Here is a 72,089-nt window from a genome sequence, read left to right as displayed (position 1 = left end):
GCACATTTACAAGCAAACATAGTTTGACACAGTGTCATGATATTGCAGAATGGTTGCTTGGCCACCCATGGCAGGTGTTGGGTGGTCTGCAGGGCGTTATCAGGCGCCCTGGTTTTTTTTCTTATTAGGTGTCACGCGACCCCCGGCATTTCTGTAGCTTTTTGTTCCGTCTATTAATGCGTGTCTGATCGAACCCCGCTTACCTTTATTAGAATGCCAGCCTTCGATCTGGTTGGTTGTTTGGGATCCTGTGGAGCTGAAACCTCTGCTCACCATCGTGAGTGAGTGAGTGAGTGAGTATGGTTTTACGCCGCTTTTAGCAATATTCCAGCAATATCACGGCGGGGGACACCAGATATGGGCTTCACACAATGTACCCATGTCGGGAATCGAACCCGGGTCTTCGGCGTGACGAGCGAACGCTTTAACCACTAGGCTACCCGACCGCCCCGCTCACCATCGTGAGCTTCGCTCACTTGCCTGTGAGACGGCCCCTATAATCCTCTATTGTTTTACCAATCAACACGCTTCATTGGCTATCGTTTTACAAAAACGCTTTTCGCAATAGAGTGATTAAATTTTCTTTTGACACTGTTTCTTGTAAATATTCCCTGGATAGAGAAGATATTGGCGACGTGGGTTCCATGCATCGTTTGATATTTGTAAACAATTCAATTCATTAATTTGAGCTCGAACATATGTTTAAGAAGGTAGGAGAGGTTCTGATTACTCGCGAGTGTGTTATCGGATATGTCCAATTGGCTTGTTATAAGCTATATTTCAAGCGTCTATACGTATACTGACTGCACTAACACCCGCCAAATATTTAATATGCTACAGTTTCATAATAAAAGCGACACAATCCTTTCCATATTCAAAAGAAAATCATTGCTAAAAGCATTCCGACTGTATCGTGAGCATGTGTTTATAAATCACTATCAAATAGTGAGGGTATCGGGCGTTCGTGAAATGTTAATTCCATGTAAGTGGAAAATAATACAACATAATCGTCTTGCCACCTAGCATCTAAGATAATATTTCCCCCGGGCCCCTTTCAAGGATGTTCTTTTAAACACATACATGCGTATCTAAAAAAAAAGAAGTCTGTGTATTGCTTTAATAATAATATTGCATATATTTAAGACAAAGCCCGTACGTTATATACCTACATTAAACTGACACTTTTGCTACGTACACGTGTCACAAAATGAACCCGTTAGACCACTTAGGAAATTGATTTATGAAATTGCGAAATGTCCGCGTCCAACGGGTCGATGAGTATGTGAACCAACTATTTAATTATCTGTTTTAGAACATTGAAATGTTTCTAACACTGACAACAGGTATAATAAGTGAATAGTTAGAAGGGACACTACTTATCAGAACGAATCACTGAAATCAATGAGTGAGTTGGGTTTAATGCCGGTAATCTCTAGCTTCTTCTCGGCAGTCTGACATTGGCCGCTTGGGCACACTAGCTGCCGTGAGTCGATTTTGCTCGCTAACGCAACTGAGCGTGACAAGAGACTGGGCTACCGTCTGCAAGGACAGCTAAATAAACTTGGAGGCAATATTTGTTTTACGCATTTTTCAACACTGATTCAACCGTGATCTATGAAGATTTGGACAAAGGGCGCATGTTAATAAATTTCTTCAGCCTAAATAAACAGACAAAAAGCACGACAAAAGCTCATCGGATGTCGTTATTTGGAAATACCCCTGGTGGTTATAGTTTATAATAAGAAAAGTATCCCTGCAGTGAAAGCATTTTCGGATTTCGGATTGCGTGGGTAAACTACTCCCTTGTTGTCATCCATGTTTTCTGGTATAACCCTACACTTGTGTATTTGTCGTCATTCAATTGATGCTCAGTTAATTTATTACAGGTATAATTACTGGAGGCACCACTCAGATTACCTGATAAAGGTTCCCATTAGGCATTTCGTGTGTCTGGGGTATTTATTCAATTCAAATCCAGGTTTAAACCGAGTCCCTGTTTGAAGTGAGGTGAAATGTATGTTATATAATATGCACGTTTCAGCCCAGCAAGAGGAGTGATCACCATCATTCCTCACCATCAAAGGGTCAGCAGAAATTACGTTGATTGAATAATCACTGTTATTTTGCACAGTGAATTTGTCAAAAGTAAGCGTTTACATGTGTATGTTTACTAAAGCAGACGGAATACCCAAATATCTTGGCGTGAAGTGCCGATGTGAAAACAACATACTTTGTTCAAAGCCGATATCACGTTGATTGATTGCTCATTGTTATCTAACTCAATGGATTTTTTTAAAGAACCGTGGACATTATGAAAACAGTTGTCACGTGGGCTTTCTCAGCTGACCTTTGAGACTTGACACCTATGTGAAACAACTGAAACAAACTAAGTGATCAGTTGAGAAACCAAACACGGGTTATAATATCCCGAAACGATAAATATATTTTAAAATATTTTTATTGTTACAGAGACACGTGACATCCAATAAGTTTCTTTGTACAGCTGCAGATGTGTGGAATATTGTTCCTTTATGTGAATATTAACGGTTGCATTCCTCGAACAAGGCAGCTGACTAAAATATACATATAACTTTGGTAGGTTGTAATTATGATATTTGCATTTTGTTTTCATTCATTTGCTGTAGCATTGAACAGAATCATTCTTGTTCCTCTACGTCTTGGTTGGGAAGTTCTTCGATGCGCGATAGACGTTTTCACAAGTCTTCTCCTTTGTATGCGTGTATATGTTACAGTCAATGTGTAAAATATGATTCACTCAGGCAATCTATAGAATGTCTAAAAATTTCAGGCGATTGACTGAAAAATCTGTTCATTTATTTAACAGATTGACTAAAAATGACTAAGACTGTCAAAAGGGCTCAAAAAACATCACAATAGATTAATTATGCTTGGATTAGAATCCAAACAATATAGAAACGTAGTTTTAATATCCTTTCATTTTCAGTCACTTGGTGATGATATTAAACATAAAAATGTTTGGAATTCGTCATCATAATAATACAGATGGGCATATTTTTCAGTCAATTTGTGAAATAACTGAAATTTGGGCGTTTAATAAATTTCCTAAGTGAAACTTTTGCACATTTTGACTGTAAAAATATAAACACCATAAAATAAGCAATGGGCAGGTGAAATATTTTCTTTGTGTTGCAAGTCAAAATAGTGTAAACGAAAATCACACAATTACCAAGCAAGTGACTTATCTAAACACCGTCACCATTGATGCTACCATGATGCTACCCACAAAGATACCTACATTTCCTTATTATTTCCAAAACTGTATTTCATTTTGTTGATAATTGTGACAATACACCCTTATACTGTCAATAAAAGTGACAACTGCGCTTACGAATGGCGCAGCACAGGTCGCGAACTAGTCTAGATCTCTGCTATATCATCCGGGTACTCACGGGGAAAAACAATAACAACGGCAACAACTCTCGGGGAATTGCCCATTTAACAGTATTCCAGTTATATCGCGGCGTTTCAGCTTAATGTCGGAGGAAAGCCCGAAGTGATGCAGGTCTCAGACGTTTACCATTTCGGTGAACCCCACGAGCATGGGTATGGTGCTGACAAACCTAGAAACTTAATTGGGGCGAACCGGGTTTCGAACCCACAATCATAGGTTTCTGGCGTGCCCAAGGGACGCAACTATGCACAGCGAATTGCAGCGCCTAAGACGACTGGGCCACCCGTGCCCCCAACTGAAATCAAAATCGGGGCACCATGTTATAAATCCCGAAGACGCTCAAATAGTAGTCATGGAAGATTTACATCTACTCATCAATTCTAAGAAATGTACGTCTAATTGATTAAAATTTCTCAATCAAAACTAGTTATAATCAGCCTGATAAGTCTATGTAAATACATACATGTATATTCTAGTGTCTTCCTCTAAAACACGAAACCAGCTCTTCCCTAAGTTTATTTCAGAAGCTTCGTATGAAGTTGTGTTATTTCAATTTGGTAACTGTACATGTATGTCTTTGACTTGCAAATACCCGACTTGCATTTGCATGTGTTTGTGGTGGATACGCTCTAACCTGATTCATGAGTATGATTCATTAACACATGCTTATGATATAGTCGGAATGGAATGGAATGGAAAAGAAGTAAATTATGGAAATGGTTTTGTTTATTTTGTTTCCAATAAAAAGCGTATTCTTTTACAATGTTAATAATCGTCCACACATCAAGAACAAGTCACTGTGTAATACAAATACCTAACGACGTAATATTTGTGAAGGACTTCGTTTATCATGGGAAATCTTTAATAACCAAACGATTTTGTCCAGACTATTTCACATTATATTCAGAATGAAACTTATCACGAAACATTATGGGATACTAGACATGCACAAAACATTAGTTGGTTATAAGGTTTCCTGACGGTCATTTTGGCCGACACATGATTGTATTTGATTCTGTTCTATCTTATTTGTTGCCGTGAAAATCACCTCAGCTAATTTGCGTACGAGTATTTGTGATTGGAGTCATGACCACAAGATCACCTTACATTTGCAGTCAAAATAAAGCATAAATAGCGATATTTGTAAAAGGAAAAGAAGTTTTACACTATGATCTTAAATAATGCAGACTAGCATGCCATGGAAAATGTAACAACACGTCCCATTTTAATTCTGGAAACCCAAAAGTCCAGAAACTCTACGGTCTTTGCCCAGTATCGGTCAAAGTTATTTACAAAATTAAACATGCTGTTTTCATGGGAACATACCAAGGAAGAAAAAATGAAAAAAAAAATGTTTACAAACTTAATATTTACACTATGTCGCCCATGGGCGAGAATATATTCCTTTACTTAAAACTCATGTTTTTGTTTCGCAAATACATTAAATGTATTCATTCAAGTATCATGACACAAAATATAACTCATTTTAACTTAATTCAACTATTTTATAGCGATATTGAAATATTTCGCCCATGGGCGAGAAAAAGGTTAGGCCCATGGGCAGGCCCATGGGCGAGAATATGTTCCTTTACTCAAAACTCATGTTTTTGTTTCGCAAATCATACTTTAAATGTATTTATTCAAGTATCATGACACAAAATGTAACAAAATTTAACTCATTTTAACTTAATTCAACGATTTTATAGCGATATTGAAATATTTCGCCCATGGGCGAGAAAAAGGTTTGGCCCACGGGCGAGAATATTTCCCTTTACTCAAAACTCATGTTTTAGTGTCGCATATACATAAAGGTGTTCTTAGAAGTTTCATGTCATATAAGTTAACAAATTTTAACTAAATTCAACTATTTTACGGCGTTATTGAAATATTTCGCTCTGGACGAAAAAGATTGGCCCATGGGCGAGAATATTTACCTTTGCTCAACAGTTTTAGTTTCGCAAATACATAAAGGTGTGTCTACAAGCATGACACATGATTCAACTATTTTACGGCGTTATTAAAATATTTCGCCCATGTTTTCGTCAGTCCCTTTAAAGCATCAACTAACCGTGTGCAAAGTATATTGTATCGTGTTAAATATACTTTATATTATATCATTACATTACTATTTAAAAAACGTCGCTATATAAGTGCAATAATCTTGGACGCGACGTTAAACCCAAATTCACCTCACCTCACTATTTAAAAAGGGCATTTGATTGGGTGTTTCCTTTATAGAAGTTCTACAAATTTCACCTGTTTTACATTTTGTAGCGATCTTTAATGAACCCGACCTTACCTCTCAAAACGTTTTGACAGTTTATCATACGAATCCATGTGCGTGTACTCCAATTCATTGGAGTTATTTTCGACAACATTCAAGTTTAGTTCGTTTCTATTTCATTTATCATTTTATGCCCTGTTGATACATCACACTGGGCAATTACGTGACACTAGGTGTGAAATATACAGGTACGCGTGCGCGTATTTTAATGAAAAAAACTATTTGTCTTTTATTGCATAACGTTTGGCTGAATATCTTACATTCTAACGAAATCTCGAAATAATTATTTAATAACATGCGGTGTCGAACTGACCAGTGGAGAATTATGTTTCAATGCGATTGAGGAAAACGTGAGTGAATATTGTGACACTAAAGCACCTTTTAACTGCATTGCCACTTGGGGTATGAAAATGGTAACAGTTCAGAAAAAAACAACAGCCTTCTTATGATAATTCTCATATTCTCATTAGGACGTTGTATCTAATTACAGTGTCGGCGTTATTTACAAGTGATTCTACAATACCTGCTGTCGGTCAATTACGATCTACCACACCACGCGTGAATAAACAGTTATGCAGGTGTTGCTGTGGGCAAACACCTAGCCTAAAAATGTTTTGTTTTTTGTGGATACATGTTTTACAAATGTTCGTTGATATGTGGATATATTAAGCACAAAGACAAACAAATGTTTATGAAAGATGAATTAGTGCCTTGATATATTTATCAAGATGTGTATCATCGTTTAATGGGGTCATTCAATAAACGTATGTTTGGAGGAGATATCAAAGGAGCCGCCCAATATACACAGTGTCGTCCGGTGAACTACCACCCCACCCTGTCCATAAGAGTTATGTAATCGGTACACAAATATATTTGATGCAATGTCAGTGTGGAAGGAGTTTGAATTACGTCCGCCACTGGCCACAGAAATCCTCAAAGTATAGTAACAATCAACAAGGTCAATGCCGTACTAATTACCTAGTGACGCACGTAACAACGACTGCCAATAGGGAAAATGGTGAAAACAAATTGAAATAGATTTTAATAAAACATTATTGTACTAAATAACTTGCAAAAGCGGTGCCCAAAATTGTTTGATCGTGTTATGTCTGTTGTAGACTGACGTATAGCATGTAATTGTCATGCTGTACGCATGGTTCCATATACAAATTCAGATATACAACCGGAATGAAACTGAGAACTGAGATGCCAAGTACAACCTGCATTCACACATGGAAGCAATATACTTGTTTGTATGCCCTCTCCTCTGAAAAATGTATCACTAAAGTATTTGCATTGTAATAAATATAGTAATGATAAAACTTGGTAATTTGGTCTTGTCACGCAGTCATTTTTACTTGATCAAATGATTTCCACAAAAAATTCCGGCAGAGAGTTTTGTATTTTATTATATACATGTATTGTTAATTGTAGAAGATGCTTACATCACTGTATCTCAGAACGCAAATCTGATCACATTCAAACATGTAATTAGTACACAGTTAATTGTTACATATAATTTCCTGCATATTCCTTTTTGAACAAAAAGCCTACATGTATACTGAAATCGGTGTCCACTGTTAAAAGGGTATTAGTGCAATCGGTCATGGTTAATGGAGAGACAATAATAAGGTGATTAATTATAGTCTGTTGCAGAATATGCGGTATAAGTGTAGTCATTTATACATATACACATTACACATATACAGATGAAATACACGATATGATACAGTGCAAGAACAAATAAAGATACGGTTTCTATTAAAAATAATTTCTCGATTATGGATTTAATTAGCATGTTTAAATTTTCAGGCCAACACGGTTGAGATACAGCATCGGCATACTCAACTGGAGTTGTTTTATGCCGGTCGTAAGTTCTTTGTTTGACTGAGCACACTTGTGTCGGTGTTGCGATATTTTCTTCTCTTTGTTGGCAGCCTGCCACCGGCCTGAATTTTGGGAAAGGTCTCAGCATGGGACTGTTAATTTCTTCTTAATGATGTCTACAAGCTTACAAACTTTTAGATGTTGGGGCGGTTAGGACCAAATTTTGTTTTAGCTCAGAGTGTTAGTGGTCCTGGAACCCACAGTGTCAAACAGGTTCTGCACAATACGTCCATCAGATTCTACCGTTCAGCAACATTGTCACTGAATTTCAGACCTCTGGCATGATATAATAATCAAGGATTTCGAAGGTGAACGAGGGGAAAGGCAGACGCACGTGGATTTGCTCTCAGGTTATTATTGTCTGGAGTTCACATTTTTGGGCATTTCATATACTAATTGAACAGAGTTCACCTGCACATGTCCACTTTAGTGATACAGACTGTAACCAAAAAATGCAATGAGCCGTAGCTCTTAATCCCTTATAACAACGGTAACAACAACCAGGGTGAGGACACAGTAAGGTTAAACCGTGTCCAAAAGACAATCTCAGGTGGCTAGCGCCATATCTCCCATCTAGTCAGCTCTGTTTTTAAGCGCATAATTATGTTTTTACATACTGAAATAAAAGGAATTTAAAAAAATCATATTTAACAAACCTACACATTACCAAATACAAACTTTATTACCCTTTCTAGACTTCGTTCCAATTAACCTGGATCATTCAACTCGCTGGCGAAGGTCGTATACGATTTTAAAGTGAATACGTCTACAGTGTACAAGTAACTTTTAACTGTATCATATATACTCATGATAAGCAATTATTTTCGTTCCTACTTCGAATGAGCACATTCTGGGGCTAAATCTGCAAAAGGACAGACACAATATTTCTTTGTACAATGCAAACGATACAAACGTAGCGGCTGATAATAGAGACAATGATTTAATAATCTGCAATATATCATTTGTTCTCGTTCAATCTATTGTACATATTGAAGTGATTGTAAAGTTTCAAGGAGAACTAAAATGTTGTGGTATTATGAATGTATTTAGAATATGAATAGCGAAAAACAGTCACCATATCGGATGTACATGTATAACTTGTCTTCCAACACCACGCTTGTGCCGAGGCCCATGGTCAAAAAACTAATCGGTCCCATAAAAGGGGCAAATAGTTTCGCAGATACTACTTGCTATGGTTCACTCCCAATTGACACATGACCTAATCATCAGTCAGACCAGTCAAGTGTGACCAGTGTACCTGCCTGGTTTTACCTCCTAATTACCGAGCTGCCCAATACTGTCATACTGTCGGCAGAGTAAGCGGCCCCAACTCGTTGAGTGATACAGATTAACCAGATTATGATTGTGTTTGTAAGTTGCGTTTAATCTGTGTCGGGTTGCAGTTGTTTTATTAGGCACGACCAGGGGTAGTTTTTTAAAGTAAACCTTTTAGCCGTTGAGTTTGTTTTGCATTCATTTCATTAAATATATTGTTAGGTAGAATGATAACACGTTATATGGATTAAACATCTCCTTAACCTGAGTATAATCTCACATGTACCCTAAGTACCGTACTTTATTACTTTGCGGAGACACTGAGTATAATTTTTGAGTTGGCATTGTATGCTGTCTGAATGACTTTACCCTGCGTCAATGGACCCGTGAAGATCTTCAACACCCATTCTTGGCGTAAAAGGGCGACAGCGCTTGTCGTAAGAGGCGACTACCGGGATCGGGTGGTCAGGCTCGCTGACTTGGTTGACGCATGTCATCGTATCCCAATTTCGTGGATCGATGCACATGATGTCAATCACTGGATTGTCTGGTCCAGACTCGATTATTTACAGACCGCCGTCATACAGATGAAATATTGCTAAGTGCGGCGTTATACAACTAACAAACAAACAAAACAATCACAACAATCACTATGACGAGGTACAATGTATGCATATCTTGCAATCAACCTGAATCCAGTTACTGGAATGTCAAACCCGGGCTTGGTTAAAACAAGAATTGCAGTTAGATCCCCTATATGCTGTAGATCTCCTGTAGTCAAGAGATGCAATAGCGAGGCAGAACAATGTCAATTTATGAGGGACGGACGGCTACTCGAACGTATATAAACATAGCAGCCAAAGATAAAAATGAAATCATATCATGTACGAAAATAGAAATCATATCAACACAAAAAGAGAAAGTGTATGAGTACTAAAACTGGCAATAGATATGCGTACCCTACGTACACACATGAGTCCCATTCGACTGTCTACAACACACGAATAACTGTCAAACAAGTTTGGGTACCCCTTCTGTTCATGCAACTTATTTAGTTTAATAATTTTGTATTAAAATCCTTTTCAATTTGTTTGCACCATTTTCCCTATTCCATGCATGTTTATGCTGCTACATCTTATTGCTCATGTTTCCAAGTATTGTAAAACACTTCAGTGTTTCTCCTTCTTAATCTAACGTTATAACATTTCAGGTCATTACCATCATCTAATACACAAGAGATGATACCAAGACATATTTTATTCGGTTTTATGGTCTATGCGGTTTTACAATTGATTTAATTAGTCTTTAAATCTTATGTCTAGTACATATTTTCACAAACAGGGCTGTTAGATGATATAAGGAAGGTAACATCCAGTTGAGGACTGAATACGACGTACTTTAGTCTGTTAACGACGTTTCTACAATTAATATTTTGAATAAGCCGTTAATACGCCAGTTGTGACAGGGATGATGGTATGGTAGCTGTAGCAGACAGATTGACAGCCGTTGTTACGTGAGTCACTAGGTTATTAGTACGGCATTGGCCTTTTGATTGTTACTCTACTTTGAGGATTTCTGTGGCCAGTGGCGGACGTAATTCAAACTCCTTCCACACTGACATCGCACCAAATATATTTGTGTACCGATTACATAACTCTTACTGACAGGGTAGGGTGGTAGTTCACGCGAAATGGACGACACTGTGTAAATTGAGCGGCTCCTTTAATATCGCCTCAGAACATACTTTTAATGAATGACACATTAAACGATGATACACATCAGGATCGCGGAGAAAATACAAGATTCGTTCTCGTTGAATATATATATCAAGGCACCAATTCATCTTTCATAAACTTTTTGTGCCTTTGTGCTTAATATATCCACATATCAACGAAAATATGTAATACATGTATCCACAAAAAATATACATGTACAGGGCATTGCCTAAACGTCGGGCCGGGCCAAGACGGGCCAAAGTGTTATTGGCTAATGACTTCATTATCGGCGATCATACCTTCATATAATTGATGCAATATAAACACATGACATGAATGAACAATCACCAAACAAAAAAGTGCACCATAATTAAGTAATTCGGAGTAAATCGCTTGAAAACCAGAAAGTGGAGCTATGTGTAGGCGTCGCTGATCTAGCTAACCTGTAAAAGAGCAATCGTTAACCGAAATAAGATTTAAAACGTATCAAATACTTCTAGCTATCGTGATACAAATTTCCATCTGTCGGCATAGCGTTTATATTTATAGGAACGTACTATTTCTCAATAAATACCACTTTATAATGTCACTGTTCGTCGTATTTAAAGCAGACACGTTGGTTAAAGTAGACCTCTTCTCCCTATACTCTCAACAGTCACACAAGTGTTCGGTCCGACTTGGCCCGGGCTGTCAAAATCAACTTAAACCTCACAGATGTATCATCAAATGGATTCACATCTATAGATTAGTATTATATCTACCTAAATACCACTTTATTGTGTCTCAGATCGCGGTATTTAGAGAAAACAAGGGGCTCAAAGTGAAGCCCTTTTCCCTTTACATTCTCAACATAGTCTCTATCAGAAGATAGATAGATATTCTTTATTTCCTCCAGATATTGAAGATACATATCATATATGGTATTATGTATAATTACAGAGCTGTACAGTAGTACAGTTGAACAATATTATTAGAAATGATAACTACAAAATGCATGACAATCAAGCATTCTTATAACTGTTTTGTAACAGATACAGCCATTTCCTACAATATCTTGATACAATAACCATAAGGTCACCCCATAGACTTTGAGATAAAGAGCTAACACACTCAGGCATACCGCCAAATAGTACAGACAGGATTATATCATCGTCCTCACAACATAGTCTTGCAAATGTAGAGACATCTATCACATCACAAATGATTTCAAATAGTTCATTTCTGTCATTCATATTCAATGTACAATACAAAAAGACATGCTTAATAATATCATGAGCTACAATTCCACATCGACATTCCCTGGATTCTATATTTATGCATCCCAGCCGTACAAGATGAGACAGGTTTGGGAACTGTTCAGGACGTTCAAGTGCAAGTAGCCAGAGTCTGTGTTCTTTATCATTACGTAGCGAAACATATCTATTTAAGTTAAGTCTAGATAGCAGCTTAGAGCATACAGCTTCCTGGTCTGCAGAAATAATCCTTTCCTTAACAATATCAGACCATGCCTTTTTACTTGGGAAGCTACATTTAATTAGATAATCTTCTATTTCTGCATTAAGATTGTATTTTTTGACAAGTCTGAGCATGTTATATACAGGTGACAAAGCACATCGTTTTTTGAAGTTATCCAACGCTATTTCGTATCTAAACTGCCCAATGCGAGTAATGAATACCTTTTTAAAGACATAGCTGTAACTGGATCGGCATAATTTTCCAAGTAGTAACAGTGACTGTTTGTCAATATAGGATTGGAGAGATATCAAGCCCATGTTGTCCACAGCAACAGTACCTGATGTACATTTTGGAAGGCCCTGTATTTTTCTACTGAAATAACGTTGAATAACTTCCAGCATATCGTATTCTTTGAGGGTTAATAGCCCCCAGACATTACATCCATAGAGTCCGCATGGGAGTATCACTCGTTCCCAGATCCTTTTTGCTGGGATTGGATTCATGCCTCCAAACTTTAGTCCAGTATCGTTATTACTATTTATTAACATTTTTAACTTTTCACAAGCTAATTGTGTTCGTTCTAAGGAAGACTTATCAGAGCTAATCCTGACACCTGCATATATTATAGATTGCTGAAGTGGAACACACATACTGCCCAAGTACAGTGATTGAGAGCAGATAAATTTACGCTGCACATCAAATATTAGAACAGCGCTTTTCGTGACATTGTACTTAAGCTGCCATTTATATGCATACTGATTTACAACATTGAGAAGATCTTGAAGGCCTGTTGGTGAGCTACTAAACAGTGTTGTATCATCTGCCAAGAGCTGGCCTGGAGTATGTGCCCACGGCAGATTTAGTCCTTGCTTAGAGCGTTCCAGCTCGCATAACAGATCATTTATATATAATGTAAAGAGCCAAGCAGATATAACTCTGCCTTGACCAACTCCTTGGCGTACATGAAACAAGTCTGATCTAAAGCCTGCAAAGCTGACATAGGAGTACATAGACATATAAGACCTACGTAGTATTCGCCATGTTTTACCCGTGATACCAAGGTCATAAAGTTTTAGAAAAAGGCCATCTAGCCATACCCTGTCGAAGGCTTTTTCATTATCTAGAAATGCACAGTAGACTGGAGAACTTCTTTCATTGTAATATGCTATTGCTTCTAATAGTGTGAGGGCCGCAGTGTCTGCACCTGCATTCTTGCGAAAGCCAAATTGGAGAAGATGTGGGAAATTACAGTTTTTAGTTACCCAGGATTCGATTCTGTTGAGTATGAGCCTTTCCAAAAGTTTACCAAAGGCAGATGTCATAGTTATTCCCCTGTAATTAGCAGGATCCGACTTGCTTTTACCATGACCTTTATGGATTGGGAGGATTTGACCTATGTTGTACTCACATGGTATATATTCATAGTGCACAATTGCATTGAATAAAACCATGAGATGGTGATGAATAGATCTACCTGCTTTTTTAATATGCTCGTTTGAGATTCCGTCATGCCCTGGTGATTTACCTGTTTTAAGAGATTTGACAGTATCCATCAATTCTTCAGCAGTGAAGGGTTTTGAAAGGGGAGATGCTATAGCCACAACATTATTGTCATAAAAATCAGTGCTATCTAATACCTCATTTTCAAGGTCATTAACACGTTGCTTGACGTAAGAGGAAAATAGAACATCATGTTTCAGATCAGTATCCGGGGCAGCTAGATTTCTGTAATATTCACCAAACATATCACATATATCCTTCGGGTCATTAGATGATTTATCTGAATAGACAAGTTTTTGAGTATGACCTTTGTTTTTACGATAACGTTTAGCTACCCTGAAGTATTCATGAACATCAACCTCAGCAGCTTCATAAGCTTCTTTGTATCTATCATCTAGTGTTTGGCTTGTGTTGGGTCCGACTTGGCCCGGGCGGTCAAAATCAACTTTAAACACACAGATGTATCTTCAAATGTGTTTACATCTATAGATTAGTGTTATATCTACCTATATACCACTTTATAATGTCACAGTGTATGGCATTTAAAGAAAACTGGGCCGTTAAAGTCAAGCTCTTTTACTGTATTTTCTTAAGAAATATTATCAAATAAGAATATGTGATTGATCTCTTACAGACTTTAATGGTTTCACAAAAAGGAACGACATTTCTCTTCTGACATGCTTGATTGTATTGCAGTCATTACATTTCCCCAAGAAACTGCACCAGTTTGATATTACGATTGTTACAACAGTGGAATTGCTATAAACGCATTGACGCGCGAAAGGGACGCGGTAACTAAAGAATTAAAACATTAACATAAATACAATTTTTTTGTGGATTTTTTTAGATTTTGGGATATTGAGATCCCGCCTTGTGTATGGCATAACGTGTTTAGTCAAAACACACACAGCATCTGTTCCTTTTGGGACTTAAATCTAAATCCTGAGAACCTGTTGTGTTTACCTTGACACACTTTTTCTCTGGAATGAGTAAGATACACATTTGAAATGGAACTCGAGTCTGCGGCGTGCATAGCGATCAGTATTACTGTAAGGCCACAATGGCACCCGAATAGGCCTCTGAAAAGCAACGCCACTGATTACGTTACTGATTGTTGTTTGAGACAACCAAACCAGAAATGACAACGTGACAGCAGAGATCACATCAGCAATAGGTATGGGTTTCATGTGATTTATTTTGTAAAAATGCACTGAAGTGTAGCGTAATTCACTGTGGTTTGAATTCCAATATCTTCCAGATGAATAAATTATATCGCCAACTTGAACAAGGGGATATTATGTTGTGACAACGATAGTCTGCCGTCTGTTTATGTTTGTCACTGTGAATAGCCATGAACACAACGACGGAAATTATCATGAATAATTTGTTGCACGTTATTCTACTGCTTTACTGTCCAGATCATATTACACTACATCATGAATAACACACCCCAAGTCAAATTAATGACACTTTGCATAATTGACACGATCGTTGAGTTTTGCCATAGTTGACGGTTGGTGTGAAATTTGATTCCATCATCTCCAGGACACAATGCTTGCCCATTGCCCATTGTCTTGCGAACTAAATTATTACGATCTACAATTTATGTTCCCTTTGAATTCGTTATAACCGTAGTTTGCTGTATAAACTTACTTTGATATTCCCAATGGTGCGTGAATGTTACTGAGTCTCTTGTGTGTCGGGGGCACGGGTGGCCCAGTCGTCTAAGGCGCCGCGATTCGCTGTGCAGAGTTGAAGATACAAGCCAAACACTTCTGATAGAGACTATGTTGAGAATGTAGAGGGGAAAGGGCTTCACTTAGAGCCCCTTGTTTTCTTTAAGTACAGCGATCTGAGACACTATAAAGTGGTATTTAGGTAGATATAATACTAATCTAAAGATGTGAATCAATTTGATGACACATCTGTGAGGTTTAATTTGATTTTGACAACACGGGCCAAGTCGGACCGAACACTTCTGACTTGGATTTTCTTAAGAAAATACGGTAAAAGTGCTTCACTTTGAGCCCCTTGTTTTCTTTAAATACGATGTACCGTGACATTATAAAGTGGTATATAGGTAGATATACTAATCTATAGATATAACACATTTGAAGATACATCTGTGCGGTTTAAAGTCGATTGTGTCACAATATTCACTCACGTTTTCCTCAATCGCATTGAAACAAAATTCCCACTGGTCAGTTCGCCACCGCATGTAATTAATTAATTATTTCGAGATTTCGTTAGAATGTAAGATATTCAGCCAAACGTTATGCAATAAAAGACGAATAGTTTTTTTCATTAAAATACGCGCACGCGTACCTGTATATTTCATACCTACCCCATTAAACGATGATACACATCTTGATGAATATCTCAAGGCACTAATTCATCTTTCATAAACATTTGTTTGTCTTTGTGCTTAATATATCCACATATCAACGAACATTTGTAAAACATGTATCCACAAAAAAATAAACATTTTCAGGCTAGGTGTTTGCCCACAGCAACAACTGCATAACTGTTTATTCACGCGTGGTGTGGTAGATCGTAATTGACCGACAGCAGGTATATCTTTAAATAGTAATGTAATGATATAATATAAAGTATATTTAACACGATACAATATACTTTGCACACGGTTAGTTGATGCTTTAAAGGGACTGACGAAAACATGGGCGAAATATTTTAATAACGCCGTAAAATAGTTGAATCATGTGTCATGCTTGTAGACACACCTTTATGTATTTGCGAAACTAAAACTTTTGAGCAAAGGAAAATATTCTCCCCCATGGGCCAATCTTTCTCGTCCAGAGCGAAATATTTCAATAACGCCGTAAAATAGTTGAATTAAGTTAAAATTTGTTAAATTATGTGACATGAAACTTCTAAGAACACCTTCATGTATATGCAACACTAAAACTTGAGTTTTGAGCAAAGGGAAATTTTCTCGCCCATGGGCTAAACCTTTTCTCGCCCATGGGCTAAATATTTCAATATCGCTATAAAATCGTTGAATTAAGTTAAAATGAGTTAAATTTTGTGTCATGATACTTGAATAAATACATTTAATGTATTTGCGAAACAAAAACATGAGTTTTGAGTAAAGGAACATATTCTCGCCCATGGGCCTGCCCATGGGCCTACCCATGGGCCAGTCTCCGCCCATGGGCAGGCCCATGGGCGACATAGTGTAAATATTGGGTTTTTGAACAATTTTTTTTTCATTTTTTCTTCCTTGGTCTGTTCCCATGAAAACAGCATGTTTAATTTTGTAAATACCTTTAACAGAGACTGGGCAAAGACCGTAGAGTTTCTGGACTTTTGGGTTTGCAGAATTAAAATGGGACGTGTTTAACTCAAAATCAGTCAAGGAAAAGAGTAATACAATATATTGTACCGTATATTTAGCACAACTGTCACAAGATAGCGTGACTATTCTGTCTCGAAAGTGTCGCGATAGTGGCGTGAAAGTGGCGTGAAAGTGTCGCGATAATGGCGTGAAAGTGGCGCGATAGTGCTGTGAAAGTGTTGCGATAGTGGCGTGAAAGTGGCGCGATAGTGCCGTGAATGTGTCGCAAAAGTGCCGCGATCTTGTAAAATGTTATCGCGAAAATGGCGCGAAAGTGTCTCGAAAGTGGCGCAATAGTTTCGCGTTAATGGCTCAAAAGTGGCGCGATAATTCCGCGTTAGTGCCGCAATAGTGGCGAGAAAATAGGGGAAGTTACTTATGAAATGTAGTGTAGTTCTGGCTGCCGCTAAACAAAGATCTGAGGACATCCCATTACGGGTCACGTCAGACCGACCTTTCACGAACTCTGACAGACCAATGGAATTACTGACAAGAAGTCAACATTAGCCAATCAGAATGCAGCTTTCTTGTGCTTTACGGCACTAATTTCAAATTGGCGACTACGCTTCAAAACATATTTTAACAAATTCTCAATTAAAAATTTGAAATCTGAACAAATGAATGGCTAATATGTGGTAAAGATTGTATAGATTCAGTCGTTAAGCCCATAACTATCGTTCGGAATAGCCCGTTTTATAGTTTTCGAGGTTGCGTGATTAGAAATCACATTCCGACTGTCACTTTCATGATCTGGTAAGCAACACTCTGATTGGTCAGATGAAAGGTCGTTCTGACGTGACCCGTGATGGGATGTCCTAAGAGCTTTGTATAGCGGCAGCAAGAACTAAGATCTGATTTTAATGAGATTGGGAACATAAGGGATGTTAACCAAGAAATCATTAACCATCAAATCATCCAAAATTGATTATTTAGCGGTAGTGAGAACTAAGATCTGATTTTAATGAGATTGTGATGTTCCTAAACAAGCAGAAAGATTTGTTGATGTACATGATGGCGACATTGACAAAATCCTGGCAGAAAAATAAAATGCAAACACTATAAAAACATTATGCTCAACATGCCAGTTGTCAGGTACAAAAACACGATGTTGTGATTTCTTCACATTCGCAGCACGCAACAACGGACATGATTCACTGCCTGATCTACGGCGGCGTATTCAGTGTTAATATTTGCAAGCCTGCTGAGTCGGAAGTTGAATCCAGTGCACCCAAACATCGGCAAATTGGTGACATATCTTTGGACTCAGAAGGAACTCTTGCTCAAATGTTCTTGGTTTATGGACATTTACGTTTACCTTTCGTGAAAATGTTGCATAAACATTCTGGCCTAGATCTATTAGTTTAAGATCAAGGCCACTACGTCAAATTCTAATGTTCCAGTTTGAAATAGTTACTGTTGTTTTAAAATGTACGAGCTCACTTGAAAGTCTGTCAAATATACCTTTCTTGTGTAGAATCAGTCTACACAGTTTGATGTTGTTAAGAATGTGCAGTCACGAGAGCTAGTGACTTTGAGGCGACTGACGGCCAGGTCGACCGAGAGAAACTGGCAAACAGTTTGAACTACACGTGTTTGAATTTTGTATAAACAATAATGCCAAGTCATTTTTTATTTATTGTGGTACTAATAAACATCAATCAAACTAAATATTTTTCATTAAAATTCATTACACTACTTAAATTGTCGAAAAATTAATGCCGCTTAAACGAACTATTTCGCATTCACTGAATCTTAATGTTGAGTGCTGACTGTGTGATCAGTTAAAATTCCACGAATTCGATGCTGTTTCACCAAGTATGAATATAATGAAATGCGACCCCGTCTCTCATTTTAAAACCTGACGATGGGTAATAAAAACAATAAACTACTCGTGAAAAGGAATGACAAATTATCTGTCCCTCATGAAATAAATGTTGAATGTGACTTATAACTTTTATTTCACCTCGGACAGATAATCCGTCATTCCTCCTCACTCGAAAATTATTGTCTTTTTAGGCCCCTGACCTGAATTAACATTACAGTTAGCAAAAGAGTAAAAACAGTTACACCTACCTTGGTCAGTAAGATAGTAGCCAATGCCTTCTGCTTCTTTCAGTTCCCCTCGATGGTACACCCGGTCCTTAAGGGTGTAGGAGAGGTAACAGTACCTGTCATGTTTGTTATAGAAGAAAGAGTTACATCTAAAGTCCTCCGAACACAGCCCAGCACATTGGATACGAGACACAGATGCGTTGATTGGGATGGCGTCAGAAACTATCAGCCCAGTAAAGCCCACAATGTAGTTAACCGACACACATGGAAAACAAGACATTTTTCAGGATAACCTGTTCTTGTCGCCCTACTCTAAGAATGACAGACCTTTAGTTGACAGGAGCAAACATGCATATATTATTCAAGGCAGTATTATAAAAATCGATTTTTGTCAATGCTTACGCAGATGGTCTCCATGCAATAAAGATAAAACTGAATGCATTGGCGCGTCTTTACGTTCAAATGCCAATCTAGACAATATATAATACTTCGCTTACAATTGATTCGGAAGTTCATTATTTTTTAACGTCTATACATATATCCAGATAGGACACCGATTTCTCAGATGTTTCTTCGCCTTTCCAATCTGGTTACTAGATGACGTGAAGAAACTCATTTGTCTTGGCATTGTTGAAAGACACCAGGACATCTCTATAACTCGAACTATATATCATCTACATATTATCTATTTAGGCCTTTGCATAAAGATTCAAAGTGACAAAGCACTTTCGACAAGACCATGAAGAGCCTTTGGTATTTACGTTTCGCAACTTTTGAGGTACCATGGAGCACGCTATATCTACAGAGACATTAAAGGGCGTCATACGACTTTTGCCAAAAAGGTGCTTGATCAGGGTTACAACATTCAAAACCTTTGTGACGTTTTCAAAAAGTTATATTGTAGACAGAGGGATTACATTTCCAAACTTGACGCATCACTCACAAAAATGATGTCCGATGCTATTCTCCTGTTATTACTTGTACCATATATTCTGAGTTTGAACTTCGTAGCAGCAGTGTGATTCGTATGCAAAGAAACATAGATCAGCTACGAGAGCGGTACAAAAAGTACCCATGGGGGTACCTACTACTTGTCTATATCATCTATTCCCTCATTTAACAAAGATATTGTCAATCAGGAATTTAACAACTCACATATATATGACTATTTCTGTCTTAAGTAGAGTAACAAAGTGCGTCCCACACTCCTTGGCATTTTGTTATGTAACATTTCGCTGCCTCAGAATTATTTTGTTCCAACTCACTTTTTCCTACTTTGCGGGAAATCGAGTTTGAAAGTTTGGGGTATTCCCATCAAAGTACCCCATACTGTGTGACATGTAACATGGTGCCAGATGTGTTTTATTTAGTAGAAACTGCACAATGGTGACAAAATATGCCCCAGATGGCTTCTAAATTGTTGAAACGAAGAAATTTCGACCATCAGATAGAACAGTTCACAACAATGATTTTGTTTTTTTTCTGATTCTTTAAGTGTTCTATCTAAATTTGTAAAGAACACTCCATTGCCCATTCGGTAAGTCACATCATTAATGTAAATATTCGATTTTTTTAATATTACAGATTAATCAGGGTAAGATGTGAGACCCAAAGGTGTTCCTTTGTTATCCCTAAGATATAAACACCCTTCACATTCACGAATAAATGTGTATTTCATGAATGGTCCAATTTTGAACGCATTACATTTTGCCCTGTTTATGATTAAAAACACTATAAATATGGCAACAAGACTTTCATGTGTGTTTTTTTAAAGTTTAATCTGAAACTGTATAATGTACAGCATAAAACATCAGATTACTTGAAATAAAATAATAATGCATTAAAATAAGTGAGTGTGTTGAGAAGCATCTCATTTGGAATTGCAACATTTCCTTTACTCATGTTCCTAACATATCTGAGTAAAGTCTGATAACCTTTTCATACAAAAAAATAGATGAACAACTTTAAGAACTCATTGCCTTGGTAAAATACGAAACTAGTGTAATGAGAAATACAAATCTTTCAGCCACACGATAACATAAACTTTAGCAATAACTTGCATTTAATCCAGATAGTGTTTGGTATGTGCTCAAACCATGTGTCCAATTGCTACAGAACAAATCATCTTGTTTTCAGCACAAATATGTCTATGATCAACGTTAACCTTTGTGAAATTGAAGATCGATCACTTGAACCTGAGTACAAACTGTACTTCACGTGGAGCAAAGAGATAGTTTTTTTACCTTGACAGACCGTAAGCATATACGCCTTATCATCTTGAGGCAAAAATTTGAGCATAGATCTCAAGTCCTTGATCTTATCTTTGCTCAAGGAAGGTGCTTCTTTGAGTACTGATAGACCTGGAAGATGCAAACGCATATCTGTATTTCTGCTTCTTTGCCGAAGTGATCTGTGAATCTCTGGGGAACTGAATGAGGTTTTGTACGAGCATTCCCTTGGCTTGTAATCACACAATGTGATCATTTTCACTTTAGTGAATGGAATTACCTCAAATTTGAAACATTTTGACACACTTTGATAATCCAGAAACATGTTCTTCTTCATCTGTATTTTCCAACATCCTTCAGCATGCGGATAAAGCTCAAGGGACTATAGATCTCTCTGACTTTCATGGCTTTTTCAATTTTGCTGTGAAGGTTATCAACCTCTTGAATGGAGCTATGTCCTGGCTCACAGAACTTTTGCTTGATGCTTTGGATTTCAGACCGTGCAAGAAACTCCTTTAGGGCTGTGCACATGATGGAATTTCGATTTTGGGGGACGCAGGAATCTGACCACAACACAAGGTGCTTTATTTCAGGATGATCCTGCACAAACCTCTCCAAAATTGCAATTAAGGCTCTTGCTATTTCATTCCCACCCCTTCCTGCGATTCCCTCGTGCCAGACACAACAATATCCATGTGGTGACACTGAAGAGTGTGCTGTTAAATTGAAGCAATTCAGTTTACGCTTATAAAAGAAAGAGGACACATTAGCTCTTGGGCAAGCGATGACATTTTCGAGATCAAAACATATTGTGACTGTGTCGTCACGTACAATCGATCTGTCATTGTCTCTTTCAGTTTTTGTTTGTATCTTAGAGTCAATATGAGCCTTGTACTCATCAGAAAGTTGATCAGTTATGGACTTACTCATTACAGCCATTCTTAACTGTTCACAAAAGTCACATCTGTCCTTTTTGGGCACATGAAAACCCGAATTATACTCAAGGTCAAAGATTTGCCGGTACATATGTTCCTTTACAGGTTCTTCATCCTTTGATTTACATTGCTCTAAATTGAGCCTGTACATCTTTGATACAGTAAGGCCTGGTTCTAGAAACTCTTTACTTGTTTCTGCTCTTGCATAATGTGAAGGCATTTTGGGAAAGGACTGTATGTGGTCACAGACACAATCCTTAACGTTCTCAGGGACAAAGCGTTTTCTGTGACGCCCGCGCCTATCTGCTTTTGGAACTCCATCTGCAGGAACGTTACTGTGGAAGTAGGATATACGTCGCTGGCTAATGTGTAGAGTTGACAGATAGAATTATTTACAAACACGCACAGGGTCATCATCTATGACAAAAAAGTACTTTATGCTGCATGATTTCCTTGTGTGTACGTTTTCATGGAGCTCATACTACTAAACCTCTGTGTAGTTTTCCCATAGAAAAAGAGCTTTTCAGAATCTGTCAACTTCCAGAAACTATCAAATATCTCATGCCTTTTATCTTTTGAAATATGTCTGGCACATTTGAAACGACATTTCCCCTCACAATCCTTAGTTGTACTTTGTTTCCTTGCTGACTGTGCTATCACTTTGCAGTTTACATAGTCCTGTCCACTCTGTCTTCTTCGCTTCCGGATATTTGATTTCCACTCTGCTTCATTTCTAATCCTCTTCCTTCCTCTTCTTTGAACTTCCTTATTTGTGTTCTGTTCAGTTCCAGTTTCGTTCAGCTTCTCTGACTCATCTTCTGTCCCTCTGATTTCTTCATCCTGACCATCTATCTGTTCGTTCCTGGAAACTGTTTTTCCCCTCTTACATGTTGATGTTCCTGTTTGCCAGTTTCCATTTGTATCATTCTGTTTTCTTTCCTTGGTCTCCTGGGTTTTGTTTCTCCTCTCCTCCTTGGGACTTGTGTGTTTCTTTTCCTTGTCCCCATGGGTTACTTTTATTTCTCCAACAGCTTCTTCATCTGATTCATCAATGACTGTGCTTTCTTCAGATCATAGAACAAACGACTGGTCATCTAAATCACAGTCACTTTCACTATCTGTTTCTCCTACAAAAGTGTCATTTGTCTTTAATTCACTAATTTCCTGCTCTGGAAACAAACTGATTTCAAGTTGTGCCTTTTCAGGATTCACTACCCGCTGTGAGCATTTCTGCATCTCCAAACAATTCATTTACTGATTGCATTGGTGAATCTTCCTGTATGGATATGACAGGATCAACAGATATATTGTTACTTTCAACATGTTCATATTCATCATTGCAAAGAAGACTTTCTAATAATTGTAATGCCTGTGCCTGATCCATTTTATTCATTGCCTTGAAAAAATATTGAAATAGCAATCAGAAAAATGTCCTTCTATTTCTCTGTAGAAAACTTGTCTTGTGATGCCCTCCTCAAGACTGATACTGAGGAACAGAAGGGACTTCAAGCAATGTTCCATGAGCCTTTTGCACTGATCTATTGAAAAGGATATTCCACAAGCATCTAGGGAATAGAGACGAAGGTCTTGTGCAATATCTGTCACCCCGGTAGAAGAAAGATTGTTAAAAGATACATACAGTTGATCCAAACTACCACATTGTCTAATAACAGCAAATTCCTCTTCAGTCAGGCTGATGCAATTTGATACATCTAAAAGCTGCAAACAGTTTAGGTCTTTCAAGAACTTGAGAGATGAATTAATATTCGATCCTGCTAAAAACAACCATGTGAGATTAGTTGCCTTTTGTAGTGAGTGTAGGAGTGCAGAATCTAGGGCTGATGACTGAATTGAAATGGTCGAATATCCAACATCAAACGTCTTAAATTTGTGTGAGTGAAGCAACACAGTCTCAAACTGCTCACTTGAAAAGTTTAAGTGGTCCACAAATTCAAAGTTTCTCCACAGTATGCTGGTATTTGCAATGATATAATAAAGCTCCCAACAGACACTGTTAGTTGACTGAAGTAGTTCTTCCAAAGGAATGAACTTAAGAATTTCTATTAAAACAACTGTTGGTAGATCAATCAGGTTCATTTCTTAATATCTGTCAATGCAAGAAAGAATTTGTTTTATAATGTTCTATGTTCTTCATACACCATTATAATCTCAGTGATACATTCATATCAAATTATAAGAATACTTTATCTTAGTATTATAGTGTTCTATCTTTGAAATAAACTTAAATTCGATTTTAGTCCAAGAATTAGTCAACGTACAGAGACTAAACTTTACACACATGATTTTGACGATATACACTTTCATAAAAACTAAAAATTGTTTTGCTTTGAACTTGATACATACATGATTAAAGTGGATAAAGATGACCCCACACGCTCTGCCGTGACATCAAAGGAAAAACTGATCACGTGGTATATAGTAAGACATGTGATTGGTCAGGAAACACGGAACACTTTAAGACTAAATTTAAGTGTCATTTTCTTGATAGAACAAAATAATTCTGTGAATTGTGCCTTTACTATTGCTCAAATGAGAATATTTTTTGCACAGCCGGAAAGATCAGAACCTGCGCTTTCCAACGGTACCAATAACTCAATTTGACCCAATTCAGTCGATAGAACAGTATAATTCTGATGCCGCGATTTATGTCCATGTTATTGCTGATGATACTACAAGTATTACAAGACAAGGCTGTTGTTGGCACCTATCTTGTATTTGCATAAAAAAGTACTTCTGTATATTTGGATACAACATCAGATATCATTTATTAAATGGGAAAACCAGAGGTTGATGCTGAACAATCCAAGCAAAAGAAGATCTATGCTTTGTAAGCTAGAGGACCAGTGACAGTATAATGTTTGTTTGATTGTTTGTTTGATTGTTTGTTCTTTAACGAGGCACTCAGCAATATTCCAGCTATATGACGGCTGTCTGTAAATAATCGAGTCCGGACATCATGAGCATCGGTCTACGCAATTTGGACAGGATGACATACATCAACCAAGTCAGCGAACATGAACACCCGATCCCGTTAGTCCCGTTACCACAAGCATAGTCGCCTTTTACGGCAAGCATGGTTTGCTGAAGACTTATTCTGCCCCGGATCTTGTCGAGTCAATGTTTCATATTTAGATCTATGCATACAGTTTCAATGTGACTGTATGACAAGAGGGATGACAATCAACAATTAACTATGAAAGTGTGCAAAGAGATCAGTCCGACCAAACGCCGCTTTTCCTTTTTCCCATGACAGCTTTGCTTTTGTGTAAATATTGATTTGCTGGAGTTTAAAGGCGAATGAAATATTCATGTTGTATATCTCAATGCATGTGTTACTAAACTGTGGTTGCAGGATAAAAATCGTAGGTTGTAAAATGATTTTTATATATAGCTTTATCTACTGAAATTGGCTAAGCGTTAAGTACGCTTTAACTGTCCCTTTGTTCAAAAAGGTTCGCTTCTACATACCCTTTCGTTTTGATCCGTGGAAAGCTTGCCAGAAATTCCTCTTCAGTATGCTCGATTTAAAGATAAAGATTTATGTGAGGTAGATGGGTTTACATAATCGAGTCTGGACCTGACAATCCAGTGATTGACATAATGAGCATCGCAATTGGGATACGATGATATGCATCAACAAAGTCAGCGAGCCTGACCACCCAAACCCATTAAAGGCGACTGTCCATGGAATCGGGTGGTCAGGCTCGCTGACTTGGTTGATGCATGTCATCGTATCCCAATTGCGTGGATCGATGCTCATTATGTCACAGGCTGCCATCTTATGGTAGGAGTAATACGGGCTGTTATGTTAGGCAACAACGAACATTTCTTTTTTATGAAAATTGTTTCAATGGCAGTTTCAGGGCCGTTCAAAAAGTTCTTAGCCTGACAAGCTTTCAACTATGGGCCACAACAAAGTGAACTAGTCAATGGAGTAACAAACATCAATAAAACGATCAGGATGTGACTTGTTTTTACAGAGTAATTGGAACAAAGACCAGTCAGCTTTACCAAAGTTCCATCTTGATGAAGTAGGAACATCAATCAGAAGGAGTTATTGTATGAAGAAAAGTCGGAAAATGGTCACTTCCACAGAGGTCGTCGTGGACTGAACGCTCAAATTCATTTAAAATTTCGAGTTAGAGTTTGTGAGTGATAACTCAAGAGATGAATATGTGCCTGTACCGGGATGTAAATAAGTTTTAGAGTCATCATTATAAATGCATAAGTCATTGTTTGAAATAAAGACTTCCAATATCTTCCCTTTTCTGTTGTAGCAGTACTACCCCAAAGTGGATTATGCCTATTGAGATCTCCATAATGATACAGGTGGGGGGAGCTGGTCTTATAGGGCCTGAGATCAGTCGGAAGAGTGGAAGACGGAGGAACATATAGAGAACATAATGTGAAAACAATGTTTAAAGTTAACCGAGCAGCAACAGCTTGAAGTGGCGTATTAAGGGGAACTAAGCTATGTATAAAACCCTGCCTCACCATGACAGAAGAACCTCCAGTGGCTTTAGCAGCTGGAGGTGAATAGAAATGATATGAATCATACTGTCTGGTGACAATTAAATCAATATTTTTGAAGTAAGTTTCTTATATTCACAGTGCTGATGGTTAATAATCCTGAATTAGTACTTGAAATTGTTCCTGTGCAATTCCTTTGGATAATACGAGAAGAGCTACTCATGATGGCTCAACTGGAGATCGTGAGCGGGAGGGAGGTCCATTCCCATGGACTGGGACTGAGGGACTAACCTCCATATATTGAGGTTCAAAGGGATTATGAACCTCGATCGTGGTTGTTGTAGGAGTAGGCTCCTCTAAATGTTAGAGTGCCTTGGCTTTTTCCTCAATGGCTTTTTATTCTTTTTTTTTGCCAAGTGGGCTTCACCCTGAACAGTTTGAATGTCATTGATTATTTCTGGTTCTGAAGTGGTAGGTTTGGCTGAAATAGTCTCTGTTTGGGAAGCAGATGTTGTTCTGGACGGGACATTGTGAGATGTCGTGCTGGAATCATCTAGAGGAATCTGTTTATCCCGTATCCAAGAGATGTAGGTTTGTGTTGAGGCCGTTAATACTTTGACAACGTTGGCTGTTGGAGAGGACACAGCAACTGAATACGTTTTGTCAGAAGGAGCTTGCAAGGGAAGTAACCTATTTGCTTCTGTGTAAGTTATGTTGTTTGTAACTTTGATTTTTAATATTTTTTTGTTTTGTGTTCATATACAGGACATGATGTGGATGAGGACAAGTGCTTTCTGTCACAGTTGGCACATTTGATTTCATTTGTGCAATATGAACTCTGCAATGGAACTATCTTGTCTTAGCAATACAGAATTTAGTTCTGAAGCCGAACTTTTGACATCGGAGAGGCTTTGGGGACATAAACCTCCACTCCGATGTTAAAGTAACAAGCTTTAATTGATTTGGAAATAGTTTGAAAACATGAAAAGATGAGTCTGGGTGTTGACAATATTACCTTCCTGCGTCTCTCTGGTAAAATGCTTTTCATCATTTCGCCTTTCACCATGCAACTTAATAGTACCGCTGACGCATACATACATGCATCAGCCGTTGTGTTAGTTGAGGTTGATGCTGAAGCTATTGTAGTCGGTGCAGAAGTTGTAGTAGTCAATGTAGTTGTTGAAGTTAAAATGGGAGTTGAGGTTGTGATAGACGTAGGTGCTTGAGAAGATGCTATTGTCACAGTGGTTGTGGCTTTTGCAGACTTTGTTGCTATTACTGTCTCAGTAGTTTGTGGTATTCACACACCAATACGTACACAGCTGTGTTGACTGATTGGTACAAATGGGCAAATGCAAAAACGGACCGTGTAAAGACGGCCTCACATTTGGCCAAAACGGCTCCAGAAAAAAAACATGACAAGAAATATAATAAAGATTGAACCTTTATTTTACCACTTGCCTCAACATTCAAACATAAAATAGGATAGATTATTACATTATTTGAAACACCATATATGGCACAAATACTTTATATACATAAAGCAATACAAAAATTGTAAAATATTTCACAAATGTCACAAACAATTTTTCATGTATATTAGGCACATTAACATTACGTGAATTTATACTCTTCAAAAAAGGAAACGCGAAACAGATATTGTTGGCCATAAAAGCCAAATAAGCGGACAAAGAGGTGCAAAATGAAGAGTTTAATGTGTTATAGTGTCAGTGACAAATGTCCCGGATCAATAGGACATGCAAACCATTATTCGGGAAACACGTACGATTCGGAAAAAACGTACTCAGTGCATAAACAGAAGGGCCATGGAGCTGCACGTGCAACAGCACTATGAACGGTTTTAAAGTGCAGGGTTTTTGATTGCTGGCATCTGCGTTAATCGAACGGTGACAGTTCAACAACATGCCAAGATAACCAGAAGTGCGAAAAAACAACATCATAGACCGCTTGCAGGCAGGGGGAATCCCGATCTGCTGTAGCCAGGGTCTTCAATGTAGCGCCCAGCACCATCACAGGCCTATGGTTTCGGTTTTAACAGCATGGGTCAACGCGTGATCTGCCAAGATCGGGACGACCAAGAGTAACCAAGAGTAAACCCCGCCCAAGATCGGTACATCTCTGACTGCGCCACGTGAAAGGACGACCACAGCCACCTCAATCACATTCCGAATACCTGGACTGCCTAGAATCTCTGACCAGACCATACGAAACCGTTTAAGAGCAGCAGGTCTTCGAGCAAGACGTTCTGTTCCATGCGTCATATTGAGTCGACAACATTGTCAACAATGACTGCACTGGTGTCGTCAACACAGAATATTGCCTCAAGTGCGATGGAGAGATGTCTTGCTCAGCGACGAATCAAGATTTCTCCTCAGTCGAGGGGATGGAAGAGCACTGTTCTACATACGTCAGGGAGAACGTTATACCAGGAACTGCATACAGTAAGCGGACAGATTCGGGTAGCGTTATGATGTGGGCGGCTATCTCTCATCATGGCAGGACAGGTTTGGTTCATATCCAGGGCAATCTTACGGCTCAACGATACATCAAAGAAATTCTCCCACTACACGTCCTTCCAATTGCAGACAACAGCAACGGTGTATTCCAGCAGGACAACGCTCGACCGCATACAGCACGGTACACAAGAGCCTGTCTACACAACATCGACGTTGATGTTCTCCCCTGGCCCTCCTGATTAGATAGACGGCTATGCCAACGTCAACCACAACCCCAGACTTTGCAGCAGCAGGCTTTTGCGTTGAAGGCCGAGTGGGCTACCATTACCCAGGATGTGATTCGCACACTAGTCTCTTCCATGGGCAGGAGATGTCAGGCCGCTATATTCCAACAGATTGTTGGTTGGTTAACGCCGCACTCAGCAATATTCCAGCTGTATGATGGCGGGATTCCAACGGGGGCCAAACGCGTTATTGATGGTTGCTGACGTTCACCTTGGACTATTCCTATGTACCGATAACTGAGATGACTACAATCGCAAAGTGTTCTCTCCACAACACTTTGGCTCAATACCCCGTACGGTTCCTCGTATAAAGGTATTTTCCTACCTCACACAAATCTGGCTTTACGTATATTTTTCTTTAGAAGTATATATACCGAGTGTCCAAACTTCATACAAATATTTCAGAATTGTATCACCATATGCATAGCTTGCAAATGAAGTGGTAAAAAAGCTTAGTGGTTAAAGCGTTCGCTCACAACGCATGAATCACATGGGTGAATGTGTGAAGCATGTTTCTTGTGTCCCCGTCTTGAAAGTGTTGGAATATCGATAAACGTATAACCAAACACGCACTCACAAATGACAGAAGATGGTTCGGCTAGATGTTAAGATTACAAAATCTGTGTCTACAGTACTGAGTCATATAATTATCCACTTTACAAACAGATCAATTAGGTATTTATAAATATGGAAAGGGTTGTGCAGCTTGTATTTAATTATCAGATCACTATCAAATTGTGACGGGACCAAGTCCCTCGTCAATAATTACTTTTTCAAATTGAGACGAACCTATATTTTTCTGCGTACAGTTTATATAGTTGCTGGAGAGTTAAGTGGTGATATTCTGCCAATCTGTTAGCGTTGCATGTTCAAGGACGAATGTCAATACATGTGACAAGAATATATATAACCTGCTAAACTGTCATGATCCTGAAAACAAACAGCAATTGTGTGTCTGTATTTTGTGTGTGTAGGAGCGACCAAAAGATATTCTGTCTCAAACAGAACATGAGCAGAACATGAGCATCTGATTACGATGGACGTGAATGGTAAACTCAGTTATATACAGTGGTTGGTTAGTTGGTTGGTTTGTTGTTTAACGCCGTACTCAGCAATATTCCAGCTATAAGACGGCGGTCTGTAAATAATCTGGACCAGACAATCCAGTGATTGATGTCATGAGCATCGATCCACGCAATTAGGATGGATGACATGCAACCAAGTCAATACGTATAATTAGACTGAATAAACAGTTGTCAACGAAGGACAGTACAATAACTAGAATATCACAGATTCGATTTAAAACTAGCTGATAATATTTAAAAGCAGTAAGTATTAGTTGACAACACAATATAAAAGTGGTCTAGAGATCGTCAGTCACTGAAGGGAGATCACCATACCAGGGACCATGGGGACCTACAGTACCTTTGCTTCCTGCATGGACCCCAGCAGGATTTATATCACCCTACTGTCACTGGCGATAGTTTACCAGTTAAGACTATGGTTAAAGTGACGAATATACTACGTTTAAAAAAGCCTTTCGTGCATAAAAATACTTCGAATGATGTGGAACTTACATACCCTACTTCAGCCCCCCCCCTCCCCCCCCCCCCACACTCTCCCCCCCACCCCCCCACCCCACACACCCGACAGTACCGCCACTAACAATCTAAATTATTATTAGCACTACCTGTTTTTAAAACAATTCAGTAAGTACATCAACATTTATGAATAAGTTCTATTTCTTAAAAACAACAACATAGAATTAAATGAGAGTAAACTTTACTGAAAGGTCCTTGACTGCTTTTAGACTGAAATATAAAACCTTTGTGATTGTAAAATCAACACAGTCAAGCCAGACATTTCTTGATGTGTGAAAGACATGTTTTTAATAGCCTGAAAAATAATGAATTGTTTATGTTTTTCTTTGGATGTTGATATAATTTACGCCGTTATAATAGCATCTGCTTCTGCTGTGAAAATAGAGCACTTATCTGGTACTCTGGTTGAGATAGTTCTGGATCAAATGACAGTGGCGCTGGCAACAGCATCACCATCTTTGGATCCATCTGTAAGTATATATTACGTATCATATGTGCTTCGTAATTCATTATATTGCTGTTGATAAATTAGTTGATTTGTGTCGGATTTCTTAAGTTAAGTTAATGTTAGGTCCACCTCTGGCTTCAATAATGCCATGGTGGAGAAGTGAACAGCCGAGTGGGAGCTATGTTTTCAAGACTGATTTGAGCAGCAGAAACATCGGATTGTGTTCTTATTCCAAGTGGTGGACTAAGAGCTGTCTTAAAAACACAGTCATATGATTGATTGGATTTAGTAGAACGTAATTTAGAGATATACTGTTAAGATAATTTGATTCGACGGTGTCTGAGGGATGGCTACGGTGGCCCATACCCGCCACTGGTGAGATCATTTTTCACTGTATGCCTCTATATTTTATTTGGCGGCCGTCAAATACTTTTCTGGCCGCTAGATAAAATATAGAAGCATACAGTGAATGATCGATGATCTCACCAGTGGAAGTATCTGGCGGCCGCCAGATAAAATATACAGGCATTCAGTGAAAACTGATCTCACCAGTGGCGGGTATGGGCCACCGTACACAGATGATGGAGCCGTAACCAAGTTTAGAACAGATAAGAGCTCTGTATAGTTGGAGGAAGGTTTTCTGATCCCCTCCCCACTTGGAATTAGAGACAACTTTTAATAAATCTTTGACCGTCAGGATTTATTCTTTAGGTATTTTATATGTGGTTGGTTGGTTGGTTGGTTGGTTGTTTAACGCAGCACTCAGCAATATTCCAGCTATATGACGGCGGTCTGTAAATAATCGAGTCTGGACCAGACAATTCAGTGTTTGATATCATGAGCATCGATCCACGCAATTGGGATCAATGACATGCATCAACCAAGTCAGCGAGCCTGACCACCCGATCCCATTAGTCACCTCTTACAACAAACATAGTCGCCTTTTACTATGGGTTGCTGAAGACCTATTCTACCCTGGACTCTTCACGGGTCTGATGAACCTTAACTCGAACAGTGCCGCATTAAATTTTCACTGCAATACATTACTAAATTGCATTCAAATAAATCAAATCCAGCATACAATTGTGTTTTCCAGCCTCAATGTGAACACCTGTATCGAAATCTGTCCAACTTGATTCCACCACTTGGAATCAAAATTCTACCACACATCACTGCAGCTGAAATAGATCTAAATATTAAATCACTTGACCGTTGTCCGTCTTCTCCCTGGCAGATGGTGAAGTCAGAGGTAGACCTTACCCTCACCCAGATCAAAGTCCGAAACAAAGCCTTTGGTTCATCAGCAATCATATAACTAATTACGAACAAAATACAAGCCTCCCAGATCCACTTTTACAGAAGAGTCCAATGGTGGTGGCAAAGTTGCAAGTGCCACCATAACTGGAGCCAGAACTGTCTCCTCAAGAATCCCAGGTAATAGTTCAATCTTCACTGCTGAGGCAGAAGCTATCTTAACAGCTATGACCTACATTCAACAACAAAACCAATCAAAAACTTTCATCATCTTCTCCAATTTATTGCCATGCCTTCACGCACTTAAAAGTGTGTCCTCAAATCATCCTGTTATCCTAGACATTTTAGATCTATATAATGATCATTCTACTGGCCAATATGACATCGTCTTATGCTGGTTACCAAGTCATGTAGGCATAACAGGTAACTCAAAAGTCTATGCTGCAGCTAAAGCTGCTCTTGACAAACCATTATATCCACTACTTATCCCGTACAGTGATTTCAAACCAACCATCAAGAGTTATACTCGGGATATCATGCAACAGAGGTTGGACACCGCGGTAGGAAGCAATAAACTTCACGAATTAAAACCAACAATCGGTCATACATACTTAGGTTGTCAGTCAAGACATGATGAGGTCGTTTTGCAGTCGGTTTACCTACGAATATATGCTGAAGACAGATGAGGACGAACTTCCTTAAGGTATCCCTTGTGATGAAAGGTTCACCATCAACCACATTATCAAAGCGTAAATCTGAAAGATCTCTTTTCCCGTGTAAGCGGGCATCTCATCTTGATTTACTTGAAAGAAATAGGTCTGAATAATGTAAATAATTAAACGCTTGCTTTTAAATTGATTGTGATGCTATAATCAACTTACATTATTGAATTCTCTGTCCAGGACAACCACCAGTAGCTGGGGTATCATGCAGGAAGCCGAGGTACCATGAGTCCTCATTTTCCCCAGCGAGGTTGGCTTGCTTTGGTAACTGTCGGTAATAACTCAGTTGTGAATGTTAACTTCGTCCCGTCGCTATATGGCTCCAATAATGCCGATGCGACGTTAAACTTTAACTCATTTACTCACATTGCAACAATCACTGAAAGTAAGAATCTGGAATTCAGAATGCCTTGATTTCAGTAATATTGGTTACAATGAATAGCAGGGGTGGTATTGAGGTTATGAAAACGTTCTTTGCCAACGTTAGCACAATTGAAGAATCTGGAAAGGATGCCTGAAAAGCACCAAGATCTGATTAAGTATATGCATAACATTTAGGTGGGCAGCACAACAGCATGATGGGATTGTTTGGAGATCATATGATCAGCATTTTGGAATGAGACAGGCACGTCATCCAAGCATTTCATGGGCAAAAATGTATCCAGTTAATTGGCTCATGAACACACACTCAAGGCAGAGTGTGCAGACTAGATCACCCAAATCGAGCACACATGGCCGTCGCCGAACGCCGTGTTATAATTATTTAGTTTCTAGAAATAGCAGAGAATATTGATATAGATGGGCCTTAAAAAGTCATATGAGCCTTGATGGCATAGATATCACCATATGTGAAAAAAACCCTATATGAACCCAAAAATTCACATTGTGGAAACATATATGATCAACGCGATTCAGTGGCGGTAATATGAGCATATAACAACTATTCAAATGCATACCCTTGATATCCTCAATTAGAAATAACTTTCTAAGGCAGTAATTCAGTAATTCAAACCTTGTAAGTTCAGAAAGGTGTCGGTGTACAGCACCTGTTACAATCAAAAGAAAAGCATTGAAAAAACTTCTTGATAAAGTATTTACTGTGGTATCAACTTTTGAGAATATTTACAAATGTTTCACTTTCTCATGTGAATTAGATACATGTTCATTGGTACAATGTGTGAAGCCTACTTCTGGCGTCGCTATGATATTGTTGTAATATTGCTAAAAGCTTATTTACTCATTTAATGAACAGAATTATTTGTACAAAGATTATGTGTTTACTTACTGATCTTGTCAACATGAGTGTATTTCATGAACAGGTTTCAACAATTGGCTCATTCAGATTATCAATATATTTTTAATGTATAATCATGGGGAAGGTTAACAAAACAGGTACATACAAATGTCAATGGTTTGTGAATTGCTGAGCTGAAACTTTCACTTTGTCCCTTGCGATGAAGCTTCACAAACTACTCGAATTTAAAGTAGCTTCTCAAGCGACAACAACCTCTGTCAATGAAAGATATATGTCATGTATATCAATATAAATACCGAAGTCTACACACTGTACTTTAAATGGTTAGATCACTTAGATTATTTCAAGCAACAAATATTCATATGTTCTGAATGAGGCATGCTTTACAATACGTGTAGACTTAAAATTTTAGCTTGTCCATGCCCTTTTCACTACAGTGTGTATTTACAAACAAACGGATAGTTGTTGTTACACCTGACGTCATCCCAACCCTGGCTGCGGTGTGGGTTGTAACTTACACAGTTACTTATACGACTAGATAATGGTTCCCCTGTGTTCCAGTAGTTTGATGTCAAGGCCGAGCCATCTACCCAGACCCAGGCTTGTTCCGTGGCGATGTCATTCAATCCAATCCATACCACTGAAAGCCAAAGTAAACAGTGAATATTTGTGTATTTAACCTATGTCAAATTGTCTAGGCGCACATGTTAGGTTTGTTTGTTTGTTTCACAACTGATTAGCGGTCTTCACTCAATGACGTAATGAACCTGAAAACATAAACTCTATTTGAGTTAATCACCCCTTTTATTATCAGTGCCAAATGATCGGAAATATAAGCAAGGGCAGTTCAAGCCTTTGCTACAGTAACTACGCTTATAACGAATACCCTTATAACGAACTGACGGATATGCCGAACTGTATTTTGGCCCCGTCCATGTGATGGATACGTGCTGTATTTGTGCTTATAAAGAACTACGGTTATTATAGCTGGAATATTGCTGAGTACGGCGTTAAACAACAAAAGAAAACGAACTTAGTTTAGAGGTCCCTTATAGTTTACTGTATTTATATTTTGCTACCTTTGAGGTACAATTGAGCATACTCTTTCTTCTAAGATTTCAAAGATCGCCATAGGACTGTTCAGAAATTGTTTAATCAAGGTTACATCATTCATGGCCTCAGTAAAGCTTTCAAAAAGTTTTATGGTATGCATGTGGAGGACATTTCCAAAATTTGACGCATCGGTGACTTAAATGTCTGATGTAGTTCTCCTATTTTGACTTGTGTCATATGTTACTATGTTCCTTTCAGGTGAACAACTTTCTTGCCTTTGGAGATGTTTGTGACGGGTGCCTCCGGTGGGGCAGGATTCGCTCACCTTTTCGCGAACATCTGGTATCATCACTATTTGAGAGTGATTCACAAATACAAGCTTATGAGATAGTTGGTACTGTACAGAGATGTACAGCGATTTCTGATGAATATATAAAAGGGTTTGTTACTTTTAATAATCGAGTAAACAGATTTTTACAGCTTAAACGCAAATTTATCCAATAGTTAGCCCGGTTCATCACATCAATAAAACTGTCAGTTTAATGATCAAGGTATTTTTAATAGATACACTAAGACTTACCTCCTGTAGATATTAAAGATCTCATCAGGTCACGTGATCTGTCATCATGGATAGGAATCAAATTAGCACCGACAGAGGCACATTCCTGTTGGGCGGCATTCCATTCTTTCTTTTCAGTGTAATACCTATAGCATTGGTCAGACAGTCTTGAGAAGTCATATCCAGAGTCTGCTTTGCAACCACGGGCTGTGTGGAAGAAAACACTTTATCACTTTTATGATATCTAAACACGTTTGTCATCACAACTAAAAGTGAATAAAGTATCTGTTTTAGGAAAACTTTAATAGATTCGTAATTTAGATTTCGGAATAAAACGCAGTCCTTGTTTTTGTAGAGTGAACAAAATTGCTTTGAAAAGCAAGATGGCTGAAAACGAGAAATATGGGTAGGAGCAATGATAATTACTACATGTAAAATACTTCTCATAAAAAAAAGCAAAAAGGTGACTGTACTTCAAAATGATATGCTAATAGCATTCTCAACTTAGACGTGATGTAACGTTCTATACATTTCTTGTGAAAGGACCTTTTGCTACACAAAATGTGGACAGAAAAGCAACGAGTTGTCAAATGACCAAACAAAACATTTTCCAGCTGTGAAACGACGCGTCAACCCGCAGAAAAGATGTCAATATTATGGGTATTGTTTACTCCACTGCAACAAACGTCCCAAATCAAAGTCTTTTGCATGTTTCAGTAGAAAACAGACAAAGAAGTGGTCGGAAGACTGCGTGAGGGGTGAGGGATGAGGCATTGAGCGGTTGATGTGGGTGGGTGTCATATATGTATGTGTTGTCATTTCGACTGACATTAGTTGAAATATCAACATCAAAAAGTGTATTGAAACCCTAGTCCTGTGTATTTAAAATACAGACAATTCCCCATGTCAAAAATAATATTTGAATGGACGCAGAAAGAGTTATAAAACATTGCTTGAACTGTCCAGCATAGTCGCTTCACATTAATATGACAGAAAATCGCGAATAGCGAGTAGCTACAGTCACAAATTGAGTATACCCCAGCAGATGCGAGACATTTAGACTTCCGTAACACAGCTCAAAATCCAAAGTTTCTAATAGTCAATCCAAAAGCGTCTTCTTCACGTCATCATAGCCAAATAAAATACATCAAAGAACAAGAAATTCTGGTAAGGTTCATTTATCCAGTAAAACTTTCGACGAATTAGAGCTTACACTTGCACTATTAAATTATTTCTTTGTTTCTTTGTTGTTAAATGCTGACCTCTCCCGCTCTATCACTATTGGACCATGGTGTTTGGGTCGTTTGGGATGAATATGTATGGCCTCGCGTTGATGTTGGAGCAAGGGAGGTTACAACAGTCGCTTAATGTGTAAAAGCATGAGTAAGCTGTCTTATGATAGTAGTATAATTATCATGGTAGATTATCAGTTATTACAAGTATTTAGGTTGAAACCCCCTCAAGTTGATTTATGCTGTTTTCTTAGAAAAGATTTGTGTTATAAACATGACGTCAGAATACTATCAGGTTGTAAGGAAATGGTTATTCATCAGAAGCCTATGATTGCATAATTTGTTTGGGGTAAACAGTACCTGACTGCCATGTGCGTTCAACGCATGCGCAGACATACTGTATTAAAACAGGAATGTGAAAACAATTGTTCATCTTATTTATTGGATTCGTTTTCTTCAGGTGAGGAATCAATGCATAGATACACATTCCCCTTATCCACCAAATCATATAGATAATGTTGTATGTTTTTATGTATACTGAATCAAATTAAAAACTTCACAATGTCCCAAGAAGGATTTTAATTAACGGTAGTAACCATAATTTGTTCCAAGCACCTACGGTATTCGGTAATAACATCAACCGTTTAAATCATTAGTCCCAAGCACGGGAATCTGATGGCACACAAGTTCAGTAGCGTGTATGACCTATGTGCGTTGACAACTGCCACACAACCTCCTCCGCATGGACCTTGTGATGCTTGTGAACACATGATTGGGAAGACGACGCCATTGTTGCTGCAAAATGGTGCCAAGATCTTGCAAATTCTGTGGTTGGTTCTGGAGAGTGCGCAGACTTCTGCCAAGAGCATCCCAGACGTGTTCGATGGGATTGAGGTCGGGAGACCTTGACGGACAGTCCATGACGATGACTCCCACATTCTGAAGGAAATTCCTTGTCAAAATTGCTGTGTGGGGTCTGGCATTGTCGTGTTGGAAGATCAAACCGGGTCCATGTGCTGCTATAAAAGGCAGAAGTTCTGGTGCCAGTACCTGGTCGCGGTAAACAGCAGCGTTGAGGTTGCCACGGATGACAAGAAGCCTGGAACGTGCCTCGAAATCTGTCAACTTCCTGTACACAACACTTGGCGTAACGTTCATGACGGCGCCTCCACACCCTCACCCTACAGTCAGCAAATCGAAGATTAAATCGGGATTCATCACTGAAGACGACTTGATTCCAATTCCTCTGAGTCCATCGTAAGTGTCGCTGTGCCCACAATTGACGTTGACGTCTGTGTAATTGAGTCAGAATTAGCCCGCAGTATGGCCGTCGTGCTTGAAGGTGAGCAGCTCTCAGACGGTTTCGAAAAGTTTGCGCACTCAGTCTACCCCTAAACAGTTCATTTCTGGTTGATGTAGCCGTTAAAAATAGGTTACGGAGGTGACGTAAAACAATCTGACGATCCTCTGCATGTGACGTCACACGTGGTCGACCTGGCCGAGAGCGATCAGCGGTGGTACCCGTTTGCTGTAGACGCATCTGTAAATCATAAACTACAACCCATCGTCCTTGCGACTTCAGCTACGGACGTTCCCGTCTGCAACATGCCAATGGCACGTTCACGTTGCACATTTGAAAGGCGTGGCATGACAAATGGCCGTAAAGACTTTTGTTTTCTTGTGTTTTTCTTTTTTTGTTAATGACTGCTAACAAGTATGGCTGAAAACACGTGCGGTATTATGGCCACGTGACCAGTTGCACGTGAAAAACCACTTTTGCCACTATAGTGCTGTGCACATGATTTTTATCGATTCACCTGCACAAAGACGGGTGTTATCTGAAGACAATACGTGGCCATTACTGTTTAAATACACAATAAGGGCCAACAATGATAACTTGTCAAAATGTTAAAATTTTAGGATTGTGAAGTTTTTAATTTGGTTCAGTATATGTATCAACACACAGTACTTCCAAAAATGTTGATATATCATGCTAGTTTAGACATGAGATGGAGAAAAAATAGTTCTTTGATAGTTTTCACATTGATTTCAGTGTCGTTGATGCCTTAGTACAAAGTAATTTTGTCGGAATGATATTTTAGCGGGCTACGTAAGTGTTTTAGCGGAACGCGGAGTAAGTCTGTGGGGAGTAACGTCCCTTGGCTGTCGGCCACAGCGGAAGTAAACAAACTCGACGTCCCGTTCAATGTAAGTTAATTGAAGATTCAGACTTGATCAATAGCTACTACTAAGTCTAGAATCCCTACAATTTAAGCCTAACTATGGGACAAGTGGTTTGATGAGGATATTCTTGTAGATAAGTGCGTTTTGTATTATGAAGTGAATTAGAAAGTTTTCCCGCCTTTTACGCGCATGAAAGTATTCATTTGTCCAATGTTGACAAATATATTTGTGCAGTAATCCTTTTGTAAATACATATATAGGGGTTACAACATTGTTATAGAATCATTGTGAGGTTAAGAAATAATTATCTTTGCACAGGAATAACAGTTGCATTCCAATTAAGGGGAAATAATTCTGTCTTGTTTCTTAACAATCAGCTGTCAGTTGAAGATGTTTTTTACAGTGTTCTGTATCTTGTGTATGATGGTGTTATTAGTATTTCTCTGAGATCAAGATAAATATTTCAGGTCAAATTTGATAAATTTGATATCAAGTTTGATCAAACATTTTAAGTATTTGTGTGCATCTTATTATGTAAAGGGAGATAACTCATCAGTCATTATTGTCCTGAAAGTTAATATTGGAAACACTTAATGTTGATAACAATTCTCTACAGTAATTCTAAGTTGAAATTGTTCATCTTAATTGATATTTTCAGGAAATTTAGTTGTCCATTCCAGTTGTGAATTATTATTTAGATGGTCATGCCAGTGCTGATAGGTACTAGTAACAACACTATGATGTATTAAGTACCGTGTCATGTCAGATGGAAGTCCTGTTCTACTGTTTGAAGAAATTGTTGATGTAAGGCTTTGATTATGTGCGTTTAACGCATGCGGAGACATACTGTATTAAAACAGGAATGTGAAAACATTTGTCATCTTATCTATTGGATTCGTTTGCTTCAGTTTCAGGGATGATGGCAAATGCCGATTGAGAAATCCGGTATTTTCATTGCTTAATGACGCATTGCCGAAACTCCATTTCCCGATTCATCATGTTTATTCATCTTTTTCAACAAACACATCTCTGCCATACGAGATTTACGAGTCATTTACGAGTACAACATAAAGCATTCTTAAAACTATCATTTTTATTCATTCAAATGACACATCTTTTATAAATGTTGTTTACAATGATTGAATTCACGAAACAAACAAAAAATAAAAAATTGTAGATTAAATTTGATTGAATAAATCGTCTGCTATACCTGCATGTAAACAATTAAAGTGAAGGAAGGATCATGTGAATTGGTTGGAAGAGTAGTGAACATACTACAGCCATTGGACAGTTTCAATGTCTTTGTGGTGAAAACTGACATGAGTGAGCGACAAGTCCCTCATTAAAGGCTTCGCGTAATACCTGAAACCATGACTTCAATGTCTTCCACACCTCAACACTTTGGTCTAAATCAATGTCTGCCACGCCCAAACATTTTGGTTTAAATCAATGTCTGCCACGCCCCAACATTTTGGCCAAAATCAATCAGATCTTAGTTCTTGCTGCCGCTAAACAAAGATCTGAGGACATCCCATTACGGGTCACATCAGACCGACCTTTCACGAACTCTGACAGACCAATGGAATTACTGACAAGAAGTCAACAATAGCCAATCAGAATGCAGCTTTCTTGGAAATTGGTAAAGGAAACGAAATCAAATATAACAAAAGTGGAATTAAACAACGAAACGAAATAATAGACATTTGGGCTCAAAACGCTTTCTGACACGGCCGCCCCCAAATTTAGGCACTAAATTTGTCAACATCTGAAGAAAGTCTTTCCACACTGGGACTAGAGTCAATTATCGTCATCCGCACATTCAGGTAGTGGGATGAGTCTTGTGATTGGTCTGGTGTACTCCTTGTCTTTCACACTGACAGTGGCAGTGCAAACACATCCATCTGTTCCGTGGGAGGTTTTAGTGACTCTACCAACAGGCCACTGAGCTGTGGATCAACTATCATGACAACGTCTTCAAGTTTTGTGTTTCTTTCTGTCATTTAGTGCGCAACTGCATATCAGGAAGATAATATTTGACAAAGTGTACCCAAAAGTGGTCGGCCAGAACTTGACTGTGGCGCCATCTGCGTCTGCTTAATTGTTCATCAGCTGGATAGACGACTTGTGGAAGAGAAGCATCATGGCGGCCAATCAGCAGGATGTTTGGTGTAACTGGGTCCACATCTCTGACATCTGATGAAACGTAGGCTAACAGCTTAGAATTCAGAATCCCTGCCACCTCCGCTAGAATGGTACGTAACACAGGTTCTGTCACTGTCTGATCTCCTAGTGCCACTCGGAGGCCATATTTCACAGATTTAATCTCTCTTTCCCAAACACCTCCGAAGTGTGGTGCATGAGGAGGATTGAACACAAATCTGACCTTATGGCGAGCCAGTTGTTCAGCAAGGTCTGGTTCCATACTTGCAAGTGCCTCATGCAACTCTGTTTTAGCCCCTCGGAAATTGGAACCTTGGTCTGAGATGAGTTCGTAAGGTTTGCCTCTCAGTGAAGCGAAGCGGCGAAATGCCATGAGGAATGCATCCGAGTCCATGCTCCTGAGTATGTCTAAATGCACCGCACGGGTGGTCATACATTTAAATATCAAACCCCATCGTTTCTCTGAGCTACGTCCAACCTTCACATGCATTGGTCCGAAGCAATCAACCCCCATTGAGAAGAATGGTGGTTTGAAAAGTCGCAGACGTGGTGGTGGCAAGTCAGACATTTTCTGTGTCCTCGGGTTTGAGCGCCATTTCTGACAGGTGGAACACTGACGCTGATGGCGTCGAACTGCTTCTCGTCCCCTCAATATCCAAAATCTGCGTCTTATCTCTGCGAGTATACGCTCCTGCCCATAGTGTAAGAGCTTCTCATCTTGATCCCGGATGATCAACTTAGTTACAACATGCTGTGGGTCAAGAAGAATTGGATGTTTGACGCCTGTATTTAGAGATTCAGCTCTCTGTAAGCGTCCTCCTACTCTGATCAGATCTGATTCTGCATCATAGATAGGGTCAAGCTGGAGGAGCCTGCTGTCTGGAGGCAATCGTTTACCTGATTTTAGTGCTGTGAATTCCTGGGGGAATGATTCTATTTGCACTAGTTGATAGAGATGGTTCTCCATTTGTTCAAACCGTTCAGGGGTCAGGGGTTGAGCATTTTCCGGGAAGGCCGCCCCATCAAAGGACTCTTTAACATCAGCCACAAACACATCCCAGGAAGTGTACTGTTCTGCATCTGGCAGCTGAGGTGTATTCACAACAATTGTGCCACACATCACAGATTTCTTTATCTCTGTATTGTCAGAGTCTATTGTCACTGGGGTAACTGGCCAATGATCAGGTGTCTGGTGCATGAAATCTGGCCCATCCTTCCACCGTGATTCCTTCTCTGAGCAGTTTGCCTCGAGTAATGTCATCGGCAGGATTTCTGTGTGTCAACAAATAGCCAGTTCTGTACATCTGTGAGATTCTGGATTTCTGATACTCGTGTTCCAAGGAATACCTTGTATCTGCATGATTCTGACTTCAGCCAACCAAGTACAGTAGTAGAGTCACTCCAAAATATCACTTTCTGGATTGGTAAAGTTAATTCCTTGCACAACACATCAGCTAGCTGAGCACCAGTGAGAGCTGCACATAGTTCTAGGCATGGCATAGACAGCTGTTTCTTTGGGGAAACCTTTGATTGCGCCATAAGGAAACTGACATAGATGTTTGCTCCTTCGTCTGTTGTGCGCAAGTATGCTACTGAACCATACACTCTTTCAGAAGCATCACAAAAGATGTGTAGTTGTCGGTCTGCACTTCCAGAGTCCACACTATGGGGTGTGTAACACCTTGGCAGAGTGACCATTGGGATTTCTTCTAGCTCCTTTTCCCAGGTCAGCCATCTTTCACAGATGTCCCCCTTTTCTATAGGGTCATTCCAGTTTCTCTTTGACTTCCACAAGTCTTGTACTATGATTTTGGCTCGTGCAAGGAATGGTGCCAAGTAGCCGATGGGATCATACTGACTAGCAAGAACCCTGTAGATCACTCTCATGGTAAGCTCTTCATACTCTGTGGTTCTGTGTTTGTAGGTGAGCTCATCAGATTCACAGTTCCAACTCAAGCCTAGGGCTGGCTCAAGGGAGTCACCCTGGCCGAAGGTAAGCCAAAGTTCTGTATTTTCCGATCTAGCATCGGACGGAAGGTCTGCCACAACGGATGGAATATTGCTGGTCCACTGCCTAATGTTGAAACCACCTTGTGCAAGCAAGTCTCTCATTATCCGTACAAGTTCCTTGGCTTCTGTTGCTGTAGGTAGGCTATGCAAGCAATTGTCAACATAGAATGATTCCTCTACAGATTTGAGTACTTCTTCATTGCCAGCTTTATGATCCGAGACATGTTTCCATAAAGCAAAGCTGGCACAACATGGCGAGCAGGTGGTGCCGAATGGTAGGACTTGCCATTCGTACACATCTGGAGGGCGATCATGTTCCATGTTTCGCCAAATGAAACGCAGAAGAGGTTTGTCACGAGAAAGCAGTCTTACTTGATGGAACATGGCTTTTATGTCTCCTGATATAGCAACTGCATGTTGCCGGAACCGAAGAAAGACAGTTGCCTGTTTATCCTGCTTGGAGCGTGTCACATGCTTCTCGGTGAAAGGCAAAGTGTCGATTTGCCACAATCGCTCAATGCTCTCAACAAGCATACACTTGGTGTTCTCTGGTCCAGATTCACTAGATAAACCCTGGAGGGACCAACCGAGTTTGGTAGACACCGCTATAGGCGCATTGATGGGTCCAAACTGAAATGGTTCATTGGGAAGAATGAGATGGGCATTGTCCGATCCAATGAGAATAGTTGGCCGAGCTCCATCAATGTTAGGTATTGGTAACTTTTGCAAATGCGGCAAACGCCTTTGCAAGGATTCAACTGGATATGTGTACTCGGACATACACAAGTTATCTGCAGTGAAGGCACCCTTAATCTTGTACCTCATGTTTGGTTTGCTGTGTCCATTACACCTGAATTGCTCCTTGTTGATTGTGGTAAGCAATATACTGTCCGGCTTTGCCTGAAGTTTTAGGTCATGAACAGTTGATTGTAACACCATAGTTCTCATGGAACCGTCATCCAAGATTGCATGAGTCTCCATCATACCACTTTTACCATAAAGCAACACTTTGACCACCTTTAGCATGACATTAGGAGGATATGAGGGTTGATCAGTGTACACTTTGTCTGTACTGACTTTCACAGAATACACTTTAGAGGCTGTCTGCTGTATAGCCTCATGCAAGACAGTCAAGTGCACTTCCTTACATATGTGACATGGTTTCTTGAAGGTGCACATGTCTGGCTGATGTGTGCGCCAACATTTCCAACATCGCTTGCCGTCATGTAACCAGTCATGTACCTTGTTCACTGTTAGTTTCTTCAATCCTGGACATATATTCAGGAAGTGTTCATTGCTGTTACAGTATGGACAGAAAGGCTTGGTCACGTGACTTCTAGCAGAAGATCCAGGTTTCTGTTCAAATGGTTTTGATTCCCTTGCATAGAATAAAGCCGTAGGTGCAGACCCCTTCTGACTTGTTCGTGACGGATACCTCCTGTCAGGTTTAGTACTCTCCATTTTGTATAGCGCAGGGGCCTGGTTAGCTATACGCTTTGCACGTGATTTTGTCTGCAGCCAGTCTGACAAATGACACAATGTGTAGGTCTGGTCACTGTCAGCCTTGAGGATATCACGGTTGATACAATGTTCTACAAAACTATCTCGATAACCTGGGGGTAGCTTGCCGATCAGGCGGTCAACATGTGACCCACATCTCAGTTCATAACCGGTCTCTCCCTCAAGTGACTTGAGCATACCGACAAGGGAATGGACTGATAGGCAAAACTGTCAAACCCAAAGTCACAATATCTTAGTGCTGGCATGTTCATGAGTATACCAATCTCACTTTGTACAAGTTGTCGTGGTTGACCATACTTGTCCTTCAGTGCTTGCAAGGCTGTTGTGAAAGGTTTTGGATCATGTATAAATGCCTCAGCTAGGCGCTTCGCACTGCCTCCAAGTTTGTCAAGTAAAACTTGGTATTTGTATTGTTCCGTAAGGTGTGGATGAATATTCACCAGATTATCCAGTGCCATCTTAAGCAAGGCAAAGTCTTTTTCTCTTCCACTGGTGAAATTGGGTAATGTTGGTCTTGGTATGCCATAAGATGAAGAAATCAACAGTTCGGTGAGGTTAGGTGTGCCAACCTGAGGTGTCATACCAGTAATCGCTGGCGGTTGTGTTGGTTGTTCGGTTGGAGGCAATGTTGGAATATCTGTTTGGAGCGCTTGATGCTGATGTGGCTGTGACTGTTGATATGGCAAATTCGGTAACGGAAACGCTTGCGAATCCAAGAACAATGGCTGGGGCACTACCATTGCTGGTGTAAAACTTACCTGGGGGTTGCCCCTTGGATATGAACCAATACCGGTACCATAACCCACCAGGGAAGGCTGCTGTCCAAGTACACCAGTGGCTGTTGGGAAAGTACTTGCCATGTCGTTTGTTGTGATTTGTTGGGCACTGGTTAACATCTGACCTTGAAAGTGGTCATTCTGTCTGTATACTGGCATACAAGTTGTCAGGTTACCAGGATTAGGGTTAATCCCTTGATGAAGTACACCAGGATGAACTCTGTCAGATGGATCTAGGCCCCGCTGTATCTGGTTCCCAAGGGTTTGACTGTCACCAGAGGGTAGAATTTGGGAGGTGTCAGGAATTGTAAGCTGCTCTGTATTATAAGTGTTACTTACATTGCCAGACTGAATGGCTTTAGGGTCAGCAGTAGGTGGGACCTGTCCAGTTACTGACTGTATTTGAATGTTACCATCAAAACTTGGTTGTTCTGTTAGTTCCTCTGGAGGTTGTACATTCTCTGCATTGCTGTTGGGGTCTTCATTTACCATGGTAGCAATTAGGGTTGCTTCAGCAAAGTTCTGTTGAGCTTGTCTCAGTTGTCTCTGTCTTGACAGTTGGGTATTTAGTACCTCTCTGCGGCGAATAGCGTCACGCTCTATTTCTTCTGTCCGTCTCTTAGCGGCATTCACCTCATCCTCAGCGGCTAAGCGTGCCGCATAGGCCTGGTCATCTAATGCCTGCAATTGCTCATCAACTCTGAAATCCTCCTGCATCCTAAGCACGAGTTCGTCAAGCTGAGCTCCTGTTCTTTGCTGTCTTACCACTGCAGACTGAGATTCACTTAGTCCAGATATCACAGAAATTTTTGAGGACTTACTTCTTGAACCAAGTGACCTTTCACTGTGACTAAGACTATGTGATCTGGAAGATCTAACAGTATTAGTATCTGGTTGTAACGCCATGCCTTCAGATGATTTACCTCAAAATTAAAGTATTTGAATCAGTAGCTTGTCGATATGTTGATGATGACGTGACAAAGATTGGCTGCCGGGCTTAGAACTTACAACACAGGTTCAACTTTGAATGACAGTTGCAGGAGTACAGTTCTAGAATCAGTTAATGTAACAGTTGCATATGGCGAACGTGACTTGGTAACAGGATATTTGGCACGAGATATATACTGTCTCATGATTGAATGTGGGGTTTACCATTCACTGGCGGGATGGGTAATGCGTACGTACAGCGCACTGTTTATATTTGGAATTTGGCGTCACCTGGTTATTGTATCCGCCTCGCGGGACCATGAAAACACGGTGCTTGGATGCACGGGCGAGGGCTGGGCGGTTCGTGATGGATATTGGACGCCAAGGCTGTTTTAGACACAAAACTGTTTTGGTCAAGCACATGGTCAACACTCCTGGCTGGAGGCTGCCGTTTTGGTACATATTGAAATTGGAAAATGGTAAAGGAAACGAAATCAAATATAACAAAAGTGGAATTAAACAACGAAACGAAATAATAGACATTTGGGCTCAAAACGCTTTCTGACAACGATGGGTAATAAAAACAATCAACTACTCGTGATAAGGAATGACAAATTATCTGTCCCTCATGAAATTAATGTTGAAAGTGACTTACAACTTTTATTTCACCTCGGACAGATAATCCGTCATTCCTCCTCACTCGAAAATTAGTGTCTTTTATGCCCCTGACCAGAAATAACATTACAGTAAGCAAAAGAGTAAAAACAGTTACACCTACCTTGGTCAATAAGATAGTAGCCGATGCCATCTGCTTCTTTCAGTTCCCCTCGATGGTACACCCGGTCCTTAAGGGTGTAGGAGAGGTAACAGTACCTGTCATGTTTGTTATAGAAGAAAGAGTTACATCTAAAGTCCTCCCGACACAGCCCAGCACATTGGACACGAGACACAGATGCGTTGATTGGGATGGCGTCAGAAACTATCAGTCCAGTAAAGCCTACAATGTAGTTAACCGTCACACATGGAAAACAAGACATATTTCAGGATAACCTGTTCTTGTTGCCCTTCTCTAAGAATGATATACCTTTAGTTGACAGAAGAAAACATGTATATATTATTCAAGGCAGTATGACAAAAATCGATTTTTTTCAATGCTTACGCAGATGGTATTCCATGCAATTAGAAGATGAAACTGTATTCATTGGCGTGTCTTTACGTTCAAACGCCAATCTAGATAAAATAAAATACTTAGCTTACAATCGATTCTGTTTCAAATGGAATGAACTTTCAATTGTCAGGTATGAAAAAGTATAAATGTTTTGCAAAGACAACTACGTCATGAACTTGAAGTGCTTTTGATAAGCTTGACTGAACAAAGTAGGAAGTTTTAAATTATTCTTTTATACATAATCTCCCTGCTTTTCAATACACTTCTTTGACCACCCGATCCCGTGGATAGTCACCTTTATCGGGATCGGGTGGTCAGGCTCGCTGACTTCGTTGATGCATGTTATCCTGTCCAAATTGCGTAGACTGATGCTCATGATATCAATCACTGGATTTGTCTGGTCCAGACTCGATTATTTACAGAGAGCCGTCATATAGCTGGAATATTGCTGAATGCGGCGTTAAAGAACAAACAATCTTTGTACTGTCACTGGTCCTCCAGCTTACAAAGCATAGATCTTCTTTTGCTTGGATTATTCAGCATCAACCTCTGGTTTTCCCATTTAATAAATTATATCTGATGATGTATCAAAATATACAGAAGTACTTTTTTATGCAAATACAAAATAGGTGCCAACAACAGCATTGTCTTGTAATACTTGTCGAATCATCAGCAATAACATGGACATAAATGTTACATAACAAAATGCCAAGGAGTGTGGAACGCACTTTGTAACTCTACTTAAGACAGAAATAGTCATATATATGTGAGTTGTTGAATTCCTGATAGACAATATCTTTGTTAAATGAGGGAATAGATGATATAGACAAGTAGTAGGTACCCCCATGGGTACTTTTTGTACCGCTCTCATAGCTGATCCATGTTTCTTTGCATACGAATCACACTGCTGCTACGAAGTTCAACCTCAGAATATATGGTACAAGTAATAACAGGAGAATAGCATCGGACATCATTTTGTGAGTGATGTGTCAAATTTGGAAATGTAATCCGTCTGTCTACAATATAACTTTTTGAAAACGTCACAAAGGTTTTGAATGTTGTAACCCTGATCAAGCACCTTTTGGGCAAGAGTCGTATGACGCCCTTTAATGTCTCTGTAAATAGAGCGTACTCCATGGTACCTCAAAAGTTGCGAAACGTAAATACCAAAGGCTCTTCATGGTCTTGTTGAAAGTGCTTTGTCACTTTGAATCTTTATGCTAAGGTCTAAATAGATAATATGTAGATGATATATAGTTCCAGTTAAATAGATGTCCTGGTGTCTTTCAAAAATGCCAAGATAAATGAGTTTCTTCACGTCATCTTGTAACCAGGTTTGAAAGGCAAGGCCACATCTGAGAAATCGGTGTCCTATCTGGATGTATGTATGGACGTTAAAAATAATGGCAACCTCTGTACATGTTATCCAGTTGTATGACAGTTTCGATTTTCAAAAAGTTAATTTCCCCTTCATATCAAACAATATACCATCAGCTCCAGCTCATGGCCTTAACATTCCTCAGTTGCATAGGCACTGAAGAGCGTGTGCATTTTATTCCATGTGATCGACTGTCCATGGGATCGGGTGGTCAGGCTCGCTGACTTGGTTGATGCATGTCACCGTATCCCAATTGCGTGGATCGATGCTCATTATGTCACAGGCTGCCATCTTATGGTAGGAGTAATACGGGCTGTTGTGTTAGGCAACAACGAACATTCTTTTTTTATGAAAATTGTTTCAATGGCAGTTTCAGGGCCGTTCAAAAAGTTCTTAGCCCGGCTAGCTTTCAACTATGGGCCACAACAAAGTGAACTAGTCAATGGAGTATCAAACATCAATAAAACGATCAGGATGTGACTTGTTTTTACAGAGTAATTGGAACAAAGACCAGTCAGCATTACCAAAGTTCCATTTTGATGATGTAGAAACATCAGAAGGAGTTATTGTATGAAGAAAAGTCGGAAAATGGTCACTTCCACAGAGGTCGTCGTGGACTGACCACTCAAATTCGTTTAGAAGTTCGAGTTAGAGTGGCTTTAGCAGCTGGAGGTGAATAGAAATGATAGTAATCATACTGCCTGATGTCAATTAAATCAGTTTTTTTTAAGTAAGTTTCTTATATGCATAGTGCTGATGGTTGATAATCCTGAATTAGTTATTGAAATTGTTCCTGTGCAATTCCTTTGGATAATACGAGAAGAGCTACTCATGATGTCTCAACTGGAGATCGTGAGCGGGAGGGAGGTCCATTCCCATGGACTGAGGGACTAACCTCCATATCTTGAGGTTCAAAGGGATTATGAACCTCCATCGTGGTTGTTGTAGGAGAAGGCTCCTCTAAATGCTAGAGTGCCTCAATTGCTTTTTATTCTTTTTTGGCCAAGTGGGCTTCACCCTGAACAGTTTGAATGTCATTGATTGTTCCTGGTTCTGAAGTGGTAGGTATGGCTGAAAGAGTCTCTGTTTGGGAAGCAGATGTTGTTCTGGACGGGACATTGTGAGATGTCGTGCTGGAATCATCTACAGTAATCTGTTATGTTGTTTGTAACTTTGATTTTTAATATTTTTGTTTCATGTTCAAATACAGGACAGGGTGTGGATGAGGACAAGTGCTTTCCATCGCAGTTGGCACATTTGATGTCATTTGTGCAATCTGAACTCTGCAATGGAAATATCTTGTCTTTGCAGTACAAAATTTAGTTCTGTGGCCGATTTTTTGACGTCGGAGATGCTTTTGGACATAAACCTCCACTCCGATGTTAAAGTAACCAACTCTAATTGATTTGGAAATAGTTTGAAAACGTGAAAAGATAAGTCTGGGTGTTAACAATATTACCTTCCTGCGTCTCTCTGGTAAAATGCTTTTCAGCATTTCGCCTTTCACCATGCAACTTAATAGTACCGCTGACGCATACTAACATGCATTAGCCATTGTGTTAGTTGAGGTTGATGCTGAAGCTATTGCTTCTTCGGGGCAGAAGTTGTAGTAGTCAATATAGTTGTTGAAGTTAAAATGGGAGTTGTGGTTGTGATAGACGTAGGTGCTTGAGAAGATGCTATTGTCACAGTGGTTGTGGCTTTTGCAGACTTTGTTGCTATTCCTGTCTCAGTAGTTTGTGGTATTCACACACCAATACGTACACAGCTGTGTTGACAGATTGGTGCAAATGGGCAAATGTGATTGGTTTAATGTTTTATTGCTTGCGAAAACGGACCGTGTAAAAACGGCCTCACATTTGGCCAAAACGGTCCTAGAAAAAAACATGACAAGAAATATAATAAAGATTAAACCTTTATTTTACCACTTGCCTCAACATTCAAACATAAAATAGGATAGATTATTACATAATTTGAAACACCATATATGGCACAAATACTTTATATACATATAGCAATACACAAATTGTCAAATATTTCACAAATGTCACAAACAATTTTTCATGTTTATTAGGCACATTAACATAACGTGAATTTATACTCTTCAAAAAAGGAAACGCGAAACGGATATTGTTGGCCATAAAAGCCAAATAAGCGGAATAAGAGGTGCAAAATGAAGAGATTAATGTGTTATAGTGTCAGTGACAAATGTCCCGGATCAATATGATCACAACAAGGACATGCAAATCATTATTCGGGAAACACGTACGATTCGGAAAAAAACGTACTCAGTGCATTAAAAGAAGGGCCATTGAGCTGCACGTGCAGCAGCACTATGGACGGTTTTAAAGTGCAGGGTTTTTGATTGCTTGGCATCTGCGTCAATCGAACAGTGACAGTTCAACAACATGCCAAGATTAACAGAAGTGCGAAGAAACAACGTCATAGGCCGCTTGCAGGCAGGGGAATCCCGATCTGCTGTAGCCAGGGTTTTCAATGTAGCGCCCAGCACCATCACAGGACTATGGGATCGGTTTCAACAGCATGGATCGGGACGACCACGAGTAACCACCCCCGACCAAGATCGCCACATCTCCGACTGCGCCACGTGAAAGGACGACCACAGCCACCTAAATCGCATTCCAAATACCTGGACTGCCTAGAATCTCCGACCAGACCGTACGAAACCGTTTAAGAGCAGCAGGTCTACGAGGAAGACGTCCTGTTCAACGCGTCATATTGAGTCGACAACATTGTCAACAACGACTGCACTGGTGTCGTCGACACAGGGAATGACCTCAAGTGCGTTGGAGAGATGTCTTGGTCAGCGACGAATCAAGATTTCATTTGGGATGAATGAGCACTGGTCTACAGACGTTGGGGAGAACGTTACACCGGGAACTGCGCACAGGAAGCTGACAGGTTTGGTTGGGGTAGCGTTATGATGTGGGCGGCTCTCTCTGATCAGGGGAGGACAGGTTTGGTCCATATCCAGGGCAATCTTACGGCTCAACGATACATCAACGAAATTCTCCTACAACACGTCCTCCCAATTGCAGCCAACAGCAACGGTGTATTCCAGCAGGGCAACGCTCGACCGCATACAGCACGGTACACAAGAGCCTGTCTACACAACATCGACGTTGATGTTCTCCCCTGGCCCTCCAGATCCCCGGATTTGAACCCGATAGAGCACAGGTGGGCATGAAATGACGTCAACCACAACCCAAGACGTTACAGCAGCAGGATTTTGCGTTGCAGGCCGAGTGGGCTACCATTCCCCCGGAAGTGATTTGACACTAGTCTCTTCCATGGGCAGGAGATGTCAGGCCGCTATGTTCTAATGGATTGTTTAACACCACACTCAGCAATATTCCAGCTCTATGATGGCGGGATTCCAACGGGGGCCATACGCGTTATTGATGGTTGCTGACGTTAACCTTGGACGTTAACCTATGTACCGATAACTGAGATAACTACAATCTCCACAACATTTTGGCTTAATACGTCGTACGGTTCCTCGTATAAATGTATTTTCCTACCTCACACAAGTCTGGTTTTACGTGTCTTTTTCTTTAGAAGTATATATACTGTCAAAACTTCATACAAATATTTCAGAATTTTATCACTATATGCATAGCTTGCAAATGAAGTGGTAAGAAAGCCTAGTGGTTAAAGCGTTCGCTCATAACGCATGAATCACATGGGTGAATGTGTGAATGTTTCTTGTGTCCCCGTCTTGATGGTGTTGGAATATCGATAAACGTATAACCAAACACTCACTCACAAATGACAGAAGATGGTTCGGCTAGATGTTAAGATTACAAAATCTGTGTCTACAGTATTGAGTCATATAAATATCCATTTTAAAAAACAGATCAATTAGGTATTATAAATATGGAAAGGGTTGTGCTGCTTGTATTTAATTATCAGATCACTATCAAATTGTGACGGGACCAAGTCCCTCAACAATAATTACTCCTTCAAATTGAGACGAACCTATATTTTTTTGCGGAAGTTTATTTGCTGGCTAGAGTGTTTGGTGATGATATGTTAATGTTAATACATGTGACAAGAATATACCAAACAGCAATTGTGTGTCTGTATTTTGTGTGTGTAGGAGCGACCAAAAGATATTCTGTCTCAAACAGAACATGAGCAGAACATGAGCATCTGATTACGATGGACATGAATGGTAAACTCGATTATATACAATGGTTGGTTAGTGTGGTTGGTTTGTTGTTTAACGCCGTACTCAGCAATATTCCAGCTATACGACGGCGGTCTGTAAATAATCTGGACAAGACAATCCAGTGATTGATATCATGAGCATCGATCCACGCAATTGGCAAGGATGACATTCAACCAAGCGAGCCCAACCAACCGATCCCGTTAGTCGAGTCTTACAAGAAGCATAGTCGCCTTTTACGGCAATATGTACAGTGAGTGAGTGAGTTAAGATTTAACGTCACATCGGCAGTATTTCATCGATATCGTGACGAGAAGTTCATTAATAATACGTATAATTAGACTAAATAAAAAAAGTTGTCAACGATGGACAGTACAACAACTAGAATATCACAGATTCGATTTAAAACTAGCTATAGTTGAGAATATGTAAAAGCAGAAAGTATTAGTTGACAACACAATATAAAAGTGGGCTGGAGATCGTCAGTCATTGACTTACAGAACCTTTCCTTCCTGCATGGACCCCGGCAGGATTTATATCACCCTACAGTCACTGGCGATAGTTTACAAGTTAAGACTATGGTTAAAGTGACGAATATACTACGTTTAAAAGCCTTGCGTGCATAAAAATACTTCGAATGATGTGGAACATACATACCCTCTTGGGAGGACAATATTTACGCTACTTCAGCAAAAAATCAAACAGTCAAGCCAGACATTTCTTGATGAGTGAAAGACATGTTTTTAATAGCCTCAAGGCAAGAAAGAAAATCTGAAAAATAATGAATTGTTTATGTTTTCTTTGGCTGTTGATATAATTTAGTGCCGTTATAATAGCATCTGCTTCTGCCGTGAAAATAGAACACTTATCTGGTACTCTGGTTGAGATAGATAGATAGATAGATAGATAGATAGATCATCTTTATTTCCTCCAATTGATGAAGATACATTGATATGAGATATTACGGTGTTCTACAAATGTATATATATAACACCTGATATATTGTATGTACAGGCAGTTTCACATCGATTTCAAATAATGTTTCTTAGTAGGTTTTTCCACATTTTAACAGTTTTAAATACTCGGAGCATTATATTTGTCCATAGATTGTATTCAATTGCCATAGTACTTTCTGTTGGCAAACCGCCAAGTAAAAAGGACAAAAAGGTATCGTCATCATCGTTCCGGATACTAGAAAAGGTTGTCATATCTAGTAAATCAATCATAGACTCAATAAGAATATTTCTTTGTTGTTGAATCTTTTTACAATACATAAATACACTACTGCCTAGAAGTTCATTCCCCTTACACGCATGGGCAACGGGTTACGCAACCCGTGTGCACCCCGTTGGTCACTCGTCCGGAACCCGTCCGCAACGCGTGTGATAGCCGTGTGCAACGCGTTGAACACGGGTGTGCACCCCGTCCGTCATCCGTGTGCAACGCGTGTCACACTCATTACAGGGGGGACAAACTTTTGACCAAAGGAGGACCCGTGTTAAGCTGAACATGGAGGTGGTAACAAGGAGATATTGTTTTTTATTTCCTCACGAAAAATGTTAACACACATTTTATTATATGTACTTGCTGGTGTCTCATTTTTAGATGTGATTTTGTTGGAAAATATGAGTACTGTTGTGGCTTCTACATGATGTTTTGCGATGGTGTTAAGAAAATCCATGATCCTGTTAAGTGTTATTGCTATTCAAATTGGTTTTTTTGTGATTTGACATAAAACGCCTGTTGTATGACTTTCAGTGATCATATTTATGAGGTTTGACAGAGCATTGTTTTTATTAGACCCTAATTACTTTATGATGGTTGTTTCTCATGGGGTCTCAGCTCCATAGCCGTGACGCTGGGAAAGGGCAGCATTTAATTAATGAGAGTAGGTTATATCATGGAGGATACACTTTGGGCAGAAGGTTCTACTAATTACCGTACCACAGAAAGACATCTGTACACGTGAGCGCGGGGTTGTACGTAAGATGACCGTTGCATAATGGCCGCCAGGAGAGGTAAACAGTACCAGGTAAACATTGAGCTAAAGCAGTGTTGTTTTCACGGGCTTGTTGAATAAATTCCCAGTGCTACTGTACATACATTTTCTCATGATCCTTGATACATCATTCACAATATAATTTATTTCAACGTACATTTATGATTTGCTTGTCATATATTTTAGAGTATTTGTCAATTGCGTTGACCTTACAAGCAATAATTGTAATTTTGTTGTGACACGTCTCATTAAAACATGAAGTCTCATTTAAAACATCAAGTAAGTACGAAATTAAACAATAATATTCAAATCGCATTATAATACAATGATAACAAGACACATATGTAACTCTAAAGCCCATGTTCCACATTTCAGCCAGGAGGAAAACTGATTAAACAAAGGGAAGAAGCTTGCCCTTACATATATGTAGAGACATCATCTGAATATGACTATATATGTAAATGTAACGATACTGTACCTATCTTCACGAATTGTTACAAAAGGGCATAAAGTTCACGGAGACGAAGGCTGGAGATACAATACGATATTCGATTTTTTAGATGATAAAGTACATTATTTGATAATAAATTTAGTTATTGATATCTAAAAACCGATTTGCTATAGTAATAGACATTTCATGATATATTAAAATCAAATTTGTGATATAAATTCATTCTTTGGTATCCATAAATGAATAATTGATATGAAATAAGGAATAAATAGTATAGAATATAGGCGCCCTATATATTGTTCTTTGTGGATTGTATCAAGTAACTCGACTGCATCATGGTTAAAGTGTTAATTGGTAGTCCTTTCCTGCACCATCATTTCTTTCATATTATGAAAAGGTGTTTACAAATGGCAACTCATAATTACCAAGGTAATAATACTTATCCGTCCTTCGTTTATTTATCTCTCTGTCATTATTATCGGTAAGATGTGTCTACTTTTAAGTGTACATACTTATGCCATACATCGTACATATTAGGAATAGTGAGTGAGTGAGTGAGTGAGTGACTGGGTTGGGTTTAACGCCGCTTTTAACAGTATTCCAGTTATATCGCGGTGTGTCAGCTTAATGTGGGAGGAAAGCCAGACACTTTGGTTAAACCCATGAGCACGGGTATGGTGCTGACAAACCTAGAAAAATAATATGGGCGAACCGGGATTCGAACCCACAATCATAGGTTTCTGGCGTGCCCAAGGGACGCAACTCGGCACAGCGAATCGCGGCGCCTTAGACGACTGGGCCACCCGTGCCCCCACATATCAAGAATAACATATCATCGTAAGATATATGTACTCCATATACATGCAGCACAACGGTACTTTGATTCTATAGCACAGAAAATCGTTACCCCGAATTACTGTGTAACGGTTCACCCCTTGTTTTCAGACGGGCCATTCAGACAAATAAGTCAGGTGTGACAGTTATCACAATCTCACCGGTTATAAAGATTTGATACATGCCGACTGACACTAAGAGAGCAGATCAATACACACGCTTCCTATTCAGTATGAACGTATATTACATGGCTGTGTGTATGCATGGTATGTATGGCTGTATGTATGATTACATGTATGTATGTAAATTATGTGTGTGCGTGCGTGTGTGTAAATGTATTTAAGCCAAGATTACAAAATAAATTTTCGGTCGTTTGAAGCCAGAAGGCAGAGGTATTCCCGGGAAAGAAGCCTACTCTCGCAGTTGTTCACTAGAGCTGAAACTTCTCTCGCGGATTATTTTTAAAAATAAGGCGAGTTGAACCGAGTAAGCTTATGGATTATCGGCTGCTGCGTGAAGACAATGCTTCAGAAATATCAACGTCCTGTCCCTGTGAACAAACCTACAGATTACGGATTGAACGCCCAAAGTGTCTGTCCGGTTTCTTAATGCTTAATTACTTTTGCTGGAGAATATGTTTCTTGTAAAGGCGTTATGAAACATGTTAACATCAAAATATGTGAATGTTGAAGCTAGGTTTCACTTTAGTTTTCCTTGATTTAGCAGGCCCCTCATACTGAAAAACTGCCTGTTTATATTACTATACCCTGCTATTTAATATATCCGTATTTACATATATACATCATTTATAATTTATAGTCAACATAGCTATACTATACTATAATGTAATGTAATGTGTTACATTAAATCTCTCCCCAACCCCCCCCCACCCTACCCCCCCACCCCCCCCACCCCACCCCCCCACCCCCCACCCCCCCCACACACACACACAATTAAGTATGGTGGTTTATATCAATTAAGCATATTATCTATTATTCAACCCGACCTACCCCGTCGATGTAATACAGGACTGTGAAATTGACGTAAAACCTAAATATTGATGATGATAATATATGAATGTTAATGCAACAAGCGCTGCGTGCGAAGATAAATTTAAATACGTTTGACACATTACCATATTTCAACACTCTTTTTAACAGTAAAATAAGATACTGGAGGATGTTGCAAATTAATATAGACTGTCTTGTTGTCTGACTGCAGATAGGATTTGTTATCTCAACAATCACCGAGGGTTTCACATTAGGGGTTGTGATTTTTACAATTGCCCAAATGGTCCTGCTGCGTATTGGTGCTTAGTGATGTCAAAGGTAACATTATATTTTTAGGGAAAGTTGTAGTGAATACTTAATACCATGTATACAGGATATCTTCAGGAGTTTTGGCCCTTTCTTTCTCTGTATGTAATTCTGATGGAAAGAAGTCACTCAACCAGTTCATGCATTCCATGGTAAAAGAAGATCAGACTTGGTTAACACCCGTGTTCATCTGTGACAACTTCCCGCTGGTGACGTTTTAGTGAACTTGGCAAGTGGTGATGAATTTTGATATTCATATTTTTATAATCTGTCAAACTGTACATAAATGTGTGTGTTAAATCATAACAATCAAAGGAACTATTAGCTACACCCATGAATAGCTTAATGAATGCACATTAGTTGATCGTATGGATTATATAAAGATCTCACTAAGTATATGTTTTGCATGCATGACAGATGGGATTAAGGGAGATGAGGAAATATTTTCCAGAACGTTTCCAAAACTAGTGGAGGAAATTGGAAATGGCTGAACCTGTAGATAACATCCATAGATAACTTAGGGTAACATTCAACAGGCTCATTACCTTGTGATCATGGTAACGTTCTTCTTAACAGTTAAGAAAAAGAGAAGAAATTTGAAGTGAACTACATTGGAAAATAAGAGAAGAAAATACCAGTCACTGTTTTTATATCATAAAACCTCTCTGTTCAGTAAACAACAGTTGTTATTTAAGTACTTTCAAGAGGAATCTCAATCCTTCTCTTACTCTGTTATGATATATTATGTCAAAGTGAAAACAAAAAATTATTAACGTGCAACAAAGCATTTTCCATGGTTTATTTGCATATTGTTGATATACATGTGTTAAGATTATATTAAACATATACTATATCATCTATAAATTGCTTCCGTTAGTGAAGGCGTGTAATGCATGCATATTGGCTTTCCAGTTCTCAAAATGCTTTATATGAAATTAAAATTGTGTGTTTAATTAACTTCATGTCTCATGTCAGTGACTGATTTCAAAACGCATGTCTACACAGCTAGTGTCCCAACTCTGGTGTATCTACTTTAATGTTTCGCCCTCGCGATCTAACGTTATAACATTTCAGGTCATAGACATCCTCTTATACACAGTAGATGCGTTCTGGATATATTATCTATCGACTCCATAGACTGTACTGTCTTAAAATTGACTTTATTAGTCTTCCGATGTTACGTCTGGTACACACAAACAGGACCGTTTAGCTTATATAAGGAATGTAGCAGGTAGTGGAACTTCCTGTCGGCTGACTTACTGTTGGTAATATCCGTTTTCTTCTAGCAGATAGTTAGTAACAAACATATACGATAAACAACGGATATTTGCACAACTATCACAAAACCTTTCGACACATGACACAGCATCAAACCCCGCGGTAGACTGGACACAGTTATGTGCGCAACATAACCCCTACCGACAGGGACGGGAAATGGTTCAAAGCGAAACGGACAACCCGGTTTGTTGTGTAATAAATGCTGGGCGGCGCCTTTGATCCTGCCTCTAGCCCATGCTATGGTTGTTTTAAACGATGATCAGGATGGCCTGGAAATAAACACGATTCTTTCTTGTTGCATATCAAGGCACCAATTCATCGGTCACGGGGTTTTGTTATGTATGTGTGCCCAGTGTATCCACAATTAACTAGAAAGTTTGATATCTACAAAAATGTATATGCGTCAGTGTGGTTTATCAACACATGCAATACATGAACATTATAATAGCGTCAGCGTATTGCTCAAAGCGGCGTAAAACCACACTCACTCACCGATTCGCTATAAAATAACTGAAATACTGTTCAACGCAGCGTAAAATCAAAATCACCCACTCGCCAAATTGTTTTGCGGACATTCCTAGGCCCTGTTCAACAAAGCGGTCTCAGCGCTAAGACGATCGTAGTTCCCATGTTTTAGCACTGGCTTAGGACAGCCGTTGCGCTATGATCGTGTTGTGGTACGGGGGCTCTGATCAGCTGTCAATGTCATGAACATAAACATCATTAGGTACAGCGTTTCTTATGGGAACTGTTGATACTCGATGTTCTGTGATCATGATCGATCGCTGCCTCATTAGGAACAGAATTTAGTTCAACTTTATGGATTAGTCTCTGAATCTCGTAAAAGTAAGAACACGTTAATAAATGTGGTATTCACGTCACCATTAAAGGTTTGTTTTGCTTGCTTTTGATATGGTCGGAACTGTGCAATTGTCTCTTTTCTGGTAGAGATTTCTTATGATTTGTTTGTTTGTTTGTTTGTTGTTTAACGCCGCACTCAGCAATATTCCAGCTATGTGACGGCGGTCTGTAAAATAATCGAGTCTGGACCAGACAATCCCGTGATTGACATCATGAGCATCGATCGACGCAATTGGGATCGATGCCCTGTATCAACCAAGTCAGCGACCCTGACCACCCGATCCCGTTAGTCGCCTTTTACGACAAGCATAGTCGCCTTTTACGGCAATCTTCACGGGTCAGATTTCTTATGAAAAATTTCATATGAATATGGAAAAGCGTTTTGTCGCTTTTATTTTTGGCGAATACTTGGTGTCGTTAATGATTTTCAGTGATCCATTTATATCATGTTCACCGCTTTTTTACCTTTTACGTTCAATGGAGCATTTTCTTCGGATGATCGAGGCAGGTTCTCTTTCGTTGGCGTTTTGTAGATATTCTGAGAAAATGAACCTGAACATGCATTATGAAAACTGTACCCTCAACGTTAATTATAAAGACCACTAATTTGGATTCTAATTTGTTAGAAATACAGTACCAGGGCTCATACACTCTGAAGTAGATCAATACCCCCAGAACATCAGTTGATTAAAGCCGATATGGTAGTTACAGAAACTCTAATATACAGAATGGGTCAATGACATTAGGTTGTATGAGTAAAGATTGTGATATATGGGTTGTATAACTCGTATCGTTTGTTTGTTGTTTAAATCTGCAATGCAGCTTGATAACGGCGGCCTGTAAGTTACGAACCTTGAACAGACAATCAAGTGATTGATGTTATGAACATCTGACATATAATACTGTTCCCGATCCTCGAAGTAGACTCGTACGACAAACATAGATCCAATCCCTGAATCCAAGGTGTAGAATTCGTATCGGAAAACTGACCAATGCAATGTCATCCTGTTTCTACAAATGTGCCCAGACAAATATATCAACCAGAATATGCATAAGTCTGCATAGAATATACATGTATGTTGACACATTGTGCTCCACTTACAAACAATTTTCAAAATACTTTGCTTAGATTCAGGGAAGTGTCCTGTAATGGCTTGCTGTCAGACATGCATTATCAACAATTTATTGCACAATATATCGGGCCCATCCTGCAGTGATGAAGATTGTTCAATACGCCATGCATCACTTGCATCCCTAGTTGGGCGGCATTAAACATTCATTACATAAGGTCATTAATATATATTTATCCTGTGTAACGGTACTTTTTGCAAAGGTGTAACAGATATCTTTAATCATGCTTATGAAATCAATGTTGTTTATAGTGTCTGGCGAACAACCGGATGACATGCAAGCCGGATTGAATGAAGGCTGTGTTCAAGGGTGTTAGTGATTGATTGATTGTTAGGATAATAGAGGTCATAAGACATAACTTTATTTGCTTTTCTGGCCACAGACCGTGGCATATGAAGATCACACATCAATATGTTTAAGTTACATAGGCAGCAGGATAGATTATTTATTGACCCTACATATAGGGTCATTTACTCCAACCTTCTAACTGTCAATCGTCTAAACAGGACCATAGCTTTTGTTATATATCGACTCCCTCCTGTCTCAATGTATTTAGTTGTTAATCAGTAACTGCGGTCCAAATTTATCAACTTATTCATCTAATGTTGCAAACTTGACTGATTTGTTTACACAAAAAGAGTTCTGATTGATCATGAACTATTGAGACAGTCAAGCACCAGTATAAAAATGTAGAAGCAACCATGTTACACGTGGTCCAAAAAGCTGGCAATTATTTCACCGTAACAAAACTGAAAAAATGCTGACATTTAAACTTACCCACAGACAATACATTTTTCAAGAGAGTATAGCATAATTTTATTAACGTTTTATTTATAATTTAATAAACTATAATACTATGATTATTAAAATTAATCATCACTTGTTAAGTTTACTAAGATGTCACCAGTTGGAAAATGTCACAGATAAACAAGGTTTCTAACTAAGTTTGATCATCACAGGTTTATCCCCAATTTGCCAGCACACTGCAGAGGATTCACAGTTACTGTGAGTGAGTGAGCATAGTTTTATGCCGCTTTTAGCAGTTACTGTGTTTATACAAGCACAGAAATCATGCCGAAAACGCTCACAGTAGTTAGTGAGTAAACTCAACTGAGGGTGTTACAAGTATCCATCACAGCCTATGGAAGCTAACATGTGAATAATCTCAGTTCACTGAAATTTAAATAATTAAGTCACTTGCAGTGACCAGTTAACAAGTAATCAGCAAGATGGTATATACATGCTGTGAACGCAAAACAACGTCATTGTAAATAGACAAATGCACCTGTGAATGGCGTGGCGGCCGTAGCCTTGCATATCAAGGTTTTGTAATACCGAGTGAAAGAAAGACGAGGTGCTAGCCTACACTGGAAATGCTGTATGCTGCATGTCCAGCCACAATCCACACCTCTAGTGATCTTTTCGCGATCCCAAGCCTTGCGCATAACCATTATCATGACCTGATTGAGTGACTTCCTTCCATCAACTTGAAAGGATTACCCACAGAGAAAGAAAAGATTAAAATCATAAAGACATCCTATCAACACGGTATAAGAACTCCCCACCAATTTTCTCTAATAGTAAACTGTCACCTTTGGTATCCCAAGCAATACACACCATGGTCATTGGGCAAATGTAAAAACCACAAACCCTATCGAGATTCTGTCTACATGGTTACACCCGGTGATTGAGAAGATCTCAAATTCTATCAACAGTGAGACAACATGGCTGTTCCTATTCATTTCCAATATCCTCTTAGAATTCGTGATTTCTCTTAATAATTCTTACAAAATACCAAACAGAAAATGGAGTGTGGGGAAATGTGACACATTCCTACGTGAAATAATAAGCCATAAGTAGTGGTGATTGTTCTATCAAAATTGTAAATCTAAAGCATAAATTTGGCGAACGAAAAACGTTTTATTTGCAGTCGCCTGCAATGACTCACGTGGGCAAAACTTAAAACGAATATGTCCGCAATCCATAAACAATCACTTCACTAATGGCGAACACTTAGCAACCCGTGAGAATCGTGTCAACTCGGGGGGTTCCTAGCAGTAAACTCACTTCTAAATTCACTACTGACGGGTAGCCACAATGGCTAGTGGGTACAATGTGTGAAGCCCATTTCTGGTGTCCCCCGCCGTGATATTGCTGGAATATTGCTAAAAGCGGCGTAAAACCTTACTCACTCACTCACTCACAATGGCTAGACTGGACCCTCGTGTGCAACCCGTTGAGCAAATGTGCCGCATTAACATTCATCAGAATGTATACTGTTGGTGCTAGGACACAATAAATATGCTAAATCATAGAAGTCTTCCGGCCTTTCAATCGTTAGTAACCAAAGTCTGTGTACCTTAGATGATCGTATAAGAGGTTTTCTTTTAGGTTTCTCTTGAATGAATCTCTGATACGATTATTTGTTCTTTAAATCGACACGCCCATGCATGTTTTGGGGGGAAATGAGAATAGGTAGTGCATATCATTATTGAGTTCATACTTGTTTACTAATGAAAGCATGTGGCATAGGGTGACATTTTACATTTATCATCTTTTTCTTTAATTTGTCGAGTTCATACTGAACAAGTCTGTGCTGCAATAGTCTTTTAAATGCAAAGTTAATGTCACTATTACATAGTCTTCCAAGGAATAAGAGAGCTTGTTGATCAATGTACGCCTGGAGAGAAATTAAACCCAAACAATCTCTGGTGACGACGGAAGGAGTGCATCTAGACAATCCTTGAATCTTTTTACAAAAATAACGTTGAATAATTTCAAACATTTCGTATTCCTTTGGTGACAGTTTAGCCCATATACTACAAGCAAATAATCCACATGGTAAAATAGAACGCTCATCTGGTACTCTGGTTGAGATAGTTCTGGATCAAATGACAGTGGCGCTGGCAACAGCATCACCGTCTTTGGATCCATCTGTAAGTATATATTACATATCGTTTGTGTTTGGTAATTCATTATATTGCTGTTGATAAATTAGTTGAGTTAAGTTAATGTTAGGTCCACCTCTGGCTTCAATAATGCCATGGTGGAGAAGTGAACAGCCGAGTGGGAGCTGTGTTTTCAAGACTGATTTGAGCAGCAGAAACATCGGATTGTGTTCTTATTCCAAGTGGGGGGAATAAAAGCTGTCTTGTTATTGTAGAGATTATTGTAAAGAGGATTACAAACACAGTCATATGCTGGATTGGATTTAGTAGAACGTTATGTAGAGATATACTGTAAAGATAAATTGATGCGCCGGTGTCTGTGGGATGGCTACGGTGGCCCTAACCGCAACTGGTGAGATCATTTTTCACTGTATGCCTCTATATTTTATCTCACTGGTGGAAGTATCTGGCGGCCGCCAGATAAAATATAGAAGCATACAGTGAATGATCGATGATCTCACCAGTGGAAGTATCTGGCGGCCGCCAGATAAAATATACAGGCATACAGTGAAAAATGATCTCACCAATGGCGGGTATGGGCCACCGAACACAGATGATGGAGCCGTAACCAAGTTTAGAACAGATAAGAGCTCTGTATAGTTGGAGGAAGGTTTTCGGCCCCCCTCCCCACTTGGAATTAGAGACAACTTTTAATAAATCTTGGACCTTCAGGATTTATTCTTGGTGTATTTTATATGTGCTAAAAAGGTTAAATGATGATAGAAAATTATACCCAAAAATTTCGCTTCTATTACAACCTTGATAGGGTTTTCATCTAATATTAGTTCTGGGTCTTTGTGAGGTTTGTATTTTCTGCAAAAATGAATACAGTAGTTAGTTTTGGATTGGGAAAATTTAAAGCCATTTTCAAGACACCATTTATGGATTTGATTTAAACACAATTGCATTTGCCTCTCAAACGTATGCATGTTCTTACCCCGACAAGATCAATTAAAATCATCCACAAACAACGATCCATCAATTGAATCGTTTAAAACCTTTGATAAATTGTTGATTTTGATGCTAACCAAAGTGACAGAAAAAATATTGCCATGTAGGACACCCTGATCCTGATCATAATAATCAGACAGGGTAGAACCCACGCAGACTTGAAAGTGCCTGTTAGTTAAAAACTTTGATATAAATTGAGGCAAACAGCCTCGCAATACAAAATCATGTAAAATCTTTTAAAATACCGTGGTTCCATGCAGTGCTTTTTTCTAGATCGAACAAAATAGACACTGCATGTTGTTTCGTTTATAATAAAATTCTTAACGAATGACTCCAATCGAACTAAATCGTCAATGGTACAGTGATTTTTATGAGAACAACACTGAATATTGGTGATTAAGTTATTGGATTTTAGGTACCAAGTTCATCAATTATTGACCATGCGTTCCATGGTTTTGCAAACGCACCTAGTCAATGAAATTGGTCGATAATTGGAAGGGTCAGTATGACCACGTATGGGAACAATGATAGCTTCACGCCACGAAGAAGGAAATTCTCCAGAGTTTATCAAATATTTTCAAAGGGTTTCTAAACAGGATTGCGGTAAATGTTTTAAGAGTTGATAATGTATATTATCAGAACCAGCAGCAGTATAATGAGCTTGCCAAAGTGCAGTATGGAGCCCATGAATAGAAAAGACTTCATTGTTATCTTCCCCATTATCTGAACTAATATTTAAAGGTTTCCTTTCCTGTAGCTTTTCGTATTTTTTAAATTGAGGGACATAGTTAGACGAAGAGGAATGTTCAGCAAGAGTTTCACCAAGTTTTTTTGCAATATCTGATTTGTCAGTTAGCAATTGATCCCCATCTTTGAGATAGTGTGTGCTTCATTTAGTACCCTAACCTTTTATTTTTTAATCATTATCCATACCTTGGACGTAGGCGTCCATGAATTACATACGGACGTACATAATTTTGCCAAGATTGGCGTTTGTTTTGTTTGAAAGTGCGCCAGGTTTTAGCATTTACAATTTTGAATTTATTGAATTTATTGAGATAATGGATCATTGGATGGCGTCGGAAATATTTTGTAGCCTTTTCCCGTGCCTTCCTAGCTTGTTTGCAATCATGTCGAACCATGGTTTACATATGTAAGGATCTGACGAGGACTCCGGAATACATTGATCAGGTATACTATTCAGTTCATCAAAGAAAAGTTGTATCGGGTCGGGAACATCAATAAAAACTTCAGGTTTTAGTTTGTAAGAACAAAGGACTTCATATAACGCCCAGTTGGCTTCAGTAAAATTCCATCATGATGATGGAACATCAGATGCTGTAAAAGAATTCAATGGTCATATTCTCCTATGGGGGAGTACTGATACAAATAATAAGGGAAATGTCCTTGAAGATTTTATCTCAAATAATGATTTATGCATCTTTAATGATGGTTCTAATACCTATCTGCATCCTGGCACTGGCACATACTCTGCCCTAGATATTTCACTGACAGATTCAAATATCTTAAATGAATTCGAATGGTCAGTCCACGATGACATTTGTGGAAGTGACCATTTTCAAAAAATACTTATAACTATCAATCTGCCTGACGAGCCACCTTCAACAAGGTGGAACTTTACAAAGGTCAATTGGTCTTTATTCCAAATACTATGTACTGAAAAACTAGAACCTGACAGTTTCAGTAATGTTCCTGATCCTATACAGCTTTTTTCAGATATATCTTAAATGTTATTGGTAACGAAAGCATTCCTAAGTCCTCTGCAAACCCTCATATACGTAAACCATGGTTTGATAATGATTGTAAACAAACTATAAAAAATAGGAAGAAAGCTGAGGAATATTTCCGACGACTTCCAACTGTCCACAACTTGAATAACATTATAATCACGGGCGCCAAAGCGAGACGTACCTTAAAACAGAATAAACGTCAATCCTGGAGGAACTATGTATCCAAAATCAATTCCCCCACACCAATGTCCAAGGTGTGGAACATGATTCAAAAGATTAAGGGCAAAGGATCAAAATCTGGACTTCGCTATCTCAAAGATGGTAATACACTTTTAACTACTAAGTCTGAAATTGCGAACACACTTAGTGACACTTTGGCATAACATTCCTCATCGTTAAACCATAATCCTCAATTTCAAAAGTTTCGAAAACAGCAGGAAATTTTTAAAATAAATTTTAACTCTGCTAATGGTGAGGACTATAATGAATCATTAACACTCCAATGATTACATACTGCCCTAATGCAAGCTCATGTCACTGCACCAGGAGCCGACACCGACCACTATCAGCTCATGAAAATTGCCCGATTCATGTTTGGAAATGTTACTTAATACACTCTTCAAAACAAAAGAAACGCATTGTTAAAAAATATGGATATTCAATAAGCGGATGTAAAATTATCTACACAAAATATGCGTGAACACAATCAAATGAAATTAGACACAGTGATCGACAAAAGCATTGTCGTCATTGTCAGCATTAATTCAGTTCAGTCATTGCACATGTGTAGCCACAAGGGGGCGTCATGCTCAGTACCTGGTCGCACCACCTCTTTTAGCCGTCACTGCTCGACACCTCTTTGGCACAGATTGCACAAGTCTTCGGATTTTTTCATGGGGAATTCTTCGCCATTCCTCCCGTAAGGCGTTGTCGAGTTGTGCCTGGTGACGTTGACGAACGAGTCGATCAAGTTCGTCCCAGAAATGTTCAATCGGGTTGAGATCAGGCGATTTGGACGGCCATGGAAGGACATTGATGTTCTCATTAAGAAGGAAATTGCACATGCTGTGTGGGGTCGAGTGTTGTCATGTTGGAACAGCTCCCTCTGGCGGTCCTAAGTTGGGAGGAGGTGAGGAGAATTTGGTCTATGTATCGGTTTGCTGTAAGATTGCCCTGAACAACCCCTAACTGTGATCTACCCGTGTAGGATATGGCTCCCCACACCTAATCAGTCCACCTGCCGAACGCAGTTCGGCGCAAAACGTTCATGTCGGCGTCAGTATACACATTATCTTCCATCCCGTCTTTGAAGAAGAAAACGTGATTCATCGCTGAACCAAACGCGTCGCCAGTTCCGGAGATCCCATGCCTGTACTCTGTTGCACCAACGGACACGTCGTTGACGGTGTAGACGTCGCAAGACAGATCCAACTTTAGGTCGAATTCCCACTTCCCTCAGACGATTTCTGATTGTTTGGTCGGAAATTCTTCGCATACCAGGCACTTGTCATGCAGTGTCCGTTGCTGTAGCAAATCGATTCCAAAGGTGATGCAACCGGATGTACCGATCCTGAGTAGGGGCGGTCACCCTTGGTCTTCAACTTCTGGGATGATCTTGAGTCGCATTTGTGTGGGTATATCGATCCCATAGTCGAGATTTGGTGCTTTGGTGGACGTTGAAGTGTCTTGCAACAGCAGACTGGGACTCCCCTGCTTCCAAACGTCCAATGGCGAAATTTCGGTCAGCTGCAGTTAATCTTGGCATTTTTCGATCTCCGTTCACGTCAGAAAATTCGTAATGAACTGATGATTTTTGTACGGTCTTTTATAGTGAGTGTCTCTACTCTTGTTTCCACGTGCATGGTGCTTAAATTGTTTTCTGAAAGCAATTTCCGTGCATCCTTTGCATTTTTGCTGATAAACGTTTACAAAAACATTTTGTTTGCGCGCAATGCACAACAAACATGACATGATTAACAGGAATCAAACATGAGAATTGTCTTTATGACGATTGCGGGGGAAAAAATCTGATCGGAATTCTCAAAACACCTATGCCTTTCTTTCTTTGAAGAGGGTATATTTGGTGAAATATTGACAACCAGAAATTTCCCTCCTTCATGGAACAATGCAATTATTATTCCTATTGCAAAGCATGGACGGGATCATACAGATCCATCCTATTACCGTCCGATATCATTAACTAGCTGTAAAACCATGGAACGCATGGTCAACATTCTATTAGTCTGGTACCTGAAGAACTTTAACCTACTGAGTGACACAGAAGTACCATTGAATCTTTGGTGCGTTTGGAATCATCCATTAAAAATTCATTGTCAACAAACAACGTTCTGTATCGATCTTTTTCGATCTAGAGAATATGAATAGCATCAAAATTAATTGTCTCGCTAAAGTATGAAGCAATAGCGTTGATTGTTCACTTTTTGTGGACTATTTCAACATTTCTTATCAAGGTAAGAATAAGAATACAAAAGAAGGACAGCTACAGCTCTGACACATTCGCGCCACACATCAAATGTCTGTAGTCAAAGTTCCTGAAGGATCTCGACTTGTTAAAAGTCGTTTCAAATTCCGAGTGGGGAGGGGATCAGACCACCATCCTTCACTTGTACAGACCATTAATATGCTCCAAACTAGACTATGGTGCCATTGTCTTTGGTAGAGCTTACAAAAGCAAGTTAGAAAAAAAAGATACAATACACCATCAAGGCCTAAGGTTCTGTCTTGGAGCTTTTAGGATCTCTCCCGTGGACAGTTTATATGTGGAGACTGATGAACCTTAACTCGCACAGCACCACATTAACTATTCACTGCAATACATTACTAAATTGCATTCAAATAAATCAAATCAAGCATACAATTGTGTTTTCAAGCCTCAATAGGAACACCTGATTCGAAATCTGTCCAACTTGATTCCACCCCTTGGAGTAAAAATTCCACCACATATCACTGCAGCTGAAATAGATCTAAATATCATAACACCTTACCGTCGTCTGTCTTCTCCCTGGCAGACGGTGAAGCCAGAAGCAGACCTTATCCTCACCCAGATCAAAAAGTCCGAAACAAAGCTTTTGGTTCATCAGCAATCATATAACCAATTACGAACAAAATACAATTCTCACAGAGCCATTTTTACAGGAGAGTCCAAGGATGGTGGCAAAGTTGCAAGTGCCACCATCATTGGATCCAGAACTGTCTCCCCAAGAATCCCAGGTAATAGTTCAATCTTCACTGCTGAGGCAGAAGCTATCTTCACAGCTTTGACCTATATTCAACAACAAAACCAATCAAAAACTTTCATCATCTTCTCCAATTCATTGCCATGCCTTCGCGCACTTAAAAGTGTGTCCTTAAATCATCCTGTTATACTAGACACTTTAGAACTATATAATGATAATTCTTCTGGCAAATGCGACGTCGTCTTTTGCTGGTTACCAAGTCATGTAGGCATAACCGATTACTCAAAGCCCTTGACAAAGTATTATCTCAAATACTTATCCCGTACGGTGATGTCAAACAAACCATCAAGAGTTATATACTCGGGATCTCATGCAAAAGAAGTGGGACACCAATGTAGGAAGCAAACCAACAATCGGTCATACCTACTTTGGTTGTCAGTCAAGACATGACGAGGTCGTTTTACAGTCGGTTCATCCACGAATATCTGCCCAAGACAGATGAGGACGAACCTCCTAAAAGTATCCCTTGTGATGAAAAGTTCACCGTCAAGTGTAAATCTGAAAGATCTCTTTTTCCGTGTCAGCGGGCATCTCATCTTGATTTACTTGAAAGAAATAGGTCTGTATTATACATTTTAAACATGTATGTGAATAATTAAACGCTTGCTTTTAAATTTATTGTGATGCTATTATCAACTTATATTACTCAATTCTCTGTGCAGGAGGTTGAAGTACAGTAACATTATTGCCCCCTTGTGTGACATGTAATCCTATCATTATCGATGTAACTATCATCAATCGTGTTTTTAAGACATCTGATTGCTGAGTATTTTTTAATATTGGCTTGTATTGTACACAACCACCAGTAGCTAAAGTGATGACGAAAATTCTTCTGGGGTGTCATGCAGGAAGTGAGGTGGTCTAGCTTTGGTAACTTGTGGCCTTAGCCCGCGTTTTAAAATTGTATACATGATATTGTTATGTTCAAATATGTTTCATAAATTGTCTGTCAATATGACGTTGCATAAATGACACAATTGTGAATGTTAACTTCGTCCCGTCGCTATATGGCTGCAATAATGCTGATGCGACGTTAAATTTGAACTCACTCACATTGCAACAATCACTGAAAGTAAGAATCTTGAATTCAGAGTACATTGATTTCAGTAATATTGGTTACAATGAATAGCAGGGGTGGTACGGAGGTGGTATTGAACTTTTTTAGCCAACGTTAGTCCAATTGAGGAATGGTCTACATGCTTCCTCGTTTATCTGGAAAGGATGCCTGAAAAACACCAAGATCTGATTTAGTATATGCATACCATTCAGATGGGCAGCACAACAACATGATGGGATGGGTTGGAGATCATGTGATCAGCATTTTGGAATGAGACAGGCACGTAATCCAAGCATTTCATGGGCAAGAATGTATCAAGTTAATTGGCACATGTTCATGAACACACACTCCAGGCAGAGTACGCAGACCAGATCACCCCAATCCATCCTACATGGCCGTTAGTTTCCAGAAATAGCAGAGAATATTAATATAGACGGGCCTTATGAC

General features: G+C 39.2%; 1 protein-coding gene across 1 annotated transcript; it reads right to left on the bottom strand.

Moving 5' to 3' along the window:
* Positions 1-32,395: 32,395 nt before the first annotated feature.
* LOC124138436 (C-type lectin lectoxin-Thr1-like) lies at positions 32,396-48,124 on the bottom strand. The gene is made up of 3 exons (XM_046505074.2): positions 47,852-48,124; positions 36,285-36,470; positions 32,396-35,291 (listed from the first exon to the last, which is right to left on the bottom strand). The coding sequence occupies exons 1-3, from the start codon at positions 48,108-48,110 to the stop codon at positions 35,083-35,085; spliced, it is 654 nt and encodes a 217-aa protein (XP_046361030.2). The 5' UTR covers positions 48,111-48,124; the 3' UTR covers positions 32,396-35,082.
* Between the last annotated feature and the right edge of the window lie 23,965 nt (positions 48,125-72,089).

Source organism: Haliotis rufescens, unplaced genomic scaffold (genome assembly GCF_023055435.1).
Source record: "Haliotis rufescens isolate VD_foot unplaced genomic scaffold, xgHalRufe1.0.p SCAF_8, whole genome shotgun sequence".
Taxonomy (NCBI): Eukaryota; Metazoa; Mollusca; class Gastropoda; order Lepetellida; family Haliotidae; genus Haliotis; species Haliotis rufescens.
Note: the sequence above shows the minus strand (reverse complement) of the source record. Positions and strands in the feature narration are given on the sequence as shown.

Bases quoted from the DNA above. Each gene is read 5' to 3' on its own strand.
- LOC124138436 (XM_046505074.2), bottom strand. From the start codon at position 48,110: ATGTCTTGTTTTCCATGTGTGACGGTTAACTACATTGTAGGCTTTACT. The intron at 36,471-47,851 runs GTAGGTGTAACT...TCTTCCACACAG, and splicing joins CTACTATCTTATTGACCAAG to CCCGTGGTTGCAAAGCAGAC. The intron at 35,292-36,284 runs GTAAGTCTTAGT...TTTGGCTTTCAG, and splicing joins ATCTTTAATATCTACAGGAG to TGGTATGGATTGGATTGAAT.